The 72,089-nt window shown below is 35.8% G+C and overlaps 2 protein-coding genes across 3 annotated transcripts in view; both read right to left on the bottom strand.

Annotated features, from left to right (window-relative positions):
* LOC131989062 (trichohyalin-like) overlaps window positions 1-20,647 on the bottom strand; it is a 23,892-nt gene extending 3,245 nt beyond the window's left edge. Inside the window, exons 1-10 of one of the 2 annotated variants that reach the window (XM_059354229.1) lie at window positions 20,491-20,647; window positions 15,803-15,923; window positions 14,086-14,150; window positions 13,861-13,996; window positions 11,266-11,634; window positions 9,858-9,980; window positions 7,281-7,338; window positions 5,764-6,875; window positions 4,849-4,934; window positions 1,175-4,757 (exon numbers count right to left, since the gene is read on the bottom strand). In XM_059354229.1, coding sequence (XP_059210212.1) covers window positions 1,175-4,757; window positions 4,849-4,934; window positions 5,764-6,875; window positions 7,281-7,338; window positions 9,858-9,980; window positions 11,266-11,634; window positions 13,861-13,996; window positions 14,086-14,150; window positions 15,803-15,886 — 5,616 coding nt within the window. In that variant the 5' untranslated portion in view covers window positions 15,887-15,923; window positions 20,491-20,647. The remainder of the gene's footprint in view (window positions 1-1,174; window positions 4,758-4,848; window positions 4,935-5,763; window positions 6,876-7,280; window positions 7,339-9,857; window positions 9,981-11,265; window positions 11,635-13,860; window positions 13,997-14,085; window positions 14,151-15,802; window positions 15,924-20,490) is intronic. The other variant, XM_059354230.1, reaches the window with a different exon arrangement.
* A 3,600-nt stretch (window positions 20,648-24,247) lies between these two features.
* wdr55 (WD repeat domain 55) lies at window positions 24,248-31,230 on the bottom strand. The gene is made up of 4 exons (XM_059354260.1): window positions 30,613-31,230; window positions 28,324-28,430; window positions 27,957-28,226; window positions 24,248-26,335 (listed from the first exon to the last, which is right to left on the bottom strand). The coding sequence occupies exons 1-4, from the start codon at window positions 31,156-31,158 to the stop codon at window positions 25,999-26,001; spliced, it is 1,260 nt and encodes a 419-aa protein (XP_059210243.1). The 5' UTR covers window positions 31,159-31,230; the 3' UTR covers window positions 24,248-25,998.
* Window positions 31,231-72,089: the final 40,859 nt, after the last annotated feature.

Raw genomic sequence — 72,089 nt, 5'->3', positions numbered from 1 at the left:
GTATTTTTTATGCTCTGTGTGAATGTACCCAGGACAAAAACTAAATAAATCAAGATATAGAGGTGCAAATAAAATGCACCAAGAACCTAATACAGGGGTGTCAAACTCAAATACACAGGGGGGCCAAAATGTAAAACTTGAATAAAATCGCGGGCCAACATTGAACAAATAAACCTTTTAATATATACCAAACATGTTTTGCTTTAACATTAAATATGGAACCAGCAACGCTTATAAACATACAATATATAACTAAATAGTGCAGACATGCAAAATCAAATTTCAAATAAAAAACATATCAGTGTCATTAATTTATTAAATAAAAACTAAATAAAAAATCGTATGCCTCTTTTCTATTTGCATCCTTCTGATTTAAATATCAAAATAAACTTTTTCAACAGGTTAATACATTCTGCCTTTCTTTTCGCCATTTTTGGGAAGGGGTAGCTGGGAGACAGCTCTAGCTTGAGGTTGCCATGACGACTGTCACAGAGGAGCGTTTCTGGGTCCTGTCCTGATTGATGCGCCAAAACAACAGCAGGGCATTGTGGGATTTGTAGTATTCGCTGTAAATGCGCCGTATAATACCGGCGGGTCAGCTTTTATAGTACAATAATAAGATAATAATTTGGTATTGCCTCGCGGGCCAAATAAAATTACACTGCGGGCATTTTGGAATTTTGTTTCCTTTTTTTGGTCATTTTGTGTCTTTTTTTGTCATTTTGTGTCTTTTTTTAATAATCATTTTGTGGTCAATTTGTGTCTTTTTTTGGAATTTTGTTTCCTTTTTTGGGTAATTTTGTGTCTTTTTTTGTCATTTTGTGTCTTTTTGGTCATTTTGTGTCTTTTTTAAATCATTTTGTGGTCAATTTTGTGTCTTTTTTGGTCATTTGTGTCTTTTTTGGTCAATTTGTGTCTTTTTTTGGGCCATTTTGTGTCTTTTTTTAGTCATTTTGTTTCCTTTTCTTGTAGTATTAGCGGTAAATGCGCCGTATAATACCGGCGGGTCAGCTTTTATAGTACAATAATAATATAATAATTTGGTATTGCCTCGCGGGCCAAATAAAATTACACTGGCCAGAGTTTGACACCCCTGCTCTAATACCTCAAAGTTTTCAATAATGAATAAAATGTAAATAATATATAAAAAAAAAAAAGTGTAAATATGTCTCACGGGGTTGTCCGTCTTCAGAGAGATGCGGATATCTCCGTGGATCCTGTGGAGCGTCGAGTCCGTCAGCGTCATGGTCAGACTCTTCTTCTGCGCCTCCTTTGCTCCGCCCACCGAGCCGCTCTTCGTTTCTTCTTCTGTTCCTCCTGTCGTTGTTTTGTCACTTTTCTTCTTCTGTGGTTTTGTCTCTTCGGTGCCGGGGTTCTTCTTCTCTTCTGCAGCGTCGTTTCCATCGCATTCCTCCTGCGATTCTCCGTCGGGTTTCTCTCTCGTCTTCTTCGGTGGATCTGCCTCACTTCGTTCACCTCCGTTCTTCTTCTCTTGCAGTTTAACAGTCAATTTCTGCGCTTTTTGCTTCTCTTCGTTCATCTCATTCTCCGTTTTGCTCTTTTTGGTGTCCTTCGGCTCCACTCGGTTCTTGTCTTTTTTGTCTTCTGCTGCTCTCGTTCTTTCAGATCTCCTCTCCACCGCCACACTTTTTTCCGGCTCACTTTCAGTCTTCTTCTCTTGCGATTTCAGGGCCGGTTTCTGTGCTTTTTGCTTCTCTTCGTCCTTTCTTAGCGTTGCCTCATTCTCCGTTTTGCCCTTTTTTTCCTCATCTCCCTCCGTCTTTTTGTCTTCTGTCGCTGCTCTCGTTCTTTCGGATCTCCTCTCCACCGCCACACTTTTTTTCACCTCACTTTCATTCGTCTTCTCTTGCGATTTCGCTGTCAATTTTTGAGCTCTTTGCTTCTCTTCCTTCTCTTTCTGTGCAGTCTCATTTTCCTCCGTCACTTTGTTGTTTGCCGCTGCCTTTGTTCTCTCAGACTTCCTCTCTACGACCTCGCTCTTTTCCGCGACACTTTCATTCTTCTTCTCTGATGATTTCTGCGCTTTTTGCTTCTCTTCGCTGTTTTTTAGTGTTTCATTTTCTGCTTTGCCCTTTTTGTCCTTCTCTCCTTCCGTCCTTTTGTCTTCTGTCGCTGCTCGCGTTCTTTCAGACCTCCTCTCCACTTCTGCACCTTTTTCCACCTCAGTTTTCTTCTCTTCTTGCAATTTTGAAGGTGCGTTCTGCGCTTTTTGCTTCTCTTCGTTGTTTTTCAGCATTGTCTCATCAGTTTTGCCCTTCTCTACCTCCGTTGCTGCTCTTGTTCTTTCAGACCTCCTCTCCACTTCTGCGCCTTTTTCTACCTCAGTTTTCTTCTTTTCTTGCAATTTAGAAGATTCTGCACCTTTTTCCACCTCCGTTTTCTTCTTTTCTTGCAATTTTGAAGGTGCGTTCTGCGCCTTTTGCTTCTCTTCGTTGTTTTTCAGCATTGTCTCATCAGTTTTGCCCTTCTCTACCTCCGTTGCTGCTCTTGTTCTTTCAGACCTCCTCTCCACTTCTGCACCTTTTTCAACCTCGGTTTTCTTCTTTTCTTGCAGTTTTGCAGGTGCGTTCTGCGCTTTTTGCTTCTCTTCATTGTTTTTCAGTGGTGTTTCATTATCAGTTTTGCTTTTTTTGTCCTCTGCCTCTACCGATGCTCTCGTTCTTTCAGACCTCCGCTCCACTTCTGCACCTTTTTCCACCTCCGTTTTCTTCTTTTCTTGCAGTTTTGCAGGTGCGTTCTGCGCTTTTTGCTTCTCTTCGTTGTTTTTCAGCATTGTCTCATCAGTTTTGCCCTTCTCTACCTCCGTTGCTGCTCTCGTTCTTTCAGACCTCCTCTCCACTTCTGCACCTTTTTCCACCTCTGTACCTTTTTCCACCTCAGTTTTCTTCTTTTCTTGCAGTTTTGCAGGTGCGTTCTGCGCTTTTTGCTTCTCTTCGTTGTTTTCCAGCGGTGTCTCATTATCAGTTTTGCCCTTTTTGTCCTTCTCTACCTCTGTTGCTGCTCTTGTTCTTTCAGACCTCCTCTCCACTTCTGCACCTTTTTCCACCTCAGTTTTCTTCTCTTCTTGCAATTTTGCAGTTGCGTTCTGCGCTTTTTGCTTCTCTTCGTTGTTTTTCAGCATTGTCTCATCAGTTTTGCCCTTCTCTACCTCCGTTGCTGCTCTTGTTCTTTCAGACCTCCTCTCCACTTCTGCGCCTTTTTCCACCTCAGTTTTCTTCTTTTCTTGCAATTTAGAAGATTCTGCGCCTTTTTCCACCTCCGTTTTCTTCTTTTCTTGCAATTTTGAAGATGCATTCTGCGCCTTTTGCTTCTCTTCGTTGTTTTTCAGCATTGTCTCATCAGTTTTGCCCTTCTCTACCTCCGTTGCTGCTCTTGTTCTTTCAGACCTCCTCTCCACTTCTGCGCCTTTTTCCACCTCAGTTTTCTTCTTTTCTTGCAATTTAGAAGATTCTGCGCCTTTTTCCACCTCCGTTTTCTTCTTTTCTTGCAATTTTGAAGATGCATTCTGCGCCTTTTGCTTCTCTTCGTTGTTTTTCAGCATTGTCTCATCAGTTTTGCCCTTCTCTACCTCCGTTGCTGCTCTTGTTCTTTCAGACCTCCTCTCCACTTCTGCGCCTTTTTCCACCTCAGTTTTCTTTTTTTCTTGCAATTTGGCAGGTGCGTTCTGCGCTTTTTGCTTCTCTTCATTGTTTTTCAGCGGTGTCTCATTATGTATTTTGCCCTTTTTGTCCTTCTCTGCCTCTATCGATGCTCTCGTTCTTTCAGAAATCCTCTCCACTTCTGCCCCTTTTTCCACCTCAGTTTTCTTTTTTTCTTGCAATTTTGCAGGTGCGTTCTGCGCTTTTTGCTTCTCTTCGTTGTTCTTCAGCATTGTCTCATCAGTTATGCCCTTCTCTACCTCCGTTGCTGCTCTTGTTCTTTCAGACCTCCTTTCCACTTCTACACCTTTTCCCACCTCAGGTTTCTTCTTCTCCTGAAGTTTTTCAGGTGCGTTCTGCGCTTCTTGCTTCGCTTCATTTGTTTTCTTCATCTCATTATCTGCTTTTCCCATTTTGTCCTTCTCCCCCTCCGTCGCTGCTCTCGTCCTTTCAGACCTCCTCTCCACTTCTGCACCTTTTTCCACTTCGCTTTCACTTTTTCTGTCCTTAGATTTCTGGGCTTTTTGCTTCTCCTCGCTCTTCGTCGTCTCATTTTCCTTTTTGTCGCTCTCTGCCCTTTTGTCTTTGGACTTCCTCTCCACCTCTGCACTTTTTGCCACCTTTTTCTCTTCGGCGCTCCCTCTCTTCTCGATCACCTTCCCGGAGCTTCTTTTCTCTTCTTCTACCTTTTCTTCTCTGCTCATCTTCTCCAGTTTCTTCTTCTTCTCGTCCTCCGCTGCAGCCATCGCCGCCGTGGTCATCACGCCTCCCATAATCGTCTTCACCTGAACCTTTGGCCCTTGACCGGGAGTTGCTTTCACAATCTTTCCGATGATTTTCCTCTCGTCTTTCTTCTCCTTTACCTCCTCGTCTTTCTTTCCATCTGCCTTCATGTTGTCTTCTTTCTTCTCTGTTTCTTTTGTCTTCTGTTCATCCTTCGTTACCTCTTTCGTCTTGTCTGTTGTGGTCTTCGAGCTTGACGTCTTCCCCTCGTCCTTATCGGCACTTCCTTTCTGTTTCACCTCCTTTTCGACAATCGTCTTATGACTTCTGGTGTTTTTGGCCTCAACATTCTTCTTTTCGTCTCCGGTTTTCCTGCTAAATATTGAAAATAAACATGAAGCATTACATTTAACACTTTAATTAACTCAAATGTGTGTGTGTGTGTGTGTGTGAGTGTGTCTCTTACGGCGAGCTCTTCATCGTCCCGTCCTTCAGCAGACCTCTTAAAGACTTCAACACGCTCTCCCTCTTGTCAGCCAGGCGGCGCTGTCGCTACACATGGAAACAAAAAAACATAATTTAATTTAAGAAAAACTGGAATAAAATAGAAGTTATGTTTAAAAGCTTTTTTAAGTGTCCACAAGTGTCACAAATGTAAAAAAAAAATCCACAAAATTACCACAAAAAAAACCCCACTTATAAAATTCCCCAAAAAATACACAAAATTACAAAAATTACCAAAACCAGTGTTCCGCACATATTGAAGTATAAATAAATAGATTCTGACACAAATAAACATTTTAACACAAGTTTTGGACACTTTTTATAACGGAAACTTTCGTAACCGATGATCCGTTCAAGGACCGTCATAAAGTTCAGATTCCAACAATAACTTCTCTATGATAAACAGTTGATTTTCGTAGATTTTGCAAAAAAAAACATACTTTTTAAGAGATGAAAATGCAGAAGTAGGTGATCATTTCCTTCACAAGTTACCTGTGACATTTAAAACAAATTAATTTTGTTTGGCCAGCGTTTAAAAAAGATACCAAGCAATGATATAAGCAATTCTGACAGAAATATCAACATATAGCTTTATATAAGCTTTGTTTTGGTCACCTAAAAAAATATATGATTGTGGAGTGGAGAAATCTCGTAAATGTTTGTCCTTTTGGTAACTTTTTCGAACGATAAATTTCTGAAATTATCTGTTTGAGGAACATTGAAAGTGAGAGTTCAAAGTGTGCCGATAACACCTGTTTTTTTACAGTTTCTTTCCACAATAAACTTTTTGGCAACTTTTTAAAGAAAACAAACTTTTCACGACCAACAAAGTTTTTGGTTGAGATAAAAAAAAACTGAAGCAATAAAAAGGTTTTACCTCGACGTTCTCCGGACTTCCCTCCTTCTCTTCCTCCGTCATCTTCTTTCCTTCCTCTACAACATCTTTCGTTTTCTTCTTCTGTTCCTCCTTCTCCGACCTCCTCGTCTTCCTCCCTTCGCTCTCTCCGCTTTTCTCCTCCTCCGCCACCTTCTTCTTCTTCACCTCTTCTTCCTCCTTCTCCACCTCTCTCCTTCTTTTTGTCCCTCGGCCCTCCTCTTCTCTTTTCTCCGTCGCCTTCCCCCTGTCCTCCCTTTCTCTCGTTCTTCTCCTTCCCTCGCTTTCCGACCTCGTTTCTCTCCTCGTCTCCTCCTCCTTCTGTTCGTCTTTCTCCGCTCTCCTCGTCTTCATCCCTTCTGTTCTTGTCGTCTCTTCGCTCTTTCGTTCCACCTCTTCATCCCGGTTCGTTCTCCTCTGTTTCTCCTCTTCTTCCTTTCTTCTCGTTTGTCTTTCTGATGTTCTCGTTGCTTCTTTCTTTCCTTCGCCGCCACCCTGATTCTTCTCTTCGTCCTTCTTGTCTCTTGACTTATTTTCATCCATTTTCTCCTCCTTCTCTCCCTCCAGACCTCCGCCCTGCCTCGTCCTCCTCCGTCTATCTTCTTCTTCGGTGGTTCTCGATGTTCCTCTGCTCTCTGATAACCTCGTCACTTTCACCATCATCTGTTTCTTTTCCTCGCTGTCGTCTTGTTTCGTTTTCTTCTCGTCCTCCTCCTTCTGTTCTCCTCTCTCTGATCTCCTCGTCCTCATCCCTCGGCCCTCTGCGGACACTTCTTTCTTTCCTTCCACCTCTTCGTCCTGCCGTGTTTTCTTCGGTCTCTCCTCCTCCTCCTCCTCTCTCTGCTCTCCTGCCTTCTTTCTTTTTGTCCCTTGACTCTCTGATGTCTCTTCGTTCTTTCCTTCTTTGTCATTTCCGGTGGTTTTCTTCTCCTCCTGCTTGTTTCTTTCGCTCCTCCTCGTGCCTGTTGGCCTCTCCGTTGACTTCTTCTCCTCCTCCTCAGTCTTCTTCTCCTCCTCCTCCTCAGTCTTCTTCTCCTCCTCCTGGTCTCTCCTTCCTCTCGTGCTCCTTCTTGTCGGAGGAGAAGTTGGTTCTGTGGTCTTCGGTTTCTTGCTGACTATTTGAGAAAGAAAAACAGCAGAAAGTTTTAACTATTCAACTCTCAGCTTAAGCCTATACCATTATATGATCACAAGAAATTTCAGCTGAACTCCGTCAAATTGGCCACGCTATGTACATCCTATTTAATTTGAGTTGTTATTTACTTTGTATGTTAATAAAATGTTGAACTAATCTCTAGTTTTTTTTAGTTTGCAGTACAGATGCTTTAAAACTGGCAGTTTAAAACAATATAAAAAAATCGTGATAATAATCGAGATCAGACAATATGAAAAAATATATTGATCTTTTTTTTTTTGCCATATCGCCCGGCCCTAACAACTGGTGCACAAATTTGGTAGAATTGATGCTGAAGATGATAGTAACGGCAGCGTGTGTGTGTGTGTGTGTGTGTGTGTGGTACCTGGGGAGGAGACGGCAGGACTCTCAGGTGTTCTCCTCTTGTGCTGCTCAGCATCGACCTGACAGAACAAACACAAAACACCGACGTTAACTCGGAGTCTCCACCAAGGTTATTACAGTTAACGAAAACTAACGAAATAACGAAAATTAGAATTGAAAAAACATTTTCGCTAACTGAAATAGAAATAAAAACTACAGTTTTTAAAAAACAATAACTAACTGAAACTGTATTGTGAGGTTACAAAACTAACTAAAACTAACTAAAATTATAGTGAAAATGTCCTTAGTTTTCGTTTTTGTCAACTATTTTCATTCATAATTCAGTGTATTTATTTGAACATGCAACACATGGTGAATATGTTTACTGAGACTGGGATGTTTACACTAGAACCAAAATTCAAAACAGTTAATAACCTTATTGGGGCTGAGATGATAAACCAAAGGAAATAAAGGCAAAATTTATCATGACCACTTTGAATCTCGCACCCAACAAATACCCCATTACAAAAAAACTAAAACTAACACTAAAACTAATAAAAACTAAACTAAAACGAAGCATTTTCAAAAAATAAAAACTAAACTAAAACTAGAAAACTCACTCTAAAAACTAACTAAAACTAACTAAATTTCAAAACAAAAATTCACAACGAAATTAAAACTAAAACTAATGAAAAATCCAAAACTATTATAACCTTGGTCTCCACCAGGACAATAACTGCGACACAAGGAGAATTTTGCAGGCTGCAAATAAAACAAAGTGACGTGCAACTCCAGCGAGAAATTCACGCCACGCTGAGATTCTCCTGCAGAGCATCAACCAAAGCTATTGTTTTAACACAGTAGACTTTCATTATATCAGAACTCTGTATCACAGATGTGCATGAGTGTTAACCATCAATAATATACACATCAAATAATAAAAAAAGTCGGAGCAGCAGGCAAAGTATTGCAGAATGGCGCGGTTTAGGAGATTCCTTTGTAACTGAGGAGAGAGTAAGAGGGAAGATTTGGGTTGTAAAAACTGGACACAATGTTCAGTTTTGAGTTGAAACTCTTGAAATCCACTCGGGTTTAGCTCTTGTTTGAGAATAAACTCTGTTGCCTTTAACTGCGACCGTCTCCAGTGAAGTATTTGAGGTTTTCCACCAGTAGGAAATCATTTTTGTAGTTGGTTGCATGTTGGTGGAGACTCCGACACAGCCAGGGTTTCTGTTATCTTCTAGTTGCCGGTTTTAGATTGGAAAAACCTGAAAAAAAGTCCTTCTAAGCTGCGCGCTTCACTGCACAAAGGAGACTTAAATGACTTATTGTTTGTTTGTTTGTTTTCTAAGTCTGCAGCCGTGCAGCTACGAGTCATAATGATTGTTTCATAATGAAAAAAAGATATTTATACACTTGAGCAGGTGGGGGCCGAGCAGTCTACCGGGGGGATTTAACCAACCTGGTCTCACAGGAATCCGTGGAATAGCCACGGATTTCGCTTAACTCAAAATCCGTGGAATAGCCACGGAATCGCTCAAATTTCTGTGAAACTGACACGGATTTCGCTACAATGCAAGTTAATGCCAGTCATATCCCGTGGCTATTCCAACATACAAAGTGATTATGTACATTCACTGAGTGAATATTTAGAAAATAAAACATATATTTCTTGCTAGAAATGTGATCAAAATCCATTTTTATGCAGAAACTAAGTCAAAATATTGATTTTTCACTAAAAATGAGAGAACTGTCCGCCATGTTTTTTGTTCTGACCGCCGGGACCTTGAAAGTCACGTGACTTGGAACAAACCAATAGGAACAAATATCCATGGAATAGCCACGGGATATGACTGGCATTAACTTGCATTGTAGCGAAATCTGTGTCAGTTTCACGGAAATTTGAGTGATTCCGTGGCTATTCCACAGATTTTGAGTTAAGCAAATCCGTGGCTGTTTCACGGATTCCTGTGGGACCAGGTTCAAAAAAAGACACAAAATGACCAAGAAAAGACACAAAATGACTAAAAAAAGACACAAAATGACCAAAAATGACATAAAATTAAGCAAAAAAGGACTCAAATTGATCACAAAATGACAAAAGATTACCACAAAAAGACACAAATTGACCAAAAAAGACAACAAAATGACCAAAGAAAGACACAAAATGTCCCAAAAAAGACACAAAATCACCAAAAAAAGACACAAAATCACCAAAAAAAGACATAAAATGACCAAAAAAACGCTGGGACTTTGAAAGTCACATGACTTGGAACAAACCAATAGCCACGGGATATGACATTATATTATATTGTCATTAACTTGCATTGTAGCGAAATCCGTGTCAGTTTCACGGAAATTTGAGCGATTCCGTGGCTATTCCACGGATTTTGAGTTAAGCGAAATCCGTGGCTATTTCACGGATTTCTGTGAGACCAGGTTCGATTTAACTCTGCGGGTCGTGGTTATGAACTCCAGCAAAACAAACATTTTTAAAAGTAGTTTGCTTGAGTTGTTGTAGTTATTCCGGCATACTTCTTATCCAATTAAATTACATTAAATGAGAGTTAAAAAAAATCAGTTTGTTTTGGGTTCATACCGATGTCGGAACGTCCAGGCGCAGTTCCTGGAGATGGCGGGGAAATTCACTGAGCTGAGTGTTCCTCGGGAGGATGTTATGAACCAGGACGCGACAGGAATTGGTTTTCCAACGTACCTGGGACTTCACAACAGGTACAAAGCAGCAAGGGGGGTTATTACGGTCATTATGGTGGATGAAGGAAACAAACATTGTTCGTGTCTACGCGGATGAACCACAAACGATCCCGCGGTCGAGCTTTGTTGACGTTTGGCGTGACAGAAAAACTAAAAACACTAGAATGCTTTTGCTTAGCCTGCTGCCCCCGCGACCCGGCCTCGGATAAGCTGGATGGAAATGGATGGATGGACAAACAGCTTTTACTAGGGGTGTGCCATATCGTATCGTTCACGATAATATCGGTATATTTTTTTTATGGTTAAAAAAAAAATGCGTATCGTGATATTGGCAACATTCCTACTTCTTGATGTAGTAGCGTTAGGCTAACGTTAGCTAACAATTAAAGTTGTTTTAATCACAAAAAGCTACTTACTCTCTGTCGCTAAACATATGCAGCTTTCAAAATAAGAGCACGGTGTGTTAACAGAATCCTCCACAGAACTTACAAGAAGACTGTCAAAATAAGAGCCTTAAATAAAACATACAAGAACCTGTATTCTCCTTTTACAAAATGTCATTAAAATATGCCCCCGGAACCCCTAAATCAGGGGTCTCAAAGTCGCGGCCCGCGGGCCAATTGTGGCCCTCGTGATGATATTTTGTGGCCCCCACCTTGATATGAAAGTTTAATGTGAGTTTTATATGAATGGCACTTTACCGTGTTGTGTGTGGAAGGTCCGTTTATTATCTGCTGTATTGTTTTTACTGGAAAAAGTGGAAATGTTATGTAATGTAATTTTGTGTCTTTTGTTAGTAATTGTTTCTTTTTTTTTCTAGAAATTTTGTGTCTTTTTCGAATAATTTTGTGTCTTTTCTTAGTAATTTAGTGTATTTTTGGGGTCATTTTGTGTCTTTTTAAAGTAATTTAGTGTTTTTTCAGTCATTTTGTGTCTTTTTTGGGGTCATTTTGTGTCTTTTTAAGTAATTTCGTTTTTTTCTGTCATTTTGTGTCTTTTTTTAAATAATTTTGTGTCTTCTTTTTTTTGGTCATTTTGATACTGCGGCCCCCAGGTAATTTGAGTTTGAGACCCCTTTTTTTTTTATTTGGCAACTGTTGAGATTTGTACTTCACACTACATTTGAGATTTTTATTTATTCATACAGACTAAAAAAAAACATATTTTCTATATCTTTTTAAGTATTTCGTAATATCGTCAAGAATATCGCTATCGCAAAAATAGCCTGAAATATCGTGATATTCTTTTAGGGCCATATTGCGCACCCCTAGCTTTTACACAAAAACTCTCACCTCCTCCTTCTTCTTCTCTTCAACTGTGCTTTCACTGCTCCCTCCTGCAGCTGATCTCCTGCTCCTCGTGGTCACAGGAGTCTCTGCAGCAGCTGGAGGAGGTTCAGAAGTCTGTTTGGAGTCCGTCGGTTTCTCTGGAGCGGATCTTAACGAAGCCCTGGTGGGAGTTAAAACCTCAGCAGCGGTTTCAATCCGGCTGGAAGTTCTGCTCGGAGTATTTCTGACAGCAGCAGGTTTACTGTCGGGCTTTGGAGGAGCAGATCTACTGGAGGGACTTCTTAGGTTTTCATTCATGGTTTTAGGTGCAGAAGTCGGTTTAGCAGGTGTAGTTGTTTTAGGTGCAGAAGTCGGTTTAGCAGGTGTCGTTGGCTGAGAAAACAACAAAACAAGGAAAAATTGATGAGAACCACACAAAAAAATGGATTAAATAAACAAAGAAACCCATAGAAACTTCAAATAAAATTTTAGAAAATCTAAAAAAATGAAATGTACTTTCATCAAACAGAAACTTAAAAAAAAAAAAATATACGTAAATACGAAATATAATTAAATAAATAGATCTTTAAGCTGAGAAAACAACAAAACAAGGAAAAATTGGTGAGAACCACAAAAAAAAAATGGATTAAATAAACAAAGAATTTAAAAAAAAAATAACCCCATAGAAGCTTAAAATTAAATTTTAGAAAATCTAAAAAAATGAAATGTACTTTCATCAAACAGAAACTTTAAAAAAATAAATATACGTAAATACAAAATATAATTAAATAAATAGATCTTTAAAAGAAAAAAACTTTATTCACACAGAAACTTTAAGTGAAATGAAATAAAACTAAAACAATCCAATAAAGCAAAAATAAATAAAACTAAAGAAAAACTAAAGTACAATAAAAAATATATTAAAATAAACTTAAACCACATAGAAACTTAATAAACAAAATATTTGTTAATTCATTAAATGTATTTTAATCAAACAGTAACTTAAAAATATATCTATAAATAAAATATAATTAAATGAAAATTAAAATGAGATAAAAATAAATAAAAGCTACGGCATAATAAAAAAAAAAATATATATTTAAATAAACTTAAATAACACAGAAACTTGAATTAAACTAATATTATTATTAATCAAATGTAAAATAAAGTAAAATAAATATTAAAATAAAATACAATAAAACTTTACTTTAAAATACACCCAATACAATGAGAATTAATTATTTATCAAGAAAAATAAATACAAATCTGCAGGTAAACGCTTATAAACAAAGGTGTAATGTTTTGCTGCATTCATTTTATATTAAAGTATTAAATAAAATCCAGTTCACCTTTTAAATTATTAATAACTTGAAAAAAAAGCCACAGTAAGATAAAACTAATTCATCCTAAAGGAAACTGTTGTTGCAATAGAAAGAAAGAAAATAAATCAAACAAGATAGAAACAGTTTAAAAAGGTGGACAATTACTGTTCAGTTGGCTAAAGCAGTAGTTCTCAACCTTTTAGAGTCGCGACCCCCAATTTAACATGCATGTTGTCCGTGACCCCCACTCACTGAACACAATCTCACACACAGTTCAGATCACCCCCCCCCCCAAAAAGACACAAAAAAAACACAAAATTACTTAAAAAAGACACAAAATGACCCAAAAAAAGACACAAAATGACCAAAAAAAGACACAAAATGACCCAAAAAAAGACACAAAATGACCCAAAAAAAGACACAAAATGGCCAAAAAAGACACAAAATGACCAAAAATGCACAAATTGACCACAAAATCATAAAAAAGACACAAAATGACCAAAAGACACATAATGACACAAAAAAGACACAATGACCAAAAAAGACACAAAATGACCCAAAAAAAGACACAAAATGACCAAAAATGCACAAATTGACCACAAAATCATAAAAAAAGACACATAATGACCAAAAAAGACACAAAATGACCCAAAGACACAAAATGACCAAATATGCACAAATTGACCACAAAATCATAAAAAAGACACAAATTGACCACAAAATCATAAAAAAGACACAAAATGACACAAAGACACAAAATGACCAAAAATGACCCAAAAAAAGACACAAAATGACCCAAAAAAGACACAAAACGACCAACAATGCACAAATTGACCACAAAATCATAAAAAAGACACAAAATAACCAAAAGACACAAAATGACACAAAAAAGACACAAAATGACCAAAAAAGACACAAAAGGACCCAAAAAAGACAAATTGACCCAAAAAAACCCACAAAATGACACAAAAAAGACACAAAATGACAAAAAAAGACACAAAATGACAAAAAAAAAAGACACAAAATGACAAAAAAAGACACAAAATAACCAAAAAAGACACAAAATGACAAAAAAAGACACAAAATGACCAAAAAAAGACACAAAATGACCTAAAACACATTAACACATGAACACTTTAACACAGTGGAGACAGAGCTGACTTCCAAAATGATTTGGCGACCCCCAGAAATCATCTCGCGACCCCAATTGGGGTCCCGACCCCAAGGTTGAGAATAGCTGGTCTAAAGCATGTTGTTAACTATTGAGGGTGTGAACAGATAAATATGACAGACTGACCTTGAGTTTACTCCCGACCCCGGGCGTGTTCTGGATCTCCCACATGCCCTCATCGAAGCCTTTCATGCGGACTCCGCTGCCGTACTTCAGCTTGTTCCCCACGTACGGAACCACGTTCTCTGGGAGGAGGTTTCCTCTGAGGAGCCAGAAAAAAAACATATTAAAACTCACTAAATTATTTCTATAGAGATGTGAAATGATGAGCAGCTGTGTGTGTGTACGTACATCTGATGAGTCCCGAAGAAATAGACGGGGACTTTCCTCTTGTACCCCTTATCAGACTTACAGACCTGAAGAAAAACACAAAATTATATTAACCGCCACAGTACAGGAGAACACAGCCGAGTCCAGTTATTCACAGTAGTGTGCATGTACACTACCGGTCAAAAGTTTTACAACACCCCAATTTTTCCAGTTTTTTATTGAAATTCAAGCAGTTCAAGTCAAATGAACAGCTTGAAAGGGTACAAAGGTAAGTGGTGAACTGCCAGAGGTAAATAAAAAAAGGTAAGCTTAACCAAAACTGGAAAATAATGTACATTTCAGAATTATACAAGTAGGCCTTTTTCAGGGAACAAGAAATGGGTTAACAACTTAACTCTATGGAGTCTTGGGCTATTTTGGCCATTTTTGAATTCTTTTCATGTCTTTGTAAGTCATTTTGTGTCTTTTTTTGGTCGTTTTGTGTCTTTTTTTGGTCCTTTTGTGTCTTTTTTAGTCGTTTTGTGTCTTTTTTTGGTCATTTTGTGTCTTTTTTTGTCCTTTTGTGTCTTTTTTTTGTCATTTTGTGTCTTTTTTTAGTCCTTTAGTCCAACATAAAATGTGATTTTGAATATTTTTTTTACTTTCAAAACACTATCATGCTCAATAAAGAATTTTAAATGTTGCAAATGTGCATTAATTTCAGAGTACACTGAGACATTAAACTGCATCATTTTCAATTAAATTCTGGAAAAGTTGGTGTGTTCTAAAACTTTTGACCAGTAGTGTATATGTCACTGCACCTTTTTTGTACCTATTTATACTATGTGTGCATTTTTATTGGTCTATATTCAAGTCTACACATCTCACGTTACCTTTCTTGTGTTCTTATCTTGTAAATACTGTTGTAAACGTCTTCACCAGCTCTGATACCTGTCTAACATGTTCTCTAAGTGTTTCTGTTGTGAAATATGATATCTCTGGTATTTTTCCAAAGGGAGAATTTCAAACATACCTTGCAGTCTTCAAATAGCCTCGGGAGCTTTTTGAGGCTAAGAGCTTCACTCACAACAATGACTGTTATGCAGTGGTGGAAAAAGTATTCAGATCCTTTACTGCAGTAAAAGTACTAATACCACACTGTGGAATTACTCCACTATAGTAAAAGTCCTGCATTCAAAACTTACTGAAGTAAAAGTACAAAAGTATCAGCATCATAATATACTTAAAGTATCAAAAGTAAAAGTACTCGTTATACAGAATGTTTTATTCATTCTAAACATATTATATTATTGGATTATTTTGTCATTTTGTGTCTTTTTTTAGTCATTTTGTGTCTTTTGGTGTCTTTTTTGGTCATTTTGTGTCTTTTTTTTGGTCATTTTGTGTATTTTTTTGGTCATTTTGTGTCTTTTTTTGGTCATTTTGTGTCTTTTTTTGGTCATTTTGTGTCTTTTTTTAGTCCTTTAGTCCAATATAAAATGTGATTTTGAATCTTTTTTTTACTTTCAAAACACTATCATGCTCAATAAAGAATTTTAAGTGTTGCAAATGTGCATTAATTTCAGAGTACACTGAGACATTAAACTGCATCATTTTCAATTAAATTCTGGAAAAGTTGGTGTGTTCTAAAACTTTTGACCAGTAGTGTGTGTGTGTGTGTGTGTGTGTGTGTGTGTGTGTGTGTGTGTGTGTGTGTGTGTGTGTGTGTGTGTGTGTGTGTGTGTGTGAGCGTGCTCACCCTGGCGGGCCAGTGAGGGAAGCCCCTCATCTTGGCGAACACCAGGTCTCCTGCTTTGAACTGGTCACCGGTTTTCCCTGGCATCCTGCAGCTTCAGAGCTCCAACACAGAGAGAAACAGCCTGAAACAGACAGAGATGAAAGCTGTTTACACCGATGACTTATAACGCAACAACCATCATAAACTTCAGGGACATTATATATTATCAGCTGATGGATTCTGTTACATGGTTTTGGTCTAGAACTCATTCACAGCATTTATAGGCTTGATAAAAGAAATTATGGATTTAATATTTCACCACGGTCTCTGCTGTCACAACTGTGTTCCACAAAGCTCAAGTTAAGACTTTAAAATATTAAATATGTAAATGAAAAGTGGCATGGATGATAAGACATGAAGTTAATAACAAAGTGCATTTAATACCAAACTGTGAAAATACCCAACTAAAATTAAAAGTCATGTATCTAAACCTCACAGAAGTAAAAGCAAATTTTACAACTGAACAGTGGATTTTTTAAAACCCATTTTTGACCTTCACACTCGCTCGTGGTGCTGATGCGAGTTCACACAAAGTTCACACAAAGTTCACACGCGGACAACATGCATGTTCACTGAACAGAATCTCACATGCACAGTTCAGATCACCCAAAAAAGAAACAAAATGACCACAAAAAGACACAAAATGACTAAAAAGAAGACACAAAATGACCAAAAAAAAGACACAAATTGACCAAAAAAGACACTAAATGACCAATAAAAGACACAAATGACCAAAAAAGACACAAAATGACCAAAAAAAGACACAAAATGACAAAAAAAAAGACACAAAGTGATCAAAAAAGACACAAAATGACCAAGGAAGATACAAATTGACCACAAAATTATTTAAAAAAAGACACAAAATAACCAAAAAAGACACAAAAAAAGACACAAATTGACCACAAAATGATTAAAAAAAAGACACAAAATTACCAAAAAAGACACAAAATGACCCAAAAAAAGAAACAAAATGACCAAACAGACACAAAATGACCAGAAAAGACAGAAAACGACCCAAAAAAGAAACAAAATGACCAAAAAGACACAAAATTACCCAAAAAAAGAAACAAAATTACCAAAAAAAGGAAACAAAATGACCAAAAAAAGGAAACAAAATGACCAAAAAGACACAAAATTACCAAAAAAGACACAAAATGACCCAAAAAAAGAAACAAAATGACCAAACAAAGACACAAAATGACCAGAAAATGACCCAAAAAAGAAACAAAATGACCAAAAAAGGAAACAAAATGACCAAAAAGACACAAAATTACCCAAAAAAAGAAACAAAATGACCAAAAAAAGGAAACAAAATGACCAAAAAAGACACAAAATAACCCAAAAAAAGGAAACAAAATGACCAAAAAAAAGACATTAAGTGACCAAAAAGACTAAAACACATGAACACTTTAACACAGTGGAGACAGAGCTGACTTTCAAAATGATTTGGTGACCCCCAGAAATCATCTTGTGACCCCAACTGGGGTCCCGACCCCAAGGTTGAGAATAGCTGCTCTACACCACAACAACAGACACCATTTGTAAAAGCCGCCAAAGCAGTGTTGCCAACGTAGCAACTTTTCAGACCCCCATTAGCGACATTTTTCTTAAAAAGCGACTGGCAACAAATCCAGCGACTTTTCCTGATGTTATTGGAGACTTTTGGTTACTCGTTCTTGCTCTTCTTAACGAGCCGCTGGGGCCGGAGGCTCGTTAAGCAGCACAGTCCTCCTGCAGCAGTCTTTCCCAGCTGCAGAGCCGGAGGAGATGTTTACCCCTTAGCGTCCAGTTTGCAAATTGCTAACAGGCTAACAGTTAGCTCTGTATCAGTACAGTGTGTATGTGCTGCTGCTGCAGGAGGTGTTAGCTTAGCGATCTCTGTTTGTTTACAACAAGCACCAGACACCAGTGGTGGTTCTACACAGGGGCCTCCAGGGGCCCCTGCCCCTGTGAAGAAGCCTTTGGCCCCTGTTGTGGCCCCTGTGTCAAATTAATAATAAAATGATCAATTTATAACGATGAACAATGGAACAATTCTAACCTTTTTTTTGTTAAAAAATATCTCATTCAAAAGGAATCCAGAATGTTTACATTGTATAATAGTTTAATTGTGCAATAAATTATTGTGTATATATATATAAAGATCATTCTCACTATACTGCACTTTCAAAATAAAAAAAGTGATTGTGCACCAAAATGAAAAAATGTCATTGTCATACAAAAAAACTGTTATTGATGGGAGTCTTTTTTTGAGTAATTTTGTGTCTGTTGTTGTCTTTTTTAGTTATTTTGTGTCTTTTTTTGGTAATTTTGTGTCTTTTTTGTCATTGGTGTCATTTATGTGTCTTTTTTGTGTCTGTTTTAGATATTTTGTGTCTTTTCTTGGCATTTTTATGTCTTCTGTGGGGTTTTTTTTGTTATTCTGTCTTCTCATTTTGTGTCTTTTTTGGTCATTTTGTGTCTTTTTCAAGACATTTAAAGGTTTTGAATGCTTAAATATCATCTTTGCCATTTTTAATGTGCTAATGTGCCCCTCTGATTAAACACTGGCCCCTCCTTGGCCCCCACAGTAAAACTGGTCTAGAACCACCACTGCCAGACACTCTGTTCCTATTGTTTGTTTACAAGTAGTGCAATAAAAACACAGATTTTTTCCCTAACATGATTGATAATCGTGATTATCATTTTGGCCATAATCGTGCAGCCCTACCATATACATCTATGTTTAGCATAAACAATTATATAATCTCTCATGTTGTTGTCCATGAGATTCATTCAGACAGAGAAACAGTCACTGAACAGGTAAAAAACGTATGATCTTCAAATGAGACTGAAACTAAATTGAATTAATTCATCAATACCAGGTTTTATTGGGTTTCGATCTGTACAGTGAGTTGAATTATCTATCCAAATTTAACTAACAAACAAATGTAATTCTTAGGTGGTGGTACCAACGAGGAATTAAATAAATAATCCATTTCAATTGATTAATTCATTGATAAATCACTAAAGAATTCCCCACATGTCCATAATCGTGCAGCCCTAGTTCACACACATTAATTCGATAAAACGGCCGAAATTAAACCTGAACAACAGGACGGTCACTTCACTCTCTGCTCTCTAAAACCTCCTCTTTTTTTTTATTGAAATTCAAGCAGTTCAAGTCAAATGAACAGCTTGAAAGGGTACAAAGGTAAGTGGTGAACTGCCAGAGGTAAATAAAAAAAGGTAAGCTTAACCAAAACTGGAAAATAATGTACATTTCAGAATTATACAAGTAGGCCTTTTTCAGGGAACAAGAAATGGGTTAACAACTTAACTCTATGGAGTCTTGGGCTATTTTGGCCATTTTTGAATTATTTTCGTGTCTTTGTAAGTCATTTTGTGTCTTTTTTTGGTCATTTTGTGTCTTTTTTTTTGTCACTTTGTGTCTTTTTTTGGTCATTTTGTGTCTTTTTTTGGTCATTTTGTGTCTTTTTTTTGGCATTTTGTGTCTTTTTTTGGTCATTTTGTGTCTTTTTTTGGTCATTTTGTGTCTTTTTTTTGGTCATTTTGTGTCTTTTTTTGGTCATTTTGTGTCTTTTTTTGTCATTTTGTGTCTTTTTTTAGTCATTTTGTGTCTTTTGGTGTCTTTTTTAGTCATTTTGTGTCTTTTTTTAGTCATTTTGTGTCTTTTGGTGTCTTTTTTTTTCATTTTGTGTCTTTTTTTGTCATTTTGTGTCTTTTTTTGGTCATTTTGTGTCTTTTTTCAGTCATTTTGTGTCTTTTGGTGTCTTTTTTTGTCATTTTGTGTCTTTTTTTTGTAATTTTGTGTCCTTTTTTGGTCATTTTGTGTCTTTTTTTAGTCCTTTAGTCCAACATAATGTGATTTTGAATCTTTTTACAGTGCAGTAAAAAGTGATTCAGTGATTGATAAATCACTAAAGAATTCCCCATATGTCCATAATGGTGCAGCCCGAGTTCACACACATTAATTCGACAAAACGGCCGAAATTAAACCTGAACAACAGGACGTTCACTTCACTCTCTGCTCTCTAAAACCTCCTCTGCAGTGTGAATTTTTTTAGTCATTTTGTGTCTTTGGTGTCTTTTTTTTGTCGTTTTGTGTCTTTTTTTTGTCATTTTGTGTCTTTTTTTTTGTCATTTTGTGTCTTTTTTTTGTCATTTTGTGTCTTTTTTTGTCATTTTGTGTCTTTTTTTAGTCATTTTGTGTCTTTTAGTGTCTTTTTTGGTAATTTTGTGTCTTTTTTTAGTCATTTTGTGTCTTTTGGTGTCTTTTTTGTAATTTTGTGTCTTTTTTTGGTCATTTTGTGTCTTTTTTTTAGTCATTTTGTGTCTTTTGGTGTCTTTTTTGGTCATTAATTCGATAAAACGGCCGAAATAAAACCTGAACAACAGGACGGTCACTTCACTCTCTGCTCTCTAAAACCTCCTCTGCGGTGTGAATCTTAAACTTGAAGTTAAAACTCTAACAGTAACTCGCCAGGTTCGTTTTCAGACACGTTTTCATTCATTGTTTACAAACAGAAACATGCTAGCACCGAAGCTAACCTCAGCTAGCTAGCTAGCTAGCCTCAGAAAGCGGAGCTCCGCCGTGTCTTTCCGTCCGTTACCGGCGCGTTAACCGGGACGGGAGCGGCGCTACTTACCGACAACACCACGGTGGTCTAGTGACCCGGAGATAGCGGCCCGGTGCTGCTCGGTACCGCAGGAGGCTGCTCGGTACTCGGCTACGGTCTCCGACTGGTCGCCATGTCGACGGAAGAGCTCCGGTCACGTGATGTTGTGAGCTTTCGCGCCTCCGGTTGGACCGTACCATTAAACGGGCTGTACCACTTCCGGGGGGCAACGCGAAGTGGATTCGTCAGGAAATATTAAGAAGAAAAAAAAATATTATTTTGAGAAAAACATTCTTAACTGTACGGGATGAACAAATTAATATTTGGACGGAATTTGAAAACTTTTATAACAACCAGTATGACGATGTGTTAAAATCATTTTGATGGGGATGTCGTATTAATTATTATTTTTTTTAAATAATCAATAAATTATTCTGAATAAAATTCTTAATTGTCTATAATTCTATGTAATTATTCATGATATAATAGATTAAATTAATTATTAAATAAAAAAATTAAATTAATTAGATCAAATTATGCGAAGGAGCTACGTCACATCCGGGTGTAAACTACGTCGTATACAGCATAGACATATGGTATACAGTCTATGGTCGCAAAGGACGGCCAAAATAAATAAATAAATCATTTTTTAATTTTTTTTTAATTTACAATCATTTTGATGGGGATGTCGTATTAATTATTATTTTTTTAAAGAATAAATAAATTATTTTGAATAAAATTCGTAATTGTCTATAATTCTATGTAATTATTCATAATATAATAGATAATCAAATTATGCGAGGGAGCTACGTCACATCCGGGTGTAAACTACGTCGTATACAGTCTATGGTCGCTAAGGACGGCAAAAATAAATAAATAAATCATTTTTTAAGCACATTTAAAATACGTTATTAAAAGATATTTATAAATGTAAATGTGGACCGTACCATTAAACGGGCTGTACCACTTCGGGGGGGAAACTCGAAGTGGATTCGTCAGAAAATATTAAGAAGAAAAAAATATATATTATTTTGAGAAAAAAATTCTTAACTGTATAAATAAATTGTTCTGAATAAAATTCTTAATTGTCTATAATTCTATGTAATTATTCATAATATAATAGATAATCAAATTACGCGAAGGAGCTACGTCATATCCGGGTGTAAACTACGTCGTATACAGTCTATGGTCGCAAAGGACGGCAAAAATAAATCATTTTTTAAGCACATTTAAAATACGTTATTAAAATATATTTATAAATGTAAATGTGGACCGTACCATTAAACGGACTGTACCACTTCGGGGGGGAAACGCGAAGTGGATTCGTCAGAAAATATTAAGAAGAAAAAAAATATATTATTTTCAGAAAAACATTCTTAACTGTATAAATAAATTATTCAGAATAAAATTCTTAATTGGGTGTAATTCTATGTAATTATTCATAATATAATAGATAATCAAATTACGCGAAGGAGCTACGTCACATCCGGGTGTAAACTACGTCGTATACAGTCTATGGTCGCTAAGGACGACAAAAATAAATAAATAAATCATTTTTTAAGCACATTTAAAATACGTTATTAAAAGATATTTATAAATGTAAATGTGGACCGTACCATTAAACGGGCTGTACCACTTCGGGGGGGGAAACTCGAAGTGGATTCGTCAGAAAATATTAATAAGAAAAAAATATATATTATTTTGAGAAAAAAATTCTTAACTGTAGAAATAAATTGTTCTGAATAAAATTCTTAATTGTCTATAATTCTATGTAATTATTCATAATATAATAGATAATCAAATTATGCGAGGGACCTACGTCACATCCGGGTGTAAACTACGTCGTATACAGTCTATGGTCGCTAAGGACGGCAAAAATAAATAGATAAATCATTTTTTAAGCACATTTAAAATACGTTATTAAAAGATATTTATAAATGTAAATGTGGACCGTACCATTAAACGGGCTGTACCACTTCGGGGGGGAAACGCGAAGTGGATTCGTCAGAAAATATTAAGAAGAAAAAAATATATATTATTTTGAGAAAAAAATTCTTAACTGTATAAATAAATTATTCTGAATAAAATTCTTAATTGTCTATAATTCTATGTAATTATTCATAATATAATAGATAATCAAATTATGCGAGGGAGCTACGTCACATCCGGGTGTAAACTACGTCGTATACAGTCTATGGTCGCAAAGGACGGCAAAAATAAATAAATAAATAAATCATTTTTTAAGCACATTTAAAATACGTTATTAAAAGATATTTATAAATGTAAATGTGGACCGTACCATTAAATGGGCTGTACCACTTCGGGGGGCAATACACAAAAAAAATCCCCTCTTTTCTATATTTATAAGTGAAACCAAGCAGTATATTAATTCTATTAAAGACTCTACTAATTTGAAAGCTGCTAAAACTCTGAATATTTGTAATTTTTATAATATTTTTGTATGACAACCTCTTTATGATTTATTGAAACCCCCTGGCGACGTTCTGATGTATTTTTTTTGTATTACACCCCACCCAACTGCCTTAATAAAGTTTATTTGAAAAAAATAAAAAAAAATAAAAAAAAACTTCGGGGGGCAACGCGAAGTGGATTCGTCAGAAAATATTAAGACGAAAAAAATATATTATTTTGAGAAAAACATTCTTAACTGTACGGGATGAACAAATTAATATTTGGACGGAATTTGAAAACTTTAATAACAACCAGTATGACAATGTGTTACAATCATTTTGATGGGGATGTCGTATTAATTATTATTTTTTTAAAGAATAAATAAATTATTCTGAATAAAATTCTTAATTGTCTATAATTCTATGTAATTATTCATAATATAATCATAGACTGTATAAATATATAATATGATATTATATATGGTATATAATAGAATATAATAGATAATCAAATTATGCGAGGGAGCTACGTCACATCCGGGTGTAAACTACGTCGTATACAGTCTATGGTCGCAAAGGACGGCAAAAATAAATAAATCAATCATTTTTTAAGCACATTTAAAATAAATTATTAAAACATATTTACAAATGTAATGAAAACTTTTTTTTTTAAATACATGTATAATTGTAGAAAACCACTACGGACTTATCTAAAAACCTCATCTAAAAGAGATGAAAAATAATAATTGAGAAATGTTTATACATAACGACGATACGATATTAGGGCCACATTTAGAAAAAAAAAAATATTACTAGATTAAGGTCGTAAATACTGAATTAATTAAGAGAATAAAGTCGAAAATATTTAGTTAATTACGAGAATAAAGTTGAACATATTTAATTTTATTAATTTTTTTCTAAATGTGGACCTCAGTCTTTATCGTACACACACACACACACAATAGAACAATATATATTTTACCATTACTGGTATTCTCTTCTTTAATGTCACTTCCCTGCTGTTGTCCAATAAAATAATCTGAAATAATTTGGAAATTTAAAAAAAATTATTTAATCTTTTTAAATTTGGCTTTTAATCTGGGTTAATTTGACTGGTATTGTTTGTAACGTTTTGTTGAATCAAACCGTTTTTTGATGTTTGTTTCGCTCTCATTTAGTTTAATCTTTAAAAAAAATTAGTCTGAAGCAGGCTGGGCTGCATCTTTCCAAGAAGTTATTATTATTAGACAGCAGGTTTTTAGCTCTTGAAAAATCAATTTCAGGCCTAAGAATGTCTTAATAGTTCCCCAGCCTTTGTATGTAAAAAAAAAAAAAATCATAATTGAAATTGACTGCCAAATATTCTTCACGGTTCTTCAAGGTAAAAATTCTTATAATCCCGTAATTATTAACTGGTATTAACGTAGGTTAGTCTTCTGAGATTATAAAAATACAGACTTTATTCACATTGAATTGCTAAAATGTGCACAAACTTGCATTTCTTCACCACTTTTAACATTTCAAAAACTATATATATAAACACACATATTAAAAAAACAATTTTAATGTTCATATAAACATTTTTCCACAAATAAACCCAGCAGAAAGGTGAAAACTGAGGCTGTTAGCATGAGGCTGGAACATTTTGAATACAAAACCAAAACAACACTGAACTTTTCTCAATGTCAAAAATTCATCATCTTCTTCTTCAAAACGAACCAAACAAACAACGTTTTCCCCCATTTTTTTAAAAAAAGGTTGTTGAATGTTTTCCTCTCATGCAGCTACAGAAAACTTTGCTTGAATAAAAAAGTTAATTTTGATTTAAATCAGAGTCAGAGAATATAAGTTGAATCCTATTTGTTCTGCCTGTTTGCATAGAGCAAAAAATAAAAATGAAAAAGTTTTTTGTAAAGATACATGAAAATACGGTACCTCTCAATATAAACAGTTCTTCCAAAAAATAAGAAAAGTAACTTTTTCCCCCTTTTTTCTAAAAACTTCTTGAATGTTTTCTACAAATGTAGCTGCGTTAGAATTTGCTTGAATAAAAAAGTAAATTTATTAAATATCTGATCAAAGTCTGACCAGATAATAATAATAATAAATACTCTGTTTGGCTGCACCACAAAATCATTTACAGGATTATATCAATACATTAGAATATGAAGGAAAAGTCCAGTAGTTCCAGTAGTTCAAGTCAAACAGCCCCAACCAAGTACTGAGTAGTACTGAGATACTTTTCAGAGGCCAACATTTCCATATCGTTAGCCTCATAGCATAATTGCCTGAGTCAATTTTTGGCCAAATTGTGATATCTGCCTAACTTTACTCTCCTACCACTGCTGCATCTTTCTGCCTTATTGCATATGTTCTCAGCCTATCAGAACACTTGTTAGAGTCCAAAATCACTTTCTGCCTTAGTCATTTTTGCCACTACATACAAATCAAACTACATTATTTATGTGTAAGAAAAAAATTGCCTTAGTCAGGGCATATTCTGCCTAAGTCACTTTCATGTACTCTGCCTGTATGTGTTTAATTTTTTATGCAAACTTGTTCACACTTCTATTTGAACTTACTGTTACAATATCAATTAAAAATACCAATGGGCTTACTAAAAATTGTGTTTTTTCTTGTTTTCCGAAAACGTTCAAATATGACTAAGGCAAATATGCTATGAGGCTAACGATATTAAACATACTTTTTAAAATTGGTCTTTTGTAATATTCCAAAAAAGTTTTCCACTGTTTGAATAGAATTACTGACATATATAAACTTTTATATGATATTGTAATTTATTGAGATGCACCTGTAGTCATTACAAGTCATTACTTCACATTTAGTGTCTGATCATTTGGTTTTATATGTGGTTCATCAACAGTCAGTATGAATGTTTTTTCAGGAGGAAAGAGACATTCAGTCTTCATCCAAACACGATTTGTGTCGGTATGAAAAATGAACCTCATCAGCACCAACAGAGGTTTCTGTTTCTGTTTCTACGTCACAATCGTAGAAGTTACAAATGACGGCTGGTTTGGTTTCTCCCAACTTGGGACGATCCAACAACGTCTGCCCACTCATTCAGGGCTGAACTGTCCAAAGGCACAGAGAGGAACATCTCTTTTTAATCGCTGCCACTGTCACTGTCCTCCTCTTCCTCCTCAGCTTCATCCTCCTCCTCCTCCTTCTTCTCCGTCTCCTCTACGAGTCCTGAGAAGAAGTCGTTGTCTCCGTGGGCTTTCTTGGTGAGAGACTTCATGCGTCCGTCCTTCTTCTTCCTCTTGCGGTACTCGTTGACGGTGGAGCTGGGTAGCGTGGAGATGTCCCAGAACTTGATGAGCTGGTCGTGGGCGCTGCTCACCAGGAAGCGGGAGTCCCAGGACTTGGCGAGCTCCTCGATGGGCTCGCCCACGTGCTGCCCGATGCAGCCGATGACTCTGTTGGGGAGCAGGTTCACCGCTCTGATGGAGGACAGAGAAAAAAAAAACATTCAATATCACACTATAGCATGTCTGGGACTTATGTGGTGGTGAGAGTTGGTGACAATTATATTGTGAATTGGTTCAGTATCTTGCTCAAGGATACTTCGGCATGTAGGCTGCGACGGTCAAGGATCGAACCACCAACCCTTCGGTTGGGGGCCAACTGACTCTACCAACTGAGCCACAGCCGCCCATTTTAATCCATTCAGAACGTTAGTTTAGACTATCTGAAGACCTGATTACAACTTTAAAATGTCATTTTAGCCCTCTTGCAATAAACTTAGACAATTAAATACCAATGGGACCATTTTAGAGCTTTAAGAAACCACCTTAAACCATGAGAACATCAGTTTGGCTCATTATACCACCTTGGCCTGTCAAAAGAACACCTCAGACCACCAGACGAACAAAAACACCAGCTTGGACGGTTAAAATACCAGCATGGATCGAGTTGGGACCCAATATAATGGAAATGTCCACCAATTGGTCCAACAAGGAGAAGTTTTAGAGCAGGGTTCCCCAAACTACGGCCCGCGGGCCACTTCCGGCCCGTCCAAAGCAATTGGAGTGGCCCACTTAACTATCCCAAACAATCCCTCTAAACATGGCATGCATTTATTATATATTTATTTATAAAATATATACATGTAATGATTAAGGTAGGCGTTCTAATTAAAACTGACCTTAGTTGTGAATTATTTACTGTAGTAGCTAATTTTCACCCCCTCACACAATGGTATATTCCGATCTACGTGATTGCCAAACCTCATTGTTAACTGGCATCAGCTTGTGTTTTTATTTTCTACAAAATAAAAGGAATATCTGTGGTACTTAAAATAAACATGTGAAGACTTTTTCTTACTTTTTTGCAAACCAACAGGTGGTGCCAAGGCCAACAAATGATCGTTATATTTACACAATAACACTGGTGGTCACTTTGACCCATATCATTTCCTGTTATAGACTGACCCCGGCCCCCCATCACAGAAAGAAAAGCTGATGTGGCCCCCACCGAAAAAAGTTTGGGGACCCCTGTTTTTAGAGGAATAATTTTTTTGGGTTATTTATTTCGTTTTAGCAGCTTTGGTCCACCACAGTTCTGGGCCTGGGCAAAATGGAAAAAATCCAAAATCACAATATTTTTTAACCAAAATCTTCATATTGTGACAATATTGTAGTGTTGGTGCACTCTTTATTGTTGGACCCTGTTACTGTGATTTGGAAGCTGAATGGCTGGAGGCAATGATAGCTATGGCAGACCATTTTTAATCCATTCAGAACGTCAGTTTAGACTATTTGAAGACCTGATTACAACTTTAAAATGTCATTTTAGCCCTCTTGCAATACACTTAGATAATTAAATACCATTTGGGACCATTTAAGAGCATTAAGAAACCACCTCAAACCATGAGAACATCAGTTTGGCTCATTATACCACCTTGGCCTTTACAAAAGAACACCTCAGACCACCAGATGAACAAAAACACCAGCTTGGACGGTTAAAATACCAGCATGGATCCAGTTGGGACCCAATATAGTGGAAATGTCCACCAATTGGTCCAACAAGGAGAAGTTTTAGAGGAATTTAGAGCTTACTCACCGAATGTATCCGTCCATGGAGGCGGTGCACATGATGTTGTCTGTGACGGGGAGGATGCACTCCACCGACTCAGCCTTGATGGCGAAGCGGTCGCTGGTGGCTCCGAAGCCGTTCCAGTTGAAGATGTAGACGGTCCCCTCGCTGGAGCCGCAGACCACCTTCTTGCCCCGCTTCATCAGCGCCACCGAGGTCAGGTCGCCGCTCTGGTACTCCGACAGCAGCTCGAAACGCCGCCTCTTGATGTTGAAGACGCCCATGGTGCCGTCACCGCTGTACGGGAGCACAAAGGGTCAAGTTAGAGCTCCTACAGGACAGATTGTTGGTGGGTTCAGAAAGGTTTGACAGCTTTGGATGTTTTTATTATTACCTGGCAGTGAGAAGGATCCTCTTGGCCTGGTCCACAGCGATGTCACTGATGTAGTCCTCGTGGTGTTTCAGATCCATGATGGCCGTCCCCTTCCTCATATCCCAAACCTTCAGGAAGACACGAAACAACAAATCAAGTTACAGCGACTGGTAAAGACACCTCAACTATCAACACACCAGCAGGGGAAGACCTGGGGGAATTTAAAGATCCGCTTAGTCCAACGAAAGACTAGTACAGTTAAAATGTCCACAAAGACCAGTTCAGACCTTCAAAGGACAACTTTGGACCATAAAAGATCATCTGAAGTTATTAAGAAACCATCAACATATGAGCATGGACCATTTGAAGTCCAGCAAAAACAACTTTATAGCATTAAAACACCAGTTTAGACCATAAAAATATCAGATTGGACCATTTTAAGACCAGCTTGACCTGAGAAAAAGACCATCAGAAGGTAATTCTGTGCCATCAAAGACCTCTTCTACCTTAAAGAAAACAACTGGGATCATTACAATTGAATTCACTCATGACATAATGTACTCTAAAATGAATGCTTTTTGTATGGGTTACTTCCCAGTAAAGCATTTTATACTCGGAAGTTGACCTTTTTCAGCTTCATGTTGCACCGGCCAACTTCCATAGGAATGAAAAGAGCTCAAAAAGACGTCTTACCGTAGACATTGAGAGAAAAGTCTGTAATTTTTTAATGCTGAATGATTAATTTGGTTCCAATAACTTTTTGCAAAGTCAAGAAGAGCTGAAAGATTTAATCATTTTATGCCATCTCAGGGAGTTGCCGACTCAACCCGGCAGAAATCATTACAGAGAAGATCCATGTAATTTTATTCTCGGAAGTCAGCATTACCTACAAAATACAATATCCTGACCTTTAATGTAATTTACTGTGCTTTGGACTTTGAACTTTCTTTATATTTTTTATGGTTTTAATGTATTTTTCTATTATTTACTTCTGTATTGTATTTATCTATCATCTACTTTACTATTACTGTTATTATTATCCTTTTTATTGTTATTATTATTTTATTTATTTATTTTTCATTATTATTATTATTAGGGATTAAGGCAAGAGTTGGCCTTTGGGGCCTGATTTGGGAGGGGGGTGGGTTTGGGTGGAATTTGAAGTTCTACTGCCATTGCTGATGCTGTAAACTGTATAAAAAAATGTTAATAAATAAATTGTTAAAAAAAAAAAAAAAATACAATATCCCACTATATGAATACATACTTCCTATGGGTACTGCACTAGTATTATTAAATTCGATTTTTAAATAAGCTAAAATAAAGGTTTTAAATGCTTAAATGTCATCTTTGCCATTTCTAATGTGGCCCTCTGATTAAACACTGGCCCCACTGGTCTAGAACCGCCACTGCTGCAGAGACCCTGAATAAATATGACCAATTAATATGTGCTGTGTGTGAGTCTGAGTGTGTGTTTGTGTGCGTAGGTGTCTATGTGCATGTGTGTACATACAGATGTGTTTGTGGGGATGGGACGGGTGGGTTTGGTCATTTTTATTGTCTGTTTTTATTCTTAGTTTTTGTAAAGCACTTTGTGTTGTATTTACATGTATGAAAAGCGCTATATAAATAAAGTTTGATTTGATATATACACTACCGGTCAAAAGTTTTAGAACACCCCAATTTTTCCAGTTTTTTATTGAAATTCAAGCAGTTCAAGTCAAATGAACAGCTTGAAAGGGTCCAAAGGTAAGTGGTGAACTGCCAGAGGTAAATAAAAAAAGGTAAGCTTAACCAAAACTGGAAAATAATGTACATTTCAGAATTATACAAGTAGGCCTTTTTCAGGGAACAAGAAATGGGTTAACAACTTAACTCTATGGAGTCTTGGGCTATTTTGTCCATTTTTGAATTCTTTTCATGTCTTTGTAAGTCATTTTGGGTCTTTTTTTAGTCATTTTGTCTTTTGGTATCTTTTTTTGGTCATTTTGTGTCTTTTTTTAGTCCTTTAGTCCAACATAAAATGTGATTTTGAATCTTTTTTTTACTTTCAAAACACTATCATGCTCAATAAAGAATTTTAAATGTTGCAAATGTGCATTAATTTCAGAATAGACAGACATTAAACTGCATAAATTTCAATTAAATTCTGGAAAAGTTAGTGTGTTCTAAGACTTTTGACCAGTAGTGTGTGTATATATATATATATATATATATATTTGATATATATTTTTGATTCCAGGGTGTACTGTCCCTTTAAGAGCAGCCTGTCGGACCTGACCAGTATGGATACAGTTTAAAGACCCGGACCTTGAGTGTCCCCCCGTCGTCTCCGGTCGCCAGCAGGTTCTGGTCCACCAGCAGCAGACTGTTGATGGGGGCCCCGTGCGCGCCGCGGATGCGCGTGACCAGCTGTCCCCGCTCCGCGTCCAGCATGTGGACCGCCTTGTCCCGGGACACGCTGAACAGCTTCAGCCCGTCCTCGGAGAAGCGCAGCTGGCGGCAGGACTTCATGTGGTGCCCGGAGGACCACAGCTCCCGGTTCTCCCCCTCCGTGCACGAGTAGGAGTACGCGTACACGTCCCCGTCCACGTCCCCGCAAACCAGCATGTCCCTGGAAGGGTGCAGCGCCACCGTGTTGGCGATGGCCTCCAGCCGGATGTCCTCCGGGGTGTCTCGGGTCTTCGGCTCCGGCGGCTCCCCTCCGTCCTCATCCTCGTCCTCATCTGGGTCCGGGTCCTGAGCTGCCGGCTCCGAGTCTGAGGTCTCCGGGTCTCTGGTGGTTTCTGGGGCTTCTGGTTTGTCTGTTTCTGGAGGATCTGTCTCTGTGGAAACGTGTTCTACGCAGGCTGCCATGTTGTTTGGTTTCTGTCTTCTTCTACGCTCAATAACGGCAGCGTCGTTATAAGTCACTCTGCCCCCTGCGGAAGGTTATGGTACTGCAGCATATTCTTTTTAAATAATACAGGTGCATTTCAATAAACTAGAACAGCGGTTCCAAGGTTATAATAGTTTTGGATTTTTCATTAGTTTTAGTTTTAATTTCATTGTGAATTTTTGTTTTAAAATTCAGTTAGTTTTAGGTAGTTTTTAGAGTGAGTTTTCTAGTTTTAGTTTAGTTTTTATTTTATTTAAATGCTTAGTTTTAGTTTAGTTTTTATTAGTTTTAGTGTTAGTTTTAGTTTTTTTGTAATAGGCTATGTGTTGGGTGCCAGATTCAAAGTGGTCATAATACATTTTGCATTTATTTCCTTTATCCATCTCAGCCCCAATAAGGTTATTAACTCTTACAGTTCTGGGTGTTTTGAATTTTGGTTCTAGTGTAAACATCCCAGTCTCAGTAAACATATTCACCATGTGTTGCATTTTCAAATATAAACACTGAATTATGAATGAAAAAAGTTGCCAAAAACAAAAACTAAAGACATTTCCACTATAATTTTAGTTAGTTTTAGTTAGTTTTGTAACCACGCAATACAGTTTCAGTTAGTTATCGTTTTTTTTAAAACTCTAGTTTTTATTTTTATTTCAGTTAACGAAAATGTTTTTTCAATTCTAGTTTTCGTTATTTCGTTAGTTTTCGTTAACTATAATAACCTTGAGCGGTTCCCAAACTATTTCAGCCGTGCACCCCCTTCTATGTCCCAACTGGGTTGACGCACCCCCAATCCCCCACACCTTCAAAAAAACCAAAATGCAATAAGATTTTTTACAGCCATATTAAAGGTGGAGGATGATGACAGGCTCAGGATCAGAGGTAGAAAGCAGATCAGTTGGGAAAATGTTATAATATTTTGAGCTGCGTTGAACAAAAATTGCTGCAAATTTAAATCAGCGTGGAGTGAAAACAACCCCGTCATCATAACACAGGTTGGAAAAATGATACAAGAACAAGAAGATAACTTCTTCTACGCTCAATTTAAGAGCAAAAACAACCAAAAATAGATGCAAAAATGACCAAAGATGACACAAAATTATCAGAATAGACACAAATTGACCAAAAATACATGTAAAAATTACCAAACAACCAAAAAATAGATGCAAAAATGACCAAAGATGACACAAAATTATCAAAATAGACACAAATTGACCAAAAATACATGTAAAAATTACCAAACAACCAAAAAATAGATGCAAAAATGACCAAAGATGACACAAAATTATCAAAATAGACACAAATTGACCAAAAATACATGTAAAAATTACCAAACAACCAAAAAATAGATGCAAAAATGACCAAAGATGACACAAAATTATCAAAATAGACACAAATTGACCAAAAATACATGTAAAAATTACCAAACAACCAAAAAATAGATGCAAAAATGACCAAAGATGACACAAAATTATCAAAATAGACACAAATTGACCAAAAATACATGTAAAAAATACCAAACAACCAAAAAAGTAGATGCAAAAATGACCAAAATAGATGCAAAAATGAACAATAAATGACACAAAATTGAATAGCCTGTATTTATTATTTAATTAATAACACGTCTTTATTGTGTGGGGGTAAAAAATGTAATTGTGTCATTATCAGACCGCCATTACATTTTTCATCTCGCGCACCCCCTAGCAGCAGCTCACGCACCCCCAGGGGTCCACGCACCACACTTTGGGAATCCCTGAACTAGAATATGATAGAAACGTTTATTTATCTCAGTAATTCAATTAAAAAAGTGGAAATAACATATTATATAGATCAGTGAAATATGTGAAATATTTCTTCAACCAAGCACCCCCTAACCAGGGCAAAGCATTTTAAAACATTTTTTTTTTTTTTTTAAAAGACTTAAAAGCAGAGCGCTGTGCCATCAGTGTCTGATATATTAAACTTTGGAACTGATAAACACATACGAAATTCAAACATTTGAAAAAAAAAAATCTCATCACTAAAATGTAGTGATTCAAACTAATGTAGTAAAAACAGTGAGCATGTAACCATTTAAAACTATAACTGCTACGCTTCAACCACGACTCCATCTTTGAGTTTTCAAGTGATTGACAGGTGATGCCAGGTGATTGACAGGTTGGGTCCAACCATCCTGGTATGGGGGACACTCTGGGTTTTTAGGATCATTAAATTTAATAGCCTACTGAATATAAAAATCATTTTATGAATTTATACTTATATTTTCCTAAAATATTTATTAAATAATTATTTTTAAAGGATTTTTGCATGGATGCTACTTTTTAAATGTATATTTTAAAAATGGTACGTAACCCCATTTGAGAACCACTGATATAGATCCATTACACACAGAATGAAACATTCCATGTTTCATGCACTGGTGCATGCACTAAAAATGCAATAAAATCTATGCACTAAATCTATGCACGACACTTTGCTATGTTATGTTATTAATATTATTACTATTATTATTATTATATATACTGTTGCTGCCATTACTATTATTACTATATACTGTAATATACTACTATTATTATTATACCGGCCTTATTTATTATTATTATTACTATTATTATGATATATTATATTATTTTACTTGTAATTACTTTATTTATATTTTTCATTTTATTTTTATATTGTTTATTATCTATTATTACATATTATATTATATATATATTATATACTGTACTATTATTATTATTATATAGGGTCTAGTCACTATAGCATTGTTGCATCATATCACCAGTTTAATTATTATTACCATCATCTTGCCAACCATCCTACCAACTGATGTTCTTTTTTTAACTTCTTAAGTGTCCTTGTCCTTGTTCTATTCTGTGTTTTTTTCTATTGTTGTTTTATTTATGCTACCTCAGTATTTTATTCTATTGTATTTTATTGTTCTTGAATACCGGACTGCTGTGACAACCGGATTTCCCTTCAGGGATGAATAAAGTAATCTATCTATCTATCTATCTATCTATCTATCTATCTATCTATCTATCTATCTATCTATCTATCTATCTATCTATCTATCTATCTATCTATCTATCTATCTATCTATCTATCTATCTATCTATCTATCTATCTATCTATCTATCTATGTCTTAATGGATTCAATTTCTTCTAATTATAATGATTATAGCTTACATGTAATGAAGACCTAAAGTTCAGTGTCTCAAAAACTTGAGACCAATTGTAAAAAGTATGTTTAATATGGAAATGTTGGCCTCTGAAAAGTATGTCCATCTATATGACTCAACACTTGGTTGGGGCTATTTGACCTGAACTACTGGAAATGGACTTTTCCATCATATTCTAATGTATTGAGACCTGTAAATACGATTGTTGGAGTTATTTATTTTTTTGCAGTGGTGAAAAAGTATTCAGATCTCTTTCTTCAGTAAAAGTTATAATACTACACTGCAGAATTACTCTACTACAGTAAAAGTCCTGCATTCAAAACTTACTGAAGTAAAAGTACAAAAGTATCAGCATCAAAATGTACTTAAAAAAGTAAAAGTACTGGTTATGCAGAATGGCCCCACTCAGTTACAGTATATAGTCTTAATATCATATTAGAATATTTTTCGTGATGAATTTATGGAAGCAATGTTTTAATTTTGTAAAGATAGAGCTAGTTTTAAATGCTTAATATACTGTTGTGAGGTTTAATTTATAAAAATGCAGAATCATTTTAAAGTAAAGTACAAGAGTAAAGTACTTGAGTAAATGTACTTATTTACATTCCACCACTGATTTCTTGTTAGTATTTAGTTGTTTATTTAGTTTTTCAATAATTATGAGATTTGTTTGATTATTCTTGACGTTTGTTTATTTTCATAATATTTTGTTTTGCTAGTTATTTGTTTAGTTTAATCATCATTATTGTTTCAAGGTACGATAAGATATAACTTTATTTATTTGTCACAGCATCTCCAGATACAGACACATTTATATAGAAGACAGAATAAGAATAAAAAAATAACTTATACATAAATACGCATTATATACATACATTTATGCTATTTGGCATTTATCATAATATATATTAATATATATTTTTTATGTTTTTTTTTCCTGAAAGTACTTTGAATTTTACAGATATTGCACATCGGATTAAATATATTTTAGCATGTTAAATAGGTTAAAAAGGTTGTTGCTTGTAGTAGTATGAACATCAATTAATAAATATATTAAAATATATGCAGAGATACACACAGTGTAGTATAATTGTAATATGACACATATATTATAGAAAAAATACAGAATCCCTTAATTAGGTCTAATGTGGTCGAATATGTTTTATGGTGCTGCATATTCTTTTAAATAATAACAATAATGTGACAATAATGCAATATACTTATGTTGCGGGAAGTAAATAAAGCACTTTGAGTTGCATTTATATGTATGAAAAGCGCTATATAAATAAAGTTTGATTGATTGATTGATAAAAAAGAAATAAACAAACACTAATAATGTGGAAAGTTGACAAATGGCTCTCAAGGTAATTTTTTTTTTTTTTTATACTTATATTTTTATTAGTTTTTATGTCAGGAATAGTCAAACATGACAACATCACAGTACATTCAAATGAAAAATAACATAGCCAGGCAATTGTATCACGTGAGGACGATCAACAAATAAAATTTTGCACTACTCAGTCCAAACAATATATGTCCCTTGGAATGTATCTGGCGGTTATACACCACGTTAAACAGAGCATTAGCAAGACAATAAAATAAAAGTAGAAGGGGGGGGTCATGTATGACCCTCCTCGTTTGTCAAGAACGCCGTCCATTTTTTCCATCTTGCATAATACAGGCCTTTTCTTAGTCTGAGCAGGAAGGTTAGTTTCTCCATCTGGTGAATTTCTTTAATGACCTCTAACCAGTCAGAGGTTGTGGGTGGGTCTGACTGCAGCCACTTACGGGTGATAGCTTTTTTTGCTGCTGCAGACATTATCCTCAAGAGGTATCTATCATTTTCTGCCATCCCGTCTGGTAAATCACTTAGAAAAAGAGTTGTAAATGGCAGAGGAACCTGTTGTCCCAGTATCCTTCGTATGGTTTCCACAATATCGTCCCAAAAAGGTCGTAGTCCTGGGCAACTCCAAAAGATGTGGTAGTGGTTTGCCTCTTCATTTCCACACTTCCTCCAGCATGTGTGAGCCGTTGTTATTGAATATGTTTTCATTTTAGGTGTTACAAAGAAACGAACAAGGTTCTTCCAACAGAATTCACGCCAATACATAGAACAAGACGTGGAAAAAGCATTACCACACATATTATCCCATTGTTTACAGGTTATTTTGTCATTTAATTCTCTCTCCCATCTCTCTTTGATGTATGTTGTGGTATTATCTCTGCTCTTTGCAATGCCTTGGGAAAGCCTTGAAATAACAGATTTACAGGTACCATTATATGCCCGTATTATTAGTTGTATTATTTCGTTTAATTCTGCAGTTTCATTTTCCCGGATTTCTTTCATAAAATATTGACGTACTTGTAAATATCTAAAAAAATCGTGATTTTCTAAGTTATATTTTTCTTTCAGTGCTTGAAAACTTTGTAGCCTATTTTTTTCCATTATATTACAAAAGGCAGTAATACCCTTATTGGTCCAGTACTTAAACCGAGAGTCCATACCATTCGGTTTAAAATCAGTGTCGTGTCCAACCCATCTGATTTTTTTCAATTGATTCCACAAGTTGAATTGTTTCACAACCCCAAACCAGGTGTGTAATGTAAAGGAGACAAATGGGCTCAAATGCTCTTGAAAAGTTGTCATTAATTTGTTATCACCAATCATTGCTTGTATGGGGATGCCTTTGCATTCCCTTTCCATATCCTTCCATTTTGCCTCATATCCACTATCACACCAAAGGACCATATATTTCAACTGAGCAGAATGGTAATAATCCTTGAGATTAGGGAGAGACATTCCACCTCTTTCTTTATTAATAGTCAGTGTACTGTATCTAATCCTTGGTTTTTTCCCTCTCCAAATAAAACGTGAAATTTGCTTGTCCCATTCATGAAATTGACTAGTTGGAATTTTAATAGGCAGTGACATAAAGAGATATAATAGTTTAGGTAAAATAGACATTTTTATAAGGTCGATTCTTGCACTGAAGCTTAGTAAAAAAGATGACCAGCTACCAAGGTCTTTGATTTTTTTGTTCACAGTTTCATAGTTTTTTTTATACAAATCGTTAGTACAGTATGTCAACCAAATTCCCAAACATTTAATTACTTTTTGAGACCAATCAATTGTTATTCTGTGTTTGAGCTCCGGTGAGGGAATATAATTGAACGTTAATATTTGAGTTTTCTGTATGTTGAGTTTATAACCCGAATATGTGCCAAATACATCAAGGAGATCTAAAATGATAGGAAGGCATTTTCCTGGGTTATTAATGTAAAGCAAGACATCGTCTGCGTACATCGCTATTTTATGTTCTGTATTATCAATCAGAATTCCCTGTATGTTACAGTTTTCTCGTACTGCCTGTGCCAAAGGTTCCAAGTACAGCGCGAAAAGGGCTGGCGATAAAGGGCATCCTTGACGTGTGGATCTTTCCAGATTTATACGATCAGTGAGGCTTCCGTTTATCCTAATTCTTGCTGACCCACAATTCTCCCCATGGTGCTGACAGATGAGCACTCACACATTAACATACAGATATAGCATGCACCAGTGAACAGCAGTCAAAGAACCTGTAGCCAAAGGAGAGGGAAGGAGGAAACTTCTGAGCAGGTGGGTCTCCTTAAGTGATTTAATTGATTTTTGCCATATTTATTAATATTATTATTGTGTCTGACATTGTGACATTGTGTCTATATTTATCACAATTACCAGGATTTTAATTTGATTGTTTTCAGTGGTAGTTGATGTTGAGGTAAGTTTAAAAAAATGATATATTATTTATTATATAAATAACATAATTATGTAATTTGAAGTACAACCCTGATTCCAAAGAGGTTGGGACACTGTAAAACATTGATAAAAACGAAAAAAATATATGAATTTCTGCATTCAGACTATATTTACAAACAGATAGTTTATTAGTTTGAACATTAACCTCTTAAACCTCTTTTTTTTATTTAAAAAAAAAAAGTTTTGGCACTGAAAAATGTTCAACTGAAAAAGAAAACCTTTAAAAACATCAAAAAATTTGAATCTCACAATCATGCTATGTTATTTCATTTTTTATATTTTCATGCATTATGAATGGTTTTTCAATTTCAATCTTTACATTGTCTCTTGATGTCTGTCCTTCAATGACCTGCAGCCTTTTAAATACAGGGATAACGTGACTAAGTTGGCAACATTGGTCATGCTGCTCTCTCGCCAGTATGTTTAATAGATGCAAATTATATGCAAATCACACCCTCCTTGTTCCTCCCCTCGAGACTGAAATTTAAAAAACAATCAAAATGAAATAACACACCATGACTGTGAGATTTGAATTTTTTTAATGTTTGTGTTTTATTTTTCGTTTGAACATTTTTCAGTGCCAATACTTTGTTATAAACGTTGTTTCAAGGCCAATTTTTATTTTCAAATTATTTTCCTCCATTACCTCTAATCCTAGAAATGGAACTGGAAATGTTGTTCTGATTAGCTAATTAGCTGAAATGCAGTTGTGATTGTTTAGCATGTGGCTACAACACAATTTAAACTATACCTGTTCATGAGATAACAATTAACTTGAGCGCCAGCATCAGGTCCGTTTTCACGTCAGCCTAAAACAAAGCTGGCCTTTGAGTATGACAACAGCATGAGGGGCTGTACAGGCAATGATTCATTCTTCCCTCTCACATACATATAAAAAAATACCTCTAACTTGCACAAAATTACCTCTCACATAAACAATATTACCTCTCACGTTCACAATTGTACCTCTCATATTCATAGTTTTACCTCTCACATTCACAGTTTTACCTCTCACATTCAGAGTTTAACCTCTTGAATTCACAATTTTACCTCTCACATTCACAATTTTACTTCTTACATTCACAGTTTTACCTCCCACATTCACAGTTTAACCTACTTAACCCACATACTGTACACAATTGAAAACTCTGAATGTGAGAGGTATTTTTTGTGTATGTGAGAGGGAAGAATGAATTATGAATTATTCTCTTTTTGCTTTTCTCATCCAAACAGATATGTCGTCCAACTCCTCCCACCTTCCTCTTCTCTACTTCTGCTTCGATTCCAGAACTTCGGTTTACATATACGATGTTTTTTTCCTGAACAAGTGCGTCTTCATCGCCCCTCTCTCCATCCTCGTCTTGTACCTGGGTCACCAACGGCAACAGCAGCGCTCCACCAAGACGACGAGCCACTCTGATGTCATCACGTACCACAAGGCGGCCCTCGAGCTGAGCAGCGTCTTCTTCTTCAGCTTCTTCTTTTTCGGCGCCATCGCCGATTGCCCCATGATGACGAAAGCAGGCTACTATCTTTCTAACATTGTTTTTCCTGGACAGATTTGCTTCAACATCCTCACATGTGTGGATCAATACCTGGCCGTGGTTCATCCCGTCGTCTACCTGGGGCTGAGGCGGTCAGGAGGAGTCCGGATCAGAAACATCAGCATCTTCTGCGTTTGGCTCTGGTCCTTCGGATGGATCGGTTTACTCGTTCTGTACCACCCAAATTTCCCTTCCGTTTGGTTTTTGCTCTTATTGATTGTCTCTTTAATTGCCGTGTCTTTCTGCAGCCTTTGTGTGCTCTGGGTTCTAAACCGTCCAGGGCCAGGGGAAGTGGGCGGGGACGAAGAGCGAGTCGACCAATCAAAGCGGAGGGCTTTCCACACGGTCATGGCCATAACGGGAGTGCTGTGGATTGGGTTTCTTGGGGTCCTTGGGTGTTTTGTTCTGAAAAGCTCCCTGTTGAGCCATGATGATGGCTGTGTGGCCATGGTTTCTAGCTCTTGGTTGATGGCTCCCATCAGTGTGGTGTCACCTCTGCTGTTTCTACACAGGGCACAAAAACTGCAGTGCTGTCACCGCAGCAACGAAAAATTACGTATTTAATAATAATAATAATAATAATACATTAAATTTATATAGCGCTTTTAAAGGTACTCAAAGTCGCTTAACATGACAGGAAATTAGACACACACAAACACAAAATACAGAAGAAAACAACTAAACAGAGATGAGAGATTATGAGTTCAGGTATTGTAAGCTATTTTGAAAAGGTGGGTTTTGAGTTGGTTTTTGAAGGCGTGGAAGGAGTCGGAATTTTTAACCCATTAAGGCCTAAAACGGCTGGAAAAACATGCCTGTAAAACCTCTGGGCGATTTTGAAAGAACCCCCTAAAACCTGAAGTTTTTCTGGAAATTCAGCAGAAGATTTTTCAGCCTCTGTAGCAGATAGAAATGAAATTCAAAAAGTATTTGAGAGCTTATACCCGTGGCTTTCATGAGAAGTTGAGTTTATTTGTCCAAACCTTCAATAAAGTTTTTTTTTTAAATCAACAAACTCAGCAAATGTTACATTTGACTGAATAAAAAATCCTATGCATAATACTAATACATGCCCATTAGCAAGATGCTAACATGATATGACCACTGGAAGAAATAGACATAGTTCTCATTAGCCTACTGTAATAAAAAAAAATTAATAATAATAATAATAAATAATAATAATACATTTTATATATTGCACTTTTCAGGGTACTCAACGACGCATAAAGTAATATAAGACATAAACAGTCATGATTTCTTATATCATCATCATCACAATCAATTATTATTATTATTAATATTAATATATTATTAATAATATTATTATTATCTCCAGATGGCCACAAATCTGTCTGTTCTTCTGTGAAAATATGTCTTCTAAAAACATATTCCTCATCCATAAATGCCGGTCGATTGGTTCCGAGGGTTCAAAGTCGGATCAGCAATAAAATCATCGGTGCTGTTTTCATCAGATCTCTTCCGTCACTTCCTGCTGAGCTCCTCCGCTATAGTCGTCTTCCTCCATGATTTATAAGTTCTGGAAAAGTCCCACGATGCATTGCGACACTCCCGCATGTATTCTGATGCATTTCATTGGCCAAGAGACCGAAAATAGGTGGAAAAAAATACAAATACTACAAAATGACGTATGCGCTGTCCCGGCCTTAATGGTAGAGTGACGCAACAGCGCTCCTGGTTTCAATGGTAGAAATGCGATAATGCTTTTCTGGCTTAAATGGGTTAATGAAGCATTGGTACAAGATGGCAAGAGTCATTTTGAGAAGTTTATTTAACAAAACATTTGACTTATGCTAGGCTTCAGCTAAATACATTGTATTTGGTGAAAATGGATAAAGTGAGAGACAAAAATATGACGATATAAAAATTTGTTTACAGATTTTATGACCCCACCAGATTTTCACTGAGTTCAGCTGAAATTGGAATTTCCAGCAGCTCATAAGACATTAATTTAAGAGCTGATATCGAGCCATTTTCAAATGGCGAGTGAAATTGTTGTCACCAATAAATATTGAGCTGTTTATGACTTTTTCCTAGACTTAATTTATATTTGAGAAACAACTTTTACGGTTTTAGAAGTTAAAAACATTTAGGATTAGGAACTCACGTGTGCACTGATCTGTAAATTGTATAAATAATTTGTGTTGAGTTATAATAAGGATGTTGTAGTATCTGTATCTATGATATATGTATGGTCTGGTGTTTGATTGTGTTTTTGTTGTATAATCTCTTTACAACTGCAGCTAAAATTACAAACTGATGCTCAGATGATTGGCAAAAATGGAAATTAAACTGTTAATGATCCACTTATTTAACCCTTTGATGCACAACATGGGTCTAAAGTGACCCGACAGAGTTTTTATGTTCTATATCTTTGCAATAAATTATTTTCATCATTCAGTATTCCAGGTTTCCCTCAATTAGTTTGTTTTTGATCATCATACATCCTAATTTTATGTTTTCCTTTATTTTATTTTTTTATAAAATCCGTTTTTGTGTCACTACTCTTCTAATGCACAACATGGGTCAAAAATGACCCATATCCATTTTTAAGCTAAGTAGATTGCTAAGCTAACTACTTAGCTAACTTCTTGGCTAAGTATCTTGCCTAGCTAACTACTTAGCTAACTTCTTGGCTAAGTAGCTTGCTAAGCTAACTACTTAGCTAACTTATTGGCTAAGTAGCTTGCTAAGCTAAGTATATAGCTAACTTCGTGGCTAAGTAGTTAACTAAGTTGCTTGCTAAGCTAACTACTTAGCTAACTTATTGGCTAAGTATTTAGCTAAGTAGCTTGCTAAGCTAACTACTTAGCTAAATTCTTGGCTAAGTAGTTAGCTTAGCCAAGTAGTTCGCTATGTAATAATACAAAAACTTTTTTCTTCATAAAGTATGAGAGGCAAAATGGAAATAATGATCTGTTGTTATCAAAAACAAGATATTTAAAGAATACTTGGAATATCCAATCATAAAATAAGCTGATATCAAAAGATAGAGCACAGAAACACATGGGGAATGAATGTGGGTCATTTTTGACCCATGTTGTGCATTAGAAGGTGTTTATATGTTGTGCATCAAAGGGTTAAGTTTTGGAAATAGATTTGAGTGTTTAGTGAATTTTAACATGTTTAAGATGATTATCTAACCTGTGTTCCGATTAGCAAAGCTCTCAGATACCTCTAAAGCAGAGGTGTCAAACTCTGGCCCACGGGCCAAATTCGGCCCGCAGTATAATTATTTTTGGCCCGCAAGGAAATACCAAATCACAGCCAGAGCTGGCCCGCCGGTATTATACAGCGCAAATAATACTACAAATCCCAGAATGCTCTGCTGGTGTTCTGGCTTGAACACAGTAGATCAGTGTGTAGCAAACTGAGCAACAATTAAAGTTGTCTTTATGCACTTTTTCTTGCTAGTCCAAGGCTTGAATGGCTGCACATTAATTGAAGGATATTATTATTATTAGTCATTTGGTTTATTATTGTTATTTTATTCTTACATTTATTTTTAGCCTGTGGAAAAAGATTACTGTTAAATTTAAAGAAGGCCGCATATAAAATAAAGGGACATACGATTTTTATTTAAATTTTATTTAAGAAATGAATGCCATTGATGTGTTTGTTTGTTTTATTTGATATTCGATTTTGCATGTTTGCAATATTAAGTTATATCAAGCTTTGCTTGTTCCATTTCGTTTGAATTTGTTTAGGTCAATTTTTTCAATAAATATCAATGTTGGCCCGCGACTTTGTCCAAGTTTAAAATTTATGAATGTGAGAGGTAAAATAGTGAATGTGAGAGGTAAAATTATGAATGTGAGAGGAAAAATTGTAAATGTGAGAGGTGAAATTGTTAATGTGAGAGGTAAAATTCTGTACATGAGACGTAAAGTTGTGAATGTGCGAGGTAAATTTGTTTATGTGAGAGGTAAAATTATGTATGTGAGAGGTAAAATAGTGAATGTGAGAGGTAAAATAGTGAATGTGAGAGGTAAAATTATTAATGTGAGAGGTAAAATAGTGAATGTGAGAGGTAAAATTATTAATGTGAGAGGTAAAATAGTGAATGTGAGAGGTAAAATTATTAATGTGAGAGGTAAAATAGTGAATATGAGGTAAAATAGTGAATGTGAGAGGTAAAAGTGTGTATGTGAGAGGTAAAATAGTGAATATGAGGTAAAATAGTGAATGTGAGAGGTAAAATTATTAATGTGAGGGGTAAAATTGTGAATGTGAGAGGTAAAATAGTGAATGTGAGAGGTAAAATTATTAATGTGAGAGGTAAAATAGTGAATGTGAGAGGTACAATTGTGAATGTGAGAGGTAAACTTGTGTATGTGAGAGGTAAAATTATTAATGTGAGAGGTAAAATAGTGAATATGAGAGGTAAAATTATTAATGTGAGAGGTAAAATAGTGAATGTGAGAAATAAAATTGTGAATGTGAGAGGTAAAATTATTAATGTGAGAGGTAAAATTGTGAATGTGAGAAATAAAATAGTGAATGTGAGAGGTAAAATTATTAATGTGAGAGGTAAAATAGTGAATGTGAGAGGTAAAATTATTAATGTGAGAGGTAAAATAGTGAATGTGAGTGGTAAAATAGTGAATATGAGGTAAAATTGTTAATATGAGAGGTATTCTTTGTGAATGTGAGGTAAAATAGTGAATGTGAGAGATAAAATTATTAATGTGAGAGGTAAAATAGTGAATATGAGGTAGAATAGTGAATGTGAGAGGTACAATTGTGTATGTGAGAAGTAATGTGTTTAGGTCATTTTTTTCAATAAATATCAATGTTGGCCCGCGATTTTGTCCAAGTTTTAAACTTTGGCCCACTGTGTATTTGAGTTTGACACCCCTGCTCTAAAGTGTGGTGTGATATTATTTTGGTACAACATACAAATGTTATAAGCCTTCACTCTGTTATGCAATCCCTTTACAGCAGAGGACACACTGATGCACAGATCTGATTAGCATGATATTCAAATAGTCCTGCCGTCCCTGCGCTCTGGCCTCCATACAATAATGTGAAAAATAAATTTGCCTGTTTGTAATTGACGGTGACAAAGTGTCATTACATATGAATTGCAAAAAAAAACCAACTCTGTCTCTCGCCTGTTCTTTACACACCTTCATCAAAGATGCATATTAACATATATTTGGATGCAACTCCAGCGATCGGCAGTCGCAGAGTTTGGAGACGCGGGAGAAGGACGATCGGAAAGAAGCTCTGCTGAGGTCGGTGATCGGTTACATATTTAGCTGTTTTGAGACATTTGTAGCTTTAGTTATGAATTGTATTTACTGTTAAGGAGACTGATAAGAGTTTTATGAGCTGATATTCTGATTTTTAATCTTATGTGCATATCTTGTGTGTTGCAAAGTCATTAGGCACCTGTACTATACTGTTTAACCAATAAGAACCCAGACCCAGTTATCCATAAAGGAGAGTTATGGGGGATATATCACAGACCAAGTGAACCACGCAGAACATATTTATGATGTGGGGTTTTTTGGTCATTCTGTGTCTTTTTTTAGTAATTTGTGGGGGGTTTTGTGTCATTTTTAAGTAATTTAGTTTTTTTCTGTCATTTTGTGTCTTTATTTGGTCATTTTGTGCCTTTTTTAAGTAATTTAGTGTTTTTTCAGTCATTTTGTGTCTTTTTTGGTCATTTTGTGTCTCTCTTTTAGTAATTTTGTGTCTTTTTTGTGTCTCTTTTTTAGTAATTTTGTGTCTTTTTTAAGTAATTTAGTTTTTTTTCGTCATTTTGTGTCCTTTTTTTTGTAATTTTGTGTCTTTTTTTGGTCATTTTGTTTCTTTTTAAGTCATTTTGTCTGTCTTTTTTAAGTAATTAAGATTTTTCTGTCATTTTGTGTCCTTTTTTTAGTAATTTTGTGTCTTTTTTGGTCATTTTTAAGTAATTTAGTTTTTTTCTGTCATTTTGTGTCTTTTTGTGTCATTTTTAAGTAATTTAGGTTTTTTTTTGTCATTTTGTGTCTTTTTTTTGGTCATTTTGTGTCTTTTTTGGTCATTTTGTGTCTCTTTTTTAGTAATTTTGTGTCTTTTTTGTGTCTTTTTGAAGTAATTTAGTTTTTTTCTGTCATTTTGTGTCCTTTTTTTTGTAATTTTGTGTCTTTTTTGGTCATTTTGTTTCTTTTTAAGTTATTTTGTCTGTCTTTTTTAAGTAATTTAGATTTTTTGGTCATTTTGATACTGCCTCCAGTTTGAGTTTGAGACCCCTGTTCTAGAATATTTAAAGTGTTTGTTACATGGGTGTCACCGTGGGTTCTTAATGTTCTGACTCATGTAAATGCATTCAGTCTTTTAGTTGTGTTTTTACTTTTACATTTTACTTGCTGGATAATTATTACTTGGAGAAAGTAGTATTTTAAGTGAATTTAAATTAGTAAATGCTCATCATTTTTGATTTACCATAAAATAATTTTAGTTAATTCAGCCTCTGGTTCTAAAAAGTGCAGAATGGTAATGATGGTTCTCCGATGCTCTTTAACATGAATCACCTGTTGTGATCATGGACTGGTTAGTCTCTCTGGTTAACTTTCGACAGGTAAGAAAAAAAACAAGACACTAACTTTAACACAAAGAAAAGGAAAAACTGGACCTGAGAAGATATTTATGACTCAAAAATCAAATGTTCTCAATCAGTATGTGGCTATCAGGTATGAGGGACCGTATAGGCCATAATTAATTCTTCCCTTTCAAAAAAAAAAAAACCTCTCACATTCACAATTTTACCTCTCACATACACAATCTTACCTCTCAAATTTTTTTACATTTTTAAAACACATTTTTCACATTCAAAAAAATTTAAATTGTGTATGTGAGAGGTAATTTTTTTAACATGAGAGTTAAATTGTGAATGTGAAAGTTAAAAATTGTGTATGTCAGAGGTAAAATTTTGAAAGTGAGAGGTATTTCTTTGTCAATGTCAGGTAAAATAGTGAATGTGAGAGGTAAAATAGTGAATGTGCGAGGTAAAATAGTGAATGTGCGAGGTATTCTTTGTGAATGTGAGGTATAAAATGTGAATGTTAGATGTAAACTTGTTTATGTGAGAGGTAAAATTATGAATGCAAGAAGTAAAATTGTGAATGTGAGAGGTAAAATAGTGAATGTGAGAGGGAAAATTGTGAATATGAGAGGTACAATTGTGTATGTGAGAAGTAAAATTGTGAATGTGAGAGGTGAAATTGTTAATGTGAGAGGAAAAATTGTGAATGTGCGAGGTAAACTTGTGTATGTGAGAGGTAAAATGGTGAATGTGAGAGGTAAAATTGTTAATGTGAGAGGTAAAATTCTGTACATGAGACGTAAAATTGTGAATGTGCGAGGTAAACTTGTGTATGCGAGAGGTAAAATGGTGAATGTGAGAGGTAAAATTGTTAATGTGAGAGGTATTCTTTGTGAATGTGAGGTAAAATAGTGAATGTGAGAGGTAAAATTGTGAATGTGAGACGTAAAACTGTGAATGTGTGAGGTATTCTTTGTGAATGTGAGGTAAAATAGTGAATGTGAGATGTAAAGTTCTTTATGTGAGAGGTAAAATTATGAACGTAAGAAGTAAAATTGTGAATGTGAGAGGTGAAATTGTTAATGTGAGAGGTAAAATTCTGTACATGAGACGTAAAATTGTGAATGTGCGAGGTAAACTTGTGTATGTGAGAGGTAAAATGGTGAATGTGAGAGGTAAAATTGTTAATGTGAGAGGTATTCTTTGTGAATGTGAGGTAAAATAGTGAATGTGAGAGGTAAAATTATGAATGTGAGAAGTAATATTGTGTATGTGAGAGGTAAAATAGTGAATGTGAGAGGTAAAATTATGAATGTGAGAGGTAAAATTATTAATGTGAGAGGTAAATGTCTTAACATGAGAGTTAAATTGTGAATGTGAAAGTTAAAATTGTGAATATGAGAGGTAAAATTAAGAATGTGAGAGATAAAGTTATGTATGTGAGAGGTAAAAGTGTGTATGTGAGAGGTAAAATAGTGAATATGAGGTAAAATTATGAATGTGAGAGGTAAACTTGTGTATGTGAGAGGTAAAGTAGTGAATGTGAGAGGTAAAATTGTGTAAGTGAGAGGTAAAATAGTGAATATGAGGTAAAATTATGAAGGTGAGAGGTAAAATTGTGTGTGAGAGGTATTCTTTGTGAATGTGAGAGGTAAAATTGTTAATGTGAGAGGTATTCTTTGTGAATGTGAGGTAGAATAGTGAATGTGAGAGGTAAAATTGTTAATGTGAGAGGTATTCTTTGTGAATGTGAGGTAAAATAGTGAATGTGAGAGGTAAAATTGTAAATGTGCCAGGTATTCTTTGTGAATGTGAGGTAAAATAATGAATGTGAGAGGCAAAATTGTTAATGTGAGAGGTATTCTTTGTGAATGTGAGGTAAAATAGTGAATGTGAGAGGTAAAATTATGAATGTGCCAGGTATTCTTTGTGAATGTGAGGTAAAATAGTGAATGTGAGAGGTAAAATTATGAATGTGAGAAGTAAAATTGTGTATGTGAGAGGTAAAATAGTGAATGTGAGAGGTAAAATTATGAATGTGAGACGTAAAAAAGCGAATGTGTGAGGTATTCTTTGTGAATGTGAGGTAAAATAGTGAATGTGAGATGTAAAGTTCTTTATGTGAGAGGTAAAATTATGAAAGTAAGAAGTGAAATAGTGAATGTGAGAGGGAAAATTGTGAATATGAGAGGTAAAATTGTGTATGCGAGAAGTAAAATTGTGAATGTGAGAGGTGAAATTGTTAATGTGAGAGGTAAAATTCTGTACATGAGACGTAAAATTGTGAATGTGCGAGGTAAACTTGTGTATGTGAGAGGTAAAATGGTGAATGTGAGAGGTAAAATTGTTAATGTGAGAGGTATTCTTTGTGAATGTGAGCTAAAATAGTGAATGTGAGAGGTAAAATTATGAATGTGAGAGGTAAAATTATTAATGTGAGAGGTAAATGTCTTAACATGAGAGTTAAATTGTGAATGTGAAAGTTAAAATTGTGAATATGAGAGGTAAAATTAAGAATGTGAGAGGTAAAGTTATGTATGTGAGAGGTAAAGTAGTGAATGTGAGAGGTAAAATTGTGTAAGTGAGAGGTAAAATAGTGAATATGAGGTAAAATTATGAACGTGAGAGGTAAAATTGTGTGTGTGACAGGTAGAATAGTGAATGTGAGAGGTAAAATTGTTAATGTGAGAGGTGTTCTTTGTGAATGTGAGGTAAAATAGTGAATGTGAGAGGTAAAATTGTGAATGTGAGGTAAAATAGTGAATGTGAGAGGTAAAAGTGTGTATGTGAGAGGTAAAATAGTGAATATGAGGTAAAATTATGAATGTGAGAGGCAAACTTGTGTATGTGAGAGGTAAAGTAGTGAATGTGAGAGGTAAAATTGTGTAAGTGAGAGGTAAAATAGTGAATATGAGGTAAAATTATGAACGTGAGAGGTAAAATTGTGTGTGTGACAGGTAGAATAGTGAATGTGAGAGGTAAAATTGTTAATGTGAGAGGTGTTCTTTGTGAATGTGAGGTAAAATAGTGAATGTGAGAGGTAAAATTGTGAATGTGAGGTAAAATAGTGAATGTGAGAGGTAAAATAATGAATGTGAGAAGTAAGATTGTGTATGTGAGAGGTAAAATAGTGAATGTGAGAGGAAAAATTGTTAATGTGAGAGGTACTCTTTATGAATGTGAGAGGTAAAATTCTGTACATGAGACGTAAAACTGTGAATGTGTGAGGTATTCTTTGTGAATGTGAGGTAAAATAGTAAATGTGTGAGGTAAAACTGTGAATGTGTGAGGTATTCTTTGTGAATGTGAGGTAAAATAGTGAATGTGAGAGATAAAAGCCTGTATATGAAAAGTAAAATTGTGAATGTGAGAGGAAAAATAGTGAATGTGTGAGGTAAAATTGTGAATGTGAGTTAAAATTGTGAATGTGTGAGTTAAAATCGTGAATGTGTGAGGTAAAATTGTGAATGTGAGTTAAAATTGTGACTCTGTGAGGTAAAATTGTGAATGTGAGTTAAAATTGTGAATGTGTGAGGTAAAATTGTGAATGTGAGACATAAAAATTGTGCATCTGCTTTTACTTTTCAGACCTCCATGTATTCAAACATGTCAGTCAACTCCTCGTCCTTCAGTGACATCCCCCCTCCTCCTCAGTTCTCCTCCAACTCCTCCTTCAACCCTTTCTTTTTGTGCTTGCATTCCGGATTGAGCATCTCTGTCATCTCTGGCTACTTCATCACCTACATCCTCCTCCTCCCTCTCCCAATCTCCATCCTCTACCTGGGTTACCAACGGTGGAGGAAACAACACTCCTTTTCCACGCCAACAAGCCACTCTGACATCATCACCTATCACTCCATCGCCATGCAGCTGAATGAATTCTGTGGGATTATTTTATTCCTCTGTGGTGCCTACATCAATGTCTGTTACATTGATTTCCAGTACATACTAACGGCTGGTACCTATATCATGGGTGTCACTTCTTCTGGACAGGCTCTGTTTCAACTCCTGACCTGTGTGGAGCGCTACCTGGCTGTGGTTCACCCGGTCACCTACAGGGGACTGAGACAGGCTCGTGGGGTCAGAATCAGAAACATCAGCATCGGGTGTGTTTGGAGCCTCAGCTTTGTATTTCTGGCTGTATCGAATCTAGCCAGCTATGAGTACAACATGATCTTTTTTCTCTGCCATAAAGTTTTCTTCTTAGTTGGCATCTCTTTTTTCAGCATTTGTGTTCTCTGCACTCTCAAGCGTCCAGGGCCGGGGGAAGTGGGTGGGAACAGGGAGCGTGTTGACCAATCAAAGAAAAAGGCTTTCCACACCATCATGGCTATAATGGGAGTGCTGCTAATTAGGTTTGGGTTGGATCTGATTGTCACTATGATGTACACTTCATCAGTGCTGAAGTCCGATGTGTGTTTGGTGTTTATTTTCCTTGCCTGGATCAGGCTGCCCAGCGCTATGCTGTTACCTCTGCTGTTTCTAAACCGAGCAGGAAAATTAACATGTTGTAAACAAAACACTGAACCAGGAGGGTAGATCTTGAAAGGCCATTGACCTCTCTCTGAAAAAGAAGGCCGACCCCTTTGTCATCCCTTCACATCCCTCGATATATCAGTAAATTAACCTACAGCTCTGATCGACTCAAGTCATGCCAACAAGTTCTGCACGAAACTTGGTGTCATGATTGACGATCAACTGAACTTAAAGGTTCATGTGGCCCTAATCGCTAGATTGTGCAGGTTTTTACGGTGGCCCTGAGAGCTCACAGCGCTGCAATTTAAGAAAACGTGTGCAAATGCACAAAATACAAGCAAATTGAGAAAACATCTTCATCAATTTGACAACATAAACACAGCATTTAGAAAACTCGCTGCAAAGACCAAAACACAACACAATAAGAAAATGTGCTGCAAATTCCTTAAAGTGAGCCCACTACGGCCTCCGGAAACAGTGAAAAATTCTGACGACCCACTGGCCGTTGGAGCACTGGATATCAATACTTGGCGGCCATGAAACGATATAATATTGCCACGCAAAATATCGCGATACTATGCTGTATCGATTTTTTCACCCACCTCTAGTACCTACCCATGTGTTGTCTTATGACTAGATCTTTTCTTGTAACACTCACGTTTTTTTACGAAATTGTAACATTTAATCAGTTTTAGTGCAAAGATATCAAGATTTACAGAGAGATGTAGAAAATACCACATACTACTTTTGAGTGGGACAATAGACATATAAAAAGGTGTCATCTGTGTAAAAATTTAACTTCCAGCACCACTTTGAAAGGAATGATGTAATACCAGTAGTAGTACCATCTATGTCAATGTGAATTCAGAAAGAACAGAACCCTGTGGCACTCCATAACTGATGGCAACAGGATTCAGTTAATTGAGCAACAGTTAATCTCTGCCTTAAATCTAAATGTAAAGGTTAGTATGAAACTAACAAACAGACCAGGTGTGCTGGGAGTTAAGCGATAAGTTGCAAAATTTTGTTGGTACAAATATAAATTCAACTGTTGATATGTTTTTCTTAGACTTTAAATTACATCATAAAAAAACCTTTGTTTTTGTGGGTGAAGTTGAAGATGTTTAAGACTATTAACATATGTGTGCACTAGTTAAGTTGTTGTAAGTAGAGTAATTTAGAGTAATAATGTTATATGAACAATTGTTTTAAGTATAGTAATTTCGATAAGTTGTTTGAACATTAAAGAAGTAAACATTAGATAATTTTTTCCAAAATACATGTGATTAAATGGTTTGTGCCTTTGTAGATGCATCATGATCTGTAAATTGTAATATGCAATGACAAGTGAGTGGAAAAATTAGAGTTCTTCATCTAGTTCAGAAGTTAAATGTTTGTTAATGGTTTTAATTTTTAGGATGTACTTGTTCTTTTTACTATGCTAAAAGAAATGGAATGTGTTGATTTGTAGGCTATTATCATATATATTATTAAAATGAATGAATAAACGTCATAATTTTCTCCAATGTGTTTTTGTTGTATAATCTCTGTACAGATCATGCAGCACTGATATTCAAATAGTCCTTCTGGTGCTGCGCTCTGACCTCTCTGTGACACAATAATGTGAAAATACATTTGCCTGCTGTAATTTACCGTAACATAGTATCATTAGATATGAATCGCTCTCACCTGTTCTTCACACGCCTTAATCAGACACAAACTAAGATATATTTGAATGAGATTCAGGTGAGAATCAGTCGGAGAGTTTGGAGACGCAGGAGAAGGACGATCTGAGAGAAGCTCTGCTGAGGTTGGTGATCGGTTAAATATTTAGTTATTTTAAGGTATTTGTATCTTTAGTTATGAATTCTATTTGCTGTTAAGGAAACTGATGAGAGTTTTGTGAACTGATAGTTTATGATAAACATCATTTTCCGGGTGATTTTTTTAACCTTATATTTTCCATATATTGTGTGTTGCAAAGTTATCAGCCAACTGTACTATACTGTATACTTGCTGGATGACTATTACTTGGGTAAAGTAGTATTTTAAGTGAATGTAAATTAGTAAACACTCATCACTTTTTAAGATCGGCCATGAATTAATTTTAGTTAAATCAGCCTCTGGTTCTAAAAAGTGCAGAATGGTAATGATGGTTCTCCGATACTCTTTAAGATGAATCACCTGTCATGGTCAAGGACTGGTTAGTCTCTCTGTTTAACTTTCGGCAGGTTAGAAAAAAAAACAAGACACAAAGATAACCCAAAACTGAACCTGAGAAGGCATTTATGCCTTGTAGTGGAGCGGCTAAGTGCTCATTTTTGCCAGAATCTTTCAGTTTATGATACAAGTGTGAAAATTGGCATGAACACTCTCCATGGGTCACTTAACAAGAAATTGTCTAAGACATTTGAAATTTTAAGATGGTGGCCATTTTTCAAGATGGCCACCGCTAAGTGGAGCAGTTAAGTGATATAATGGTTTATTTGGTGATACAAGCATAAAAATTGGCATGAGCAGTCTCTGTTGGTCACTTAACAATGACCCACCCACAGTTATTTGAATTTCCAAGATGGCGGCCATTTTTCAAGATGGTCGACACCTTAGTGGAGCAGTTAAGTGAGATAATGGTTTATTTGGTGATACAAGCATACAAATTGGCATGAGCAGTCTCTGCTGGTCACTTGACAATAACCCACCCACAGTTACTTGAAATTCCATGATGGCGGCCATTTTTCAAGATGGCCGACACCTTAGTGGAGCAATTAAATTATATAATGGTTTATTTGGTGATACAAGCATAAAAATTGGCATGAGCAGTCTCCATGGGTCACTTGACAATAAGCCACCCACAGTTACTTGGGTTGACAAAAAAACACTCCCAGCCACTTGAAATTTCTATTTTCAAGATGGCCGCCCCCTGGATCCTCAAAAGATCAATTTTCTCATAGAAATGTAGTGGGTTTTAGATTATTCTGGAAAACAAGTTTTAACACATCATAATACAGTTGTGTTGATTCGTTGATCATAGACAGATTAGACAAGAGTGAGTATCTGCACTACCAGGGCACACTGGTGATATATGACTGCTGTTAAACTCAGAGTGGGGTTCAATGTCAGCCAATTGTAAAGTTAGTCAAAGAAGAGACGACAACTCTCTGAGTAGTTTTAGTTAACCGGGTGGTGTACAGATCGTACAGGGTAAAAATGGCATTGGATGAACGATCGGACTAAGTGTAGGGTTAAGGCATGAACTTAGTTGTATCCCATACATCAAAGTGCTTATTAAAAGGTGGTAAAAGGCTAAACCCTCGGCCTCTGCCTTTGAATTTGCTGCAGACATTGCAGAAGCCATAATAACAGTTGAGAAAACAAACAGCAGGACACCAAGATCATACTGGTTATGATACCATTGCAAGAAATGTTCCATTATTTCATAAAATAAATGGTCTGCCTATCTTACGTAGTCCAACCCGACTAGATGAAGGTGATGGCATAGAAAGCACATTGACAAGAAACAGAGCAAAATATCATTCAAGCTGTAAACTTATGTTCAACAACACACAGCTGGAAAGGGCACAAAAAAAGGCATCTATAGCTGCTAAAGACACTGAAGATACCAAAGATATCCATGTCAAGAGGTCAAGAAGATCCCAGACTTCTTATGAGGCTGGATATGTGTGGGGACAGGCATTGAAGAGAGACATCCACAAATGCTGAGCCCGTCCGACTGGGGATGGGTTAAACAGGACAGGGAGTGGAAAGTCTTCTGGACTCTACTTCCACCGATTGCGGAGAGTTGTTGGGAGTTGACAAAATGTGGGTGCACCAAGGCTTGTACTGGAAAGTGTAAGTGCTACAGATATGGACTCAGTTGCCCCTGCTAGAACTTATTTGCTTGTTTCTTTTGCCAGTGTTATTCCTTGTTGTCCTTTGTGTTTTCAAGTGTAGGCCTATGGCTCGGCTTCCCCTCGCCACATCGGCGCATTATGTTCTATTTTCTCACCAGCCTATTACTGTGACATGTTCAGTTTTTACTTTGTAACATTGCTTTCACATTTTCAGTTTAGTTCCCTAGTATAGTTTCAGATACTGTTTGTCATGGTTCCGTGTCAGCCAGAGCTGCTGTTGCCTCTGGATCTGTCATTATTGCCATTAAGTATTAACCATTGCTCAATTATGATTTTTGAGCACTGTCCGTTCAGCACCACAACTGTGTTTCCCCACCCCTTAGTATTTATTTGGCATGTTTAATGGCAGTAGTAATGGTTAGTTTTTAAAAAAGTAATTTAAAAAAGTATTTTAAAAAAGCCCTCATGGTAAGGGAGCATGTGTACCTCAGTGAACCCGGAGAGCTACGCCGGTGGGAGGGAACTCCTGTCAGGTTTTACCAAACTGGACAGGTCGTGGGCAGACAAAGCACAGTCAAACAACCTCTCTTGAGGAACCCAATACATTTCTATGAGAAAATTCATAATTTAAAGGTCCACATGGCAGGCGGCAGTCATCCTGAAAAAAAAAGTGCTGCCTTGAAATTTCAAGTAGCTGTGGCTGGCTTATTGTCAAGTGACCCACAGATACTGCTCATGCCAGTTTTTATGCATATATCACCCAATAAACCATTGTATCACTTACCTGCTCCACTAAGGTGTTGGTCATCTTGAAAAATGGCCGCTATCTTGGAATTTCAAGTAACTGTGCGTTGCTTATTGTCAAGTGACCTACAGATACTGCTCTTGCCAATTTTTATGCTTGTACCACCAAATAAACCATTATATCATTCAATTGCTCCACTAAGGTGTCGGCCATCTTGAAAAATGGCCGCCATCTTGGAATTTCAAATAACTGTGGGTGGTTTATTGTAAAGTGACCCACAGATACTGCTCATGCCAATTTGTATGCTTGTATCACCAAATAAACCATTATATATTTTAATTGCGCCACTAAGGTGTCGGCCATCTTGAAAAATGGCCGCCATCTTACAATTTCAAATGTCTCGGACAATTTTCTTGTTAAGTGACCCATGGAGACTGCTCATGGCAATTTTCATGCTCGTATCACCAAATAAACCATTATATCATTCAATTGTTCCACTAAGGTGTCGGCCATCTTGAAAAATGGCCGCCATCTTGGAATTTCAAGTAACTGTGTGTGGGTTATTGTCAAGTGACCAACAGAGACTGCTCTTGCCAATTTGTATGCTTGTATCACCAAATAAACCATTATATCACTTTACTGCTCCACTTAGGTGTCGGCCATCTTGAAAAATGGCCGCCATCTTGAAATTTTAAATGTCTCTGACAATTTTCTTGTCAAGTAACCCATGGAGAGTGTTCATGCCAATTTTCACGCTTGTATCATAAACTGAAAGATTATATCACTTAGCCGCTCCACTAAAACCAAATGTTCTCAATAAGTATGTGGTTACCAGATATGATGGGCCGTATATGCCATAATTAATTTTTCCCTTTCATAAAAAAATACCTCTCACATCCACAATTTTACCTCTCACTTACACAATCTTACCTCTCACTTAAAGAATCTTACCTCTTACATGGACAATTTTACCTCTCAGAATCACAAAAATTGTCTGTATGTGAGAGGTGACATTGTGAATATGAGAGGTAAAATTGTGAATGTGAGAGACAAAATTGTGAATGTGAGGGGTAAAATTGAGAATGTGACAGGTAAAATTGTGTATGTGAAAGGTAAAATTGTGAATGTGTGAGGTAAAATTGTGTATGTGAAAGGTAAAATTGTGAATGTGAGAGGTAAAAATGCGAATGTTTGAGCTAAAATTGTGTATGTGAGAGGTAAAAATGCGAATTTTTGAGGTACAATTGTCAATGTGAAAGTTAAAATTGAGAATGTGAGAGGTATAATTGTGAATGTGAGAGGTAAAATTGTGAATGTGAGACATACAACTGTGGATGTGTGAGGTAAAAATGTCCATCTGCTTTTACTTTTCAGACCTCCATGTATTCAAACATGTCAGTCAACTCCTCGTCCTTCAGTGACATCCCCCCTCCTCCTCAGTTCTCCTCCAACTCCTCCTTCAACCCTTTATTTTTGTGCTTCGGTTCCGGATTGAGCATCTCTGTCATCTCTGCCTTCTTCATCACCTACATCCTCCTCCTCCCTCTCCCAATCTCCATCCTCTACCTGGGTTACCAACAGTGGAGGAAACAACGCTCCATTTCCATGCCAACAAGCCACTCTGACATCATCACCTATCACTCCATCGCCATGCAGCTGAATGAATTCTGTGGGATTATCTTATTTCTCTGTGGTGCCTACATCGAAGTCCAGGACATACTGCAGGCTGGTAACTGTATCATGGGTGTCACTTGTTTTGGACAGGCTCTGTTTCAACTCCTGACCTGTGTGGAGCGCTACCTGGCTGTGGTTCACCCGGTCACCTACAGGGGACTGAGACAGGCTCGTGGGGTCAGAATCAGAAACATCAGCATCGGGTGTGTTTGGAGCCTTAGCTTTGTATTTCTGGCTATATTGAATCTAACCAGCTATGAGCACTACACGATCTTATTTCCCTGCATTATCGTTTTCTTCTTAGTTGCCATCTCTTTTTTCAGCATTTGTGTTCTCTGCACTCTCAAGCGTCCAGGGCCGGGGGAAGTGGGTGGGAACAGGGAGCGTGTTGACCAATCAAAGCAAAAGGCTTTCCACACCATCATGGCTATAATGGGAGTGCTGCTAATTGAGTTTGGGTTGGATCTGATTGTCATTATGATGTATACTTCATCAGTGCTTAAGTCCAATGTGTGTTTGGTGTTGATCTTCCTAACCTGGATCAGGCTGCCCAGCGCTATGCTGTTACCTCTGCTGTTTCTAAACCGAGCAGGAAAATTACCATGTTGTAAACAAAACACTGAATCAGGAGGAGGGTAGATCTTGAAAGGCCATTGACCTCTCTCTGAAAAAGAAGGCCGATCCCTTTGTCATCCCTTCACGTCCCTCGATATGTCAGTAAATTAACCTACAGCTCTGATCGACTCAAGTCATGCCAACAAGTTCTGCACGAAACTTGGTGTCATGATTGACGATCAACTAAACTTAAAGGTTCATGTGGCCCTAATCGCTAGATTGTGCAGGTTTTTACGGTGGCCTTGAGAGCTCACAGCGCTGCAATTTAAGAAAACGTCTGCAAATGCACAAAAAACAAGCAAATTGAGAAAACATCTTCATCAATTTGACAACATAAGCACAGCATTTAGAAAACTTGCTGCAAAGGCCAGAACACAACACAATAAGAAAACGTACGGCAAATAGACCCGAACACAACAGAAGTGTTTCCAGAGGACACTTAAAAGTGATGCACACCTCTGGACACGCTTGTGATATTGTCACGTTAGTTCAAAATAATGATAATTTCATGTTATAACGTTGTAACGATCATAGCGTGCTAACGTTAGCGGTCGATCAATAGCATGCTAACGTTAGCAGCCGATCCAAGCATGCTAATGTTAGCCAGCGATCGATAGCATGCTAATGTTTGCCAGCGATCGATAGCATGCTAATGTTAGCCAGCGATCATAGAGTGCTAGCGTGCTTGCCATAGCGAGCCAGCAAGACTAACTTGGTTCCGTTGAGAAAGACCAACTAAAATGTGTATCATTCATTTATTTGATTTGTTTAACTGCAATGTGATTGATACGGGCTAGTGGGTTAACACCAGCGGACTTCTGAGATAACGTGAGAATTTCACATTATAACGTGAACCAACAACTCTTGGTACAGACCCATGTAATGTAACGTATCAACTACTACACCTTACTGCTCACAGGTTTCCCCACGTTAACATTAAACCCTCTGCAGACAACCCACAACGCGACGGTTAGAGGTGGGAATCACCACGATACGGTTTTATCCTGATACTTGAGTCATGATGCCATATAATTGCGATTTTAAGCATTTTGCGATATGGTCAGAATTGCATTACAATATATTGTGATTTAACTGTTTAACTGCATTTTGTGTCCACAAAATTAAATTCAATCAAAAATTGTTTTGTCAAATAAGAGAAATTTCTCAGTCTATTCATCTCACTTCAGTCTTTTTATTTCTCCACAATGAGAGTCAAACCCACAGACTGACCAACAAAGTGTTCAGTCAAACTGAACTGAACTGATATCAAACATGTATGGACGACAACAACTGCAGCATTTTATCAAACTTTCCTCAGCTTTAAGCTTCCAGACACGATATCCTGATGCAAATGTTGCCTATAGACTCCTTAGTTCTTTTTGTTTCGATTGATACCAGTATCCCCAGGATATTCCTAAAAGTGAGCCTGATATGGCCTCTGGAAACGGCAAAAAATGCTGACGACCCGCTGGCCGTCGGAACACTAAATATCAATACTTCGTGGCCATGAATTGATATAATATTGCCACGCAAAAAATTGAGATACTATGCTGTATCGACTTTTTCACCCACCTCTAGTACCTACCCATGTGTTGTCTTATGACTGGATCTTTGCTTGTAACACTCACACGTTGTTTTGGATAAAAGCTCAATGAAATTGTAACATTTAACCAGTTTTAGTGCAAAGATATAAAGAGTGAACGATAGATATAGAGAACACCACATACTACTTTTGAGTGGAACAATGTACATATAAAAAGGTGTCATCTGCATAAAAATGTAACTTCCAGCACCGCTTAGAAAGAAATGATGTAATACCAGTAGTAGTACCATCTATGTCAATGTGAATTCAGAAAGAACAGAACCCTGTGGCACTCCACAACTGATGGCAACAGGATTCAGTTAATTGAGCAACAGTTAATCTCTGCCTTAAGTCTAAATGCAAAGACTAGTATGAAACTAACAAACAGACCAGGTGTGCTGGGAGTTAAATGATAAGTTGCAAAATTTTGTTGGTACAAATATAAATTCAACTGTTGATAAGTTTTTCTTAGACTTTAAATTACATTTTAAAAATTCCTTTGTTTTTGTGGGTGAAGTTGAAGATGTTTAAGACTATTAACATATGTGTGCACTAGTTAAGTTGTTGTAAGTAGAGTAATTTAGAGTAATAATGTTATTTTAACAATTGTTTTAAGTATAGTAATTTCAATAAGTTGTTTGAACATGAAAGAAGTAATTTACCATCTATGTCAATGTGAATTCAGAAAGAACAGACCCCTGTGGCACTCCACAACTGATTGCAAAAGGATTCAGTCAATTGAGAAATCGTTCATCTCTGCTTTTAGTCTTAATGTGAAGCCTTGTATGAAACTAACAAACACACCAGGTGCGCTGGGATTTAAACGACCAATTGCGAAAATTTGTTGGTACTGTAGTATAATGTATGTTACAAGTGCTACATGTTATTGTTACTTTTAATGTAAGTCTTCTGGTTTAGTTAAAGGCCCATCTGTGATTACCTGGGTCCATAACAGCCAGAGTCTCCTTGTAAGGTATACTTGCTATAGGACTTTGGGATTTGTCAGATATTAGAGGCATTTGGGAGCAGAATATAAACAGTATGAGTATCCTTTTAAGGTTATAAGTAGACCTAGCAGCGTGCATGTATACAAAAAAACGTGCACTATACTTTGAGCTGTGGACTGTCACAATTCTGGTTTACAGAAAAGGTAAATACCACGCCTGCACTGCAAAAAAAGAAAAGTTGGGTGTACTCAAAATTTCAAGGCAACAAACTTCCATAAAATTTTAAGTTGGACAATTAAACTAAATATTTTAAGTTTTGTTTTTGAGTTTGCTCAACTCTGAATTCAGATTTGATTGTTATACTTATACTTATAATTTTACATTGTAATAACTTTTAATCCTTGCTTCTGCTAACTTCTGCAATGTAACGATTGTAACGCTGCTATGAAATGTCAGCTAATGTTGCGACCACAATTTTGAGTTAGCTTTGATACGCTAATGGCTGCTCTTGTAGCTGTAACAAGCAGCGCCACTAGCATCAGTTAGCCGCTAGCATCAGTTAGCCGCTAGCTTTCGCTATTGACCGAATTTCACCGCTTTCCCGCATTTCACAACAAAGAAATAAGAGTTAGCAGAACTATTGTACCTTGTTGTGAACCCCAACTTAAAGATATAAGTAACAACAACTCACCAACTTGTTTTTGAGCAGACAACTGGCTTCCTTTGTTGTGCTAACTTACATTATTGCCGTAAACGTCAATAATTTATATTTCCAAGTTTTACCAACTTAAATCACTGTTTTAGGCCAAAAAATACAAGTTGGCTTTTTTGCAGTGTGGATACAGAGAGGGCAGAGGACACAGGACTGAATTGGAGACGAGACGCTTAGCAGTTCTTAAAATCTGACAAGTGTTCTGCCGCAGTAACTAGGCAGTGTAATTTGGATGTCTGAAAATAAAGAAAACAAAAAGGAACATGGACATGCTCTTTGATTAATTTCCTCACTCAAGAGAGGTAGTAATTCTACTACAGTACAAATATTAATTCAGCTGTTACTTACTTTTTTGTGAGAAATCCCTTTGTTTCTGTGGGTACAGTTCAAGATGTTTAAGACTGTTAACATATGTGTGCACTTATCAGTAAAGTTGTTGTGTGATGTATTTTATTTTAAATCTATAATTTAGAGTAATGATGTTGTTTGAACAATTGTTTTAAGTATAGTTATTTCGATAAATTGTGTGAACCTTAAATAAATAAAATACTAGATTATTATTTCCAAAATAAATGCGATTAAATGTTTTGTGCCTTTGTAGATGCATTATAATCTGTAATAATATGTAATAACAGTGAGTGGAAAAATTAAGAAATGTTTTTTTTAAAATTGTGCTTATTCTTAAGAGTTCTTCATCTAGTTTAGAGGTGAAATGTTTGTTATGGTTTTAATTTTTAGGATGTACTTGTTATTTATTATGCTAAAGGAAATGGGATGTGTTTATTTTTAGGCTATTATTATATCCATTATTAAAATTAATGAATAAAAGTCATCATTTGCTCTGGTTGTGTTTTTGTTGTATAATCTCTGTACAGATCATGCAGCACTGATATTCAAATAGTCCTGCTGACCTCTCGGTGACACAATAATGTGAAAAATACATTTGCCTGCTGTAATTTACCGTAACAAAGTATCATTAGATATGAATCGCTCTCACCTGTTCTTCACACGCCTTAATCAGACACAAACTAAGATATATTTGAATGAGATTCAGGTGAGCATCAGTCGGAGAGTTTGGAGACGCAGGAGAAGGACGATCTGAGAGAAGCTCTGCTGAGGTTGGTGTCCTTTATTTCCAGGATTCATTTTTTGATAACTTTTAAGTGTCTTTATATGCGTGTGCTTAAACATTTTACACTATAAATGTTAAGCCTTTTTGTATTATTCACATCTTAACTTCTGTATCGGTCTTTCTTGAGTGAATTTAAACTTGTAAATCATTTAATCAGAACAGACACTTAAACCATGCCACAGTTGGCACTAGGGATAGATTCACAGTGATCTCATTTCTGAGCACCAAGTCAAACTTAAAGCATGGAAACAATCTATAGCATGTTGGAAACAATCAAATACACCAAAATTAAGAGCATGGGCATTAACAGCAGAACAAAGTTTAGAGATGGAAAGACTAACTTTTAGAAATAGGGAACAAATACATATTTGGAATAAGTTATACTGTAAAGAAAGGCTGGTAAAAACAGTGGAAATATTTAATCAAATTAAGGAGATGAACTAAATGGTCCCCTCCCCAACATGAACACTCACATGCACACACACACACACAGATTCATGAACACGCATACATGCACCACCACTTATTTTTTCATTATATTGTTATCTTCTTTTTTTTTGTTTGTGTTGTGTCATTAGTTTGTTGTTTATTTCTTTTCTTGGAGATCCTCATTTGGGGAATAGCCTACCAGTTTGCCTTGTATATATGTTTGTCTGTTTACCCTATGTTTTTGTTATTTACTTTGTGAATATACACTGCAAAAAAGCCAACTTGTATTTTTTGGCCTAAAACAGTGATTTAAGTTGGTAAAACTTGGAAATATAAATTATTGACATTTAGGGCAAGAATGTAAGTTAGCACAACAAAGGAAGCCAGTTGTCTGCTCAAAAACAAGTTGGTGAGTTGTTGTTACTGATATCTTTAAGTTGGGGTTCACAACAAGGGACAATAGTTCTGATAACTCTTATTTCTTTGTTGGGAAATGATGATGATGCTAGCGGCTAACTGATGCTAGTGGCTAACTTATACTAGCGGCTAACTGATGCTAGCGCTAACTGATGCTAGCGGCGCTGCTTGTTACAGCTACAAGAGTAGCCATTAGCGTATCAATGCTAACTCAACATTGTGGTCGCAACATTAGCTGACATTTCATAGCGGCGTTACAATCGTGCCAATTCAGCACATTGCAGAAGTTAAATTATAAGTTAGTACATTAGTAGTAATTATAAGTTAATTATAATTGTAAAATTATAAGTTAGTACAATTTACACTTGAGTTGACAAAAATCTGAATTCAGAGTTGAGCAAACTCAAAAACAAAACTTAATTAGTTTAATTGTCCAACTTAAAATTGTATCATAGTTTGTTGCCTTGAAATTTTGAGTTCACCCAACTTTTGTTTTTTTTGCAGTGTATACCTTGAAAAAAAGGGGGGGGGGAATGCAAGGTACAATATTGTAAAGAAAACAAAATGACTCATTATGTTTGTGAAAGTAAGAAGCCTTGCAATAAAGTATTAAAAAGTCAAACTTTTAATCAGAACCCCTCAGAAGTCGGATCCCCAACTCGGAAAGTTGGATGGTGTGGTGTGGTGTGTTCTAAAACTTTTGACCAGTAGTGTATCTATATATATATTTTTTTATTGGTGAAATGACGTAACAAACAAGGTGACAAATACACTACACCATGTGGACCACAAGTAGAGACAGTAGACATACAGCGCGAACAACAACAAAGTTGTTGTGTGTGTGTGTGTATGTGGATGAGGGGCAGATGCTACGACATATATATAAAAATATATAACATGGCTCATTTATATGTATCACACAATGAAAATAAATAGGCAAACAAAGCAAGAATAGCTGATGAGAGAAAACAAATAAACAAGAATAAATAAAATGACTAATTAAATTAATAAAAAAAAGAATAATAATAATAATAATATTAAAAATAATAATTATTATATATAAACCCAAATACATACATACATAAATAAAAAATAAAATAAACAACATATAATATAATATATAATATAATAACATGGGGATGGGAGACATCACCACATAATATAGTTTGATGCGATATAGAACAACATCTTACACAATGACAAGATGTGCGAGATCAGACACATAATTGTAATTGACCCAATATAAACCAACGCATCATGACAATGACAGCCACAACAACACCAACTCATATATACACGCCTGTTAGAACAACACACACACACACACACACACACACACATTGTGTAAAACAAACACATGAACAGCTGTTGTTTTTAGTAACTGGCCGATAGATCTCTGTGTCTGTACGTCCATTTGTTGTACGGGGGCAGGCCTAGCCCAAGAATAATTAAATGTAAACTTTTATAGTGTTCATGACTCACTTTGACTGAATTCCTGCGAGAAATGTGTTATTCTGAGACCAGATCTGTATAATTTAGCTTATGACCAAAAATAAAGGCCGGTATTGAGACCTTACTTTATTTCCCGGATGTGTTCACTCTTGGGCCTCCAAGCTACGAACCAGAGAGGCTTTAACACTAGTCTGACAATAACAAACAACATTTGTTCTTACCTGAAGTTGGCTAAATGTAAAATATATAATCCTTTTTAGGCTGTAGGTGAATAGATTTTAAGTTTTTTATTTTATTTTGTTATATACAGATTTATCTCAATATATTAGAATATGATGGAAAAGTCCATTTCCAGTAGTTGAAGTCAAACAGCCCCAACCAAGTATTGAGTCATATAGATGGACATACTTTTCAGAGGAGAACATTTCCATATAAAACTTAAATTACTGACATAAAAAGTTTTCTATGATATTCTAATTTATTGAGATGCACCTGTATAATGTTATTTTAATAAGCAACCATTAAGTGAAATTAATTAATTAATTGACAGTCTGGACAGACAAGAAATTGCCCAGCAGTGCGTTCAGGCTAATGTTTTTGGATCTTTCATTGAGTCTGCTTCTAGTCACGAAATTTGTTTGGTTTCACTGGTAATTCCTAAAAGTGCTACTTGTGTGTGTGTTTGTGTGTTTGTGTGTGTGTGTGTGTGTGTGTGTATATATATATATATATATATATATATATATATATGAATGAGAAAAAAGTATAAAAATGTTATAAAAAAAGAAAAACAGCCAAAATAGTCCAAAAAATTTTCAATTTAGATTTTTCTCAAAAGTTGCTGTCAGGTATTTGGATGAGTCAGCAAGAGTTTTAACAGTAGGATCAATAAGAGTCACAGATAAATGAGGAGAAAACAGTGAAGGTTTGTAGTAGAATTATGAACATATCAAATGGTGTCATCTGCATAAAAATGTATAATCCAGCATTCATTCTGGAAAAATACAATTTTTTATGATGAAAATAAAATCAGGGCCATTAATTTGCATTTTCAAATCAAATCAAAAAGCCTTAATTGTCATTATATAGTCAACTACAGTCATGAAAAAAATGATTAGACCACCCTTGTTTTCTCATTGCTTTCTTGTTAATTTTAATGCCTGAATGCCGAGCTGATATGTAAACATTTTCCATGGTTTTCTTGATAATGATTTTGGTTATTTTCAAGAAAACCATGGAAAATGTCTCGATATCAGCTCTTAAATTAAACTTATCACCTATTTTGTTGTTGTCATTATATTTGTCCAAACAAATGTACCTTTAGTTGTACCAGGCATTAAAATGAACAAGAAATTGAAGACTGGGAACTCCTAATAGTGCTACTTGTGTAATTCAAAATGTGAATTTAATGTACAAACTGTAAATATGTTGTTATTTACAGGACAGTTCATATAAAAAAGTTTAAATAAAACATATTTTGATTAAGGCATGGAATGGAAAAATAACGCAACTGACTTATTTTCAAGAAAACCATGGAAAATGTCTCTATCAGCTCTTAAAATAAACTTATCAGCTATTTTGTTGTTATCAACTTATTTGTCCAAACAAATGTACCTTGAGTTGTACCAGGCATTAAAATGAACAAGAAATTGAAAACTGGGAACTCCTAATAGTGCTAATTCAAAATGTGAATTTAATTTACAAACTGTAAATATGTTGTTATTTACAGGACAGTTCATATAAAAAAGTTTAAATAAAACATATTTTGATTAAGGCATGGAATGGAAAAATAACGCAACTGACAGCGGTTCAAAAATCCCATCTGCGCCTATGTCAAATCAAATCAAATCAAATCAAATAGTCTTTATTGTCATTATATAGTTCACTATACAATGAAATTGAAAGTGCCACTGCATAAGGTGCATAGTTATGACAATCATAACACAAAAACAACATGAGTAAAAACATTTTAAAAAATACCGAGCTAAACAAGGACAAAAACAAGAACAAGGACATAGTGAAAATTTCTTGTGAATAAAATGATGGCTTGATTGATTGATTGATTGATTGATTGATTGATTGATTGATTGATTGATTGATTGATTGATTGAAAACAGTTGGGACTCCTGATCCTAAATCCATACATACAAAGATTATGGCTGTTACTCCATTTTGCGGCACCCCCTAGGGCATAGAATAGAAGAGTGAGGAGCATTTCAATTTCAATTTAATCACCACACAGCCTTGACTTAATGAAATAACATTAAAAAGTAAAATTCCTTAGCAACTGTGAGGATATTTCCAGACTTTATCCTTAAAAAAGCATAATTTCGCTTGTGTCCATTTAATACTTTGGGCTAAAATTGTATTTATTTTTAATCTGGTCACCAAATGCTTAGCATATCAGTTTCTTTTAATTCTGAATCCATACATACCTCATATGTTAAAATTGGATTATCTAATCAAAAGTTATAGCATTTTACATATTTTACAGCGCCCCCTGGAGGCCATTTTTTTATCTGTGTTTTTGACACTCGGACTCAAATTTTTCTATACACCCTAAACTACAACTTGGAAGTGAAAACCAAACTTTAACACCAATTTGAAATGACTGAGAAAAATTACACATGCATCCGACCCCACTACATGTGATGTAATAAATAAATAATGACTTAATGACTTGACTTGAACCTTAAGTCTCTCCATTTTTCTGTCTGCCTCTCCTTTTTTTTCAGTCCTCCACAAGCTCCCTAAGCATGTCGGTCAACTCCTCGTCCTTCAGTGACTTCCTCCCTCCTCCTCAGTCCTCCTTCAACTCCTCCTTCAGCACTCTCTACAAATGCATCACTTCCACAATGGGCATCTCCGTTTTCTCCTGTTCCTGCATCACCTGCATCCTCCTCCTCCCTGCCCCCGCCCTCGTCCTCTACCTGGGGTACCAGCGGTGGAGGAAGCAGCGCTCCACTTCCACGCCCACCAGCCACTCTGACATCATCACCTACCACTCCATCATCATGCAGCTGAATGAAATCTTTGGGGCCATTTTTATCTTCTCTGGCGGCTTCACCAACGCCGAGTATCTTATATGGCCAGGGATCCGAGTCTTCGCTATCTCCTCCATCGGACAGGCTCTGTTTCACATCCTCACCTGTGTGGAGCGCTACCTGGCTGTGGTTCACCCGGTCACCTACAGGGGGCTGAGACAGGCTCGTGGGGTCAGAATCAGGAACATCAGCATCGGGTGTGTTTGGCTGCTGAGCTTTGCATGTCTGCCTATCTCGTATCTCACCAGCCAAGAGTTCAACTTCATCGTCTTGTCCTGCGGTACAGTTTCACTGTTACTTGTCGTCTTTTTCTGCAGCATTTCTGTTCTCTGCGCTCTCAAGCGCCCGGGGCCGGGGGAGGTGGGCGGGAACAGGGAGCGTGTTGACCAATCAAAGAAGAGGGCTTTCTACACCATCATGGCTATAATGGGAGTGCTGCTGATTAAGCTTATTGGGAGTATGGTTTTTAATGTGTTAAACACCTCGGCAATGCTAAATCCCGGTTACTCGTGTGTGGGATTAATCTCCAGTATGTGGAGCGACATGCCCAGCACCATGCTGTTACCGCTGCTGTTCCTACACCGCGCAGGGAAACTACCATGGTGTAACAAAAACACTGAATCAGCAGGAGGATAGGGCTGCAGGGGAATTCATCACACCGCAAATATCTAATAGTGGGGCGGATTAGCTCAATATTTTACAACCAATCGTTCACTTTGTGATAAAAGCATGAAATTTGGTAGATGTGTTGGGGAATATGTTTCAAACAAATCTGGATATTGGGCCACCTCAAAAGCGCCCCCTAGTGGCCGTGGCAGGCATTTGTTATATACGAATAAATCAATGATGAATAAAAACTGCCCTTTTAATAATACCAACTGGTGATGAATTGTATATTGTTGGAAAGCCTGATTAGTCACCTTTACAACGAGGTACAGCTTGTAAGGATCGTGCATTCATGGAATGAGCAACGGGGCTAAACGTGTGGGTAGCAACCCCCAAAAATGTGCATCCGGGACGGGGGTGGGGGGATGGGACGGTTCAGCTAATCCGCCCCACTATAAAAAAAAGAAACAAGTTTAAATATTTCACATATAATACAAAAAATAGTTTCATAATCATTCAGAAGGAGCGTGTTTCCTGCTGTCAGCTTCCCTCTAAAGTTCTGCCTTCCATCTCCAAGAGGCCAGTTTGTGTTTGATGATCTTAAGTAAAATTGGAGATACAGTCAAATATATTTAGTATAAAAATATAGAACAAAATGTTCTCCTCATTTTACCCTGTATATATGTTATATTTGGAACCAAGATTGAAAATTCTTAATTTTTAAAATCCAATAGTGTTTTTTTTCGTGTTAAAAATGTTGATCCAGTAAATAATAATAATGTAATGTAAAAAATAGGGTGAGACTTGAGACTAGCGATGTTTATTGAGGTCGTAAATCAAGTGAGAAGTAGGATCATAAATCAGGATTTATTTTTGCAGCCAGTGGAGTCGCCCCCTGCTGGACATTGGAGAGAATGCAGGTTAATTTAGCAGATAAGGTATTTTTCTCTCATTAAATGTTTGGGTTTCTTGGGTTCAAAATGTTGATCAGGTAGGTCAAACTAAAATAATATCAATACAGTAATAATAAATAATGATAAGAGTCACAGATAAATGTAGAGAAAAAAGTGAGGTTTGTCGTAGAAATATGAACATATCAAATGGTGTGATGTGCATAAAAATGTATAATCCAGCAGTGATTCGGAAAAAAAATGTTTTTATTTGTTACCAACGTTTAAAACAATTGTCTTAGAGTTAACAAAACATAATTTTCATAATCATATTTCATGTATTTTGTGTGTTTTTTGATAAGATAAGATCGGACTTTATTTATCCAGCAGTGGGGAAATTTTGTGTTTTTAGTTTAGTATATTTAGGTTGAAAATGTTGATCCAGTAAATCAAAGTGAACTAATATTAATACAGTAATAATAAATAATGATAAGGTCATATAGGTGAGGTTGTGCTGAAGAAAATGGTACCAAAATGAAATGATAAAGATTTTAAGTTTATATACAGGCAGAATAAAATGGAGTCAAAAAGACAAAATAGCCCAAAACTCCAAAGTTAAAAATAATCGTAAATTTAGATTTTTCACAAAAGTTCCTGTCAGGTATTTGTATGAGTCAGCAAGAGTTATACAGGTACCATCTAAAGTTTAATAAATGAGGAGAAAAAAAGTAGTAGTTTTGTAGTAGAAATATGTACATATTTAATGGTGTCATCTGCATAAAAATGTATATAATCCAGCAATGATTCGGAAATAATACAATTCCTGTATGATAAAAATAAAATCAGGGCTGGTTATTGGCATTTTCTAGTTATGTATTTAGTTATAATTCTGTATTTTCCATGTTTCTTTAGAAGTCTGTTGACACTGATAAAGGCAAATAAAAATAATAGAAATAAAACATTTAAGTAAAAATATGAATTTTTATTTTTATTTTTAAATGTCTATTCCAAAAACACCCTAACATAAAAAGTTTTGTATGACTGATTATATATATATATATATATATATATATATATATATATAAAAATCCAGATGTGAGCAGCTCACTGGGCTACTCTGTCACAAATTAATCAGTAGAACATATCATTTATTTATTTATTTTACTCATTTTTCCTCTTCAGGAATAAAGTATATATATATATATATATATATATATATATATATATATATATATATATATATATATATATAAGAGACCACCCTTGTTTTCTGCAATTTGTTATTCATTTTAATGCCTGGTACAACTAAAGGTACATTTGTTTGGTCAAATATAATGAGGATAAGGATTTAATTTAACAGCTAATATGTAGACATTTTCCAAGGTTTCCAAGGATATATATATAATGCCATGCTGTTCAGGAAATTATTATATATATGGAATGAAAGATTGAGAAAATGGATTGAAAACCTGAGAATATATATATGTATATAGAAACCTAAGAATATATATAGAAACCTGAGAATATATATTAAAATTGTCAGTTAAAACCTTCAATATATATTCACTTTAACCCAAATGATGATTTTTAATGCTAAAATGTATTATTATTATTATTATGTTATTTTTGTAATCCATGAATTTTCAAATGTACTGTTTTACCAAAAACAAAATGGGAAAAAAAGAAAGCATATTCATCTTTTTTGATTAAGAGTCAAATTATAGTTATTTATGTTATTCCTGAAGATAAAAATTAGTTTTAGTGGTTATATGTTTTACTGATTAATTTGTGACTTCTTATGAGATCATTTGGTTCAAAACAAACAGACAGGTATGCTGGGCTAAATGACACATTTGATTTGAATACACACCTCTGTGTCTCGGAGTCATTTGAATGCTGTCAAATGTTCGACTGATGAAGTGAACCATTTGGTAAACATTGTTACATTGTTGGCACCAATGGAAATTCACTTTCCATTGGACTTTTTCCTTGACTTTGTTATATTTTAGAAACTAATTTTTACTATTTTGTGAAGTTTCTGTGTGCAGAATCTGATCAGTAATCTATAGTATAATGTGTGTTGAATTAAAACACAGTGTGGTGTAATGATGTTGTAGTATCAGTATGTATGAGAATACTGTGTTTAAATGAAATAATAAATGTTAGAATCATTCGCTGTCTGTGTTTGATTGTGTTTTTGTTGTTTAACCCTTTGATGCACAACATGGTCTAAAGGGACCCGACAGAGTTTTTATATTCTATATCTTTGCAATAAATTATTTTCATCATTCAATATTCCAGGTTTCCCTCAATTAGTTTGTTTTAGATCATCATACATCCTAATTTTATGTTTTCCTTTATTTTATTTTTTTTATAAAATCCCTTTTTGTGTCACTACTCTTCTAATGCACAACATGGGTCAAAAATGACCCATATCCATTTTTAAGCTAAGTAGCTTGCTAAGCTAACTACTTAGCTAACTTCTTGGCTAAGTATCTTGCCTAGCTAACTACTTAGCTAACTTCTAGGCTAAGTAGCTTGCTAAGCTAACTACTTAGCTAACTTCTTGTCAAGTAGCTTGCTAAGCTAAGTATATAGCTAACTTCCTGGCTAAGTAGTTAACTAAGTTGCTTGCTAAGCTAACTACTTAGCTAACTTATTGGCTAAGTATTTAGCTAAGTAGCTTGCTAAGTTTACTACTTAACTAACTTATTGGCTAAGTATTTAGCTAAGTAGCTTGCTAAGCTAACTACTTAGCTAACTTCTTGGCTAAGTAGTTAGCTTAGCCAAGTAGTTAGCTATGTAATAATACAAAAACTTTTTTCTTCATAAAGTATGAGAGGCAAAATGGAAATAATGATCTGTTGTTATCAAAAACAAGATATTTAAAGAATACTTGGAATATCCAATCATAAAATAAGCTGATATCAAAAGATAGAGCACAGAAACACATGGGGAATGAATGAGGGTCATTTTTGACCCATGTTGTGCATTAGAAGGTGTTTATATGTTGTGCATCAAAGGGTTAAATCTGCAGCACTGATATTCAAATAGTCCTGCTGTCGCTGTGCTCTGACCTCCCTGTGACACAATCATGTGAAAAACACATTTGCCTGTTGTAATGGACCGTAAAAAGTATCATTATAAATATAAATCACTCTCACCTGTTCTTCACACGCCTTTATCACAGACACATTAACATATATTTGACTGAGATTCAGGCGAGCATCAGTCGGAGAGTTTTGAGACGCAGGAGAAGGACGATCTG

This window comes from Centropristis striata, chromosome 17 (assembly GCF_030273125.1).
Source record: "Centropristis striata isolate RG_2023a ecotype Rhode Island chromosome 17, C.striata_1.0, whole genome shotgun sequence".
Taxonomy (NCBI): domain Eukaryota; kingdom Metazoa; phylum Chordata; class Actinopteri; order Perciformes; family Serranidae; genus Centropristis; species Centropristis striata.
The sequence above is the reverse complement of the archived record's forward strand: the minus strand, read 5'-3'. Positions and strand labels throughout refer to the sequence as shown.

Coding starts and splice junctions, on each gene's coding strand:
- wdr55 (XM_059354260.1), bottom strand. CDS start 31,158: ATGGCAGCCTGCGTAGAACACGTTTCCACAGAGACAGATCCTCCAGAA. Junction 28,431..30,612: donor ACGACGGGGGGACACTCAAG/GTCCGGGTCTTT, acceptor GTCTTCCTGAAG/GTTTGGGATATGAGGAAGGG. Junction 28,227..28,323: donor AGGATCCTTCTCACTGCCAG/GTAATAATAAAA, acceptor GCTCCCGTACAG/CGGTGACGGCACCATGGGCG.